Source organism: Delphinus delphis, chromosome 1 (assembly GCF_949987515.2).
Source record: "Delphinus delphis chromosome 1, mDelDel1.2, whole genome shotgun sequence".
In the NCBI taxonomy this organism is placed as follows: Eukaryota; Metazoa; Chordata; class Mammalia; order Artiodactyla; family Delphinidae; genus Delphinus; species Delphinus delphis.
Window position 1 is genome coordinate 149,498,855 of NC_082683.1, and position 70,651 is coordinate 149,569,505.

At 49.2% G+C, this 70,651-nt stretch overlaps 3 protein-coding genes across 10 annotated transcripts in view; all 3 read left to right on the plus strand.

Moving 5' to 3' along the window:
* The first annotated feature begins 17,693 nt into the window (after positions 1 to 17,693).
* FCAMR (Fc alpha and mu receptor) lies at positions 17,694 to 25,970 on the plus strand. Its single transcript, XM_060010113.1, is given in 6 exon segments — positions 17,694 to 17,748; positions 19,109 to 19,252; positions 22,282 to 22,620; positions 23,582 to 24,338; positions 24,964 to 25,082; positions 25,723 to 25,970. Coding segments are annotated over 6 exon segments (1,578 nt in total). The 5' UTR covers positions 17,694 to 17,714; the 3' UTR covers positions 25,908 to 25,970.
* A 10,428-nt stretch (positions 25,971 to 36,398) lies between these two features.
* Positions 36,399 to 53,711, plus strand: PIGR (polymeric immunoglobulin receptor). The gene is made up of 11 exons (XM_059995726.1): positions 36,399 to 36,519; positions 43,855 to 43,950; positions 44,688 to 45,032; positions 45,773 to 46,423; positions 47,618 to 47,950; positions 48,515 to 48,838; positions 49,745 to 49,919; positions 50,312 to 50,430; positions 51,067 to 51,198; positions 51,322 to 51,380; positions 52,414 to 53,711. Exons 2-11 carry the CDS (start codon positions 43,908 to 43,910, stop codon positions 52,507 to 52,509), a joined length of 2,277 nt encoding a protein of 758 aa, XP_059851709.1. The 5' UTR covers positions 36,399 to 36,519; positions 43,855 to 43,907; the 3' UTR covers positions 52,510 to 53,711.
* Positions 53,712 to 59,404: 5,693 nt separating this feature from the next.
* FCMR (Fc mu receptor) overlaps positions 59,405 to 70,651 on the plus strand; it is a 13,450-nt gene continuing 2,203 nt past the window's right edge. The window contains exons 1-7 of one of the 8 annotated variants that reach the window (XM_060010115.1): positions 59,405 to 59,441; positions 66,674 to 67,009; positions 67,758 to 67,889; positions 68,849 to 69,071; positions 69,222 to 69,358; positions 69,682 to 69,870; positions 70,118 to 70,176. In XM_060010115.1, the coding sequence (XP_059866098.1) occupies positions 59,405 to 59,441; positions 66,674 to 67,009; positions 67,758 to 67,889; positions 68,849 to 69,071; positions 69,222 to 69,358; positions 69,682 to 69,870; positions 70,118 to 70,176 (1,113 nt within the window). The remainder of the gene's footprint in view (positions 59,442 to 66,673; positions 67,010 to 67,757; positions 67,890 to 68,848; positions 69,072 to 69,221; positions 69,359 to 69,681; positions 69,871 to 70,117; positions 70,177 to 70,651) is intronic. The other 7 variants (XM_060010120.1, XM_060010125.1, XM_060010122.1 and 4 more) reach the window with 7 other exon arrangements.

The following is a 70,651-nucleotide window of genomic DNA, read 5'->3' on the forward strand; positions in this document are numbered from 1 at the left end:
TTCATATGTTGGAGTCCTAACCCCCAGTGCCTCAGAATGTAACCTTATTTGGAAATAGGGTCATTGTAGATGAGGTTGAAGCCATGCCTCACAGGGTTAACAGAAACTGGTGACTAATAGAAATCCTTGAGTTTGTCTTGCAGCTTGCTAAAAACCCCTTCTCTTGTAGCTTGCCTCCAATGAGCAAGCTTGCCTTAATTATTTTGTTGCAAATTGCATACCCTCCAAGCTTCAGGTAGCCTAAACAATAAGATGTACCCCACTTGTTTACCAGGAACTTGGAGTCAGCAGTGTCTAGTTCCAGCCTGAGCCTGCTAAGACTGGCTGGGACCACCAACCCTAAAATTGGGCCATGCATAGGTGTCTGATGAATGAACTTTCGACATCAGAAGGCCAAAACCTCCACCCTTAGATTGTGCTAAGCACCTCCATTTTTAAACATACATCCCATGAAGAAGCATGTAACTCAGATATGCCTGCACAGAACACTGATTACCTCACCTTTTCCCTACTTCTCCCCACACCTAAGACCACCCTGCTTCTTTATCCCATAAATATCTCAAGCCCCTCACCTTTGAGAAGGCAGATTTGAGATTTGTTCTCCAGTCTCCTCACTTGGCTGCTTTGCGAATAAACCCTGTCTTTGCTGCAAACCTCGGTGTCTCAGCATTTTGGCTTGTTGTGCATCGGGCAAAATGAACCTGGTTTGGTAACAAGGTCCAGTTAAGAAGAGGTCATACTGGAATAGGGTGGATTCCTAATCTAATATGACTAGTGTCCTTATAAAAACAAAAACAAAACTTTACCTGAAGAGACAGATATGCCAGGGGGTGAACATCATGTCAAGATTGGAGTTATGCTACCACAAACCAAGAAACTACTAGAAGCTAGAGAAAGGCCTGCAACAGATGCTTCCCTGGTCTACAAAACCATAGTAATCAAAACAGCATGGTATGGGCAGAAAAACAGATACATGGATCAACGGAACAGAACTGAGAGCCCAAAAATAAACCCACACATATAGGGACAATTAATTTACAACAAAAGAGCAAAGGACATACAATGGAGAAAGTATAGTCTGTTCATTAAATGGTGTTGGGAAAAATGGACAGCCACGTGCACAAAAATGAAACTAGACCACTATCTCATACTACACACAAAAGTCAACTTCAGGGCTTCCCTGGTGGTGCAGTGGTTGAGAGTCTGCCTGCCAATGCGGGGGACACGGGTTTGTGCCCCGGCCTGGGAAGATCCCACGTGCCGCTCCGCGGCTGGGCCCGTGAGCCATGGCCACTGAGCCTGAGCTTCCGGAGCCTGTGCTCTGCAGGGGGAGAGGCCACAGCAGTGAGAGGCCCGCGTACCGCAAAAAAAAAAAAAAAAAAAAAAAAAAAAAAGTCAACTTCAAATGGATCAAAGACTTGAATGTAAGCCCCGAAACCATAAAACTCCTAGAAGAAAACGTAGGCAGTACTCTCTTTAACATGAGTCTTGGCAGAATCTTTCTAGATATGTATCCTCAGGCAAGGGAAACAAAAGCAAAAATAAACAAATGGGATTACATCAAACTAAAAAGCTTCTGTAGCACAAGGGAAACCATCAACAAAACAAAAAGACAACCTACCAAATGCGAGAAGATGTTCATAAATTATATACCCAGTAAGAGGCTAATATACATAATATTAAAGAACTCATACGACTCAACAGCAATAACAAAACAAACACACAAGCAAACAAAATTACAACCAGATTAAAAAATGGGCAGAGGACTTGAATAGGCATTTTTTCAAAGAAGACATACAGCCATACAGGCACTGGAAAAGATTTCACTATCACTCATTATCAGGGAAATGCAAATCAAAACTACAATGAGATATCACCTAACCTGTTAGAATGTCTACTATCAAAAAGGTAAGAAATGACAAGTATTGGCTAGGATGTGAGGAAAAGGGAGCGTTTATACACTGTTGATGGGAATGTAAATTGGTGCAGCTACTATGGAGAACTGTATGGAGATTGCTCAAAAAAATTAAGACTAGAACTAGCCTTCTTGACCATATTTCCACATGCCATTCTCTCCTGAAACGTAATGAAAACGTTCTGTTTTTAAAACAGTTGTGACAGACTATGAAAAGTGGATACTGTACAAAAATGTGGAATGGAAGAGATCGTGGGGCAAGCGAAATGAACCACCGCCAACCATACCAAAGACCAGCCTTCATCCAAAGAAGGTGATGTTGTGCATATGGTGGGATTGGAAGGGAGTCCTCTATTATGAGCTCTTTCCAGAAAACTAAATGATTAATTCCAACAAGTTCTGCTCCCAGTTAGACCAGCGGAAAGCAGCACTCGATGAAAAGCATCCGGAATTAGTCAACAGAAAACGCATAATCTTCCATCAGGATAACGCAAGATCACATGTTTCTTTGATGACCAGGCAAAAACTGTTACAGCTTGGCTGGGAAGTTCTGATTCATTCGCTGTATTCACCAGACATTGCATGTTTGGATTTCCATTTATTTCGGCCTTTACAAAATTCTTTTCTTGGAAAAAATTTCAATTCCCTGGAAGACTGTAAAAGGCACCTGGAACCGTTCTTTACTCAAAAAGATAAAAAGATTTGGGAAGATGGAATTATGAAGTTGCCTGAAAAGTGGCAGAAGGTAGTGGAACAAAAGGGTGAATATGTTGTTCAATAAAGTTCTTGATGAAAATGAAAAAAAAAAAAAAAAAAGAAGAGAACTAGCATATGATACCCCTTTCCCATTTCTGGTTATTTATCCAAAGAACACAAAAACACTAATTCAAAAAGATATATGTTCATTGCAGCATTTTTTACAATAGCCAAGATATGGAAACAAACTAAATTGCCCATCACCAGATGAAAGGATAAACAGATGTGGTATATAATACCATGGAATATTACTCAGCCATAAAAAGATGAAATTTTGCCATTTGTGCAAACATAGGTGGACCTTGAGGGTATTTTACTAAGTGAAATAAGTCAGATAGAGAAAGACAAATACCATACGATTTTACTCAAATGTGGGATCTAAAAAACAAACAAGCAAAATAAATGAACAAATCTCACCAAACAAAAGCAAACAAGCAGATACAGAGAACAGAGTAGTGGCTACCAGAGGGGAAGGAGGAAGGGTGGTTGAAATGGGCAAAGGGGATCAACTGTATAGTGGCAGATGGAAACTGAATTCTTGGTGGTGAGCATGCTGTAGGGTGTAGAGAAACAGAAATACGAGGTTGTATACATGAAGCATATAATGTTATAAACTGATGTTACCTCAATAAAAAATAAATTAAAAAAATGTATTCTGCAACATTTATTTGCCACCTACAATATGCTGGACTCTGGACTAAGCATCAGGAATTTTGGGGTGAAAACAACACAGTCTCCCATTGTCTGATGGGAGAGTCCAGTGTGTAAAATGGTCATCACACTGTAATATGAAAGGGATTATAAAAAGCGTGTATAACTTGAGTCTTCTTTTAAATTATTTCCATAGGATAAATTCCAGCTAGTGAGATTCCTGGGTTACATTGACAAATTGCTTTCTGAGAGGTGTCACGCAGGACAAGAATATCTCAGTGGAGAATGGGGGGCACCAGGTGATATCTGAGCAATGTCACTGTACCCAGACACCATCCTGAGAAGGGGTAGAGGGACCCCTTCAAGCTGTTAGGAGTTTGGGCTTTGAATTGACTGCTTTACCTAAAAGAGGTCTGAAAATGAAAGAGGTTAAGTTACCGTTAAACCATCAGGTTTAAGTATCTTGCCAATGCCACTTCATCTTTGCTATCAACAGAAGTTAACATCTAGAATAAAATGCAATTATAAAAAAATTTTTTACTTTTATGTTTCTGAGTAATATATAAATTTCGAAACTACCACCACCAAACACACACACACACACACACACACACACACACACACACACACACTCACTTGATGTCTTTTCTGGGCTTTTTGTTCCTTTATTGATTTAAAATGTATCTTTTTAGGTGGGGGGCCATGCCCTGCCATATGCAGGACCCTAATTGCCCAGCCAGGGATCGAACCTGTACCCCCTGCAGCGGAAGAGTGGAGTCTTAACCACTGGACTACCAGGGAAGCCACCCCTAAAATGTACCTTTAAAGTCAGAACTAAATTTTAAATGTGCTTGGGGCACTTTGAATCCACAGGCAATGTAGAAAGACATAATTCTTTTTTTTTCTCCTCTATTAATAGGCGTGGTTGGCATTTCCTTATACTTTGTGTCAGAGGAACTCAAAACTTTCTTGTATTGTTAACATTGAATGAGATGGGTGATGGCCAGCGTGGAAGGAAGCTTCTTGCTGAGAGTAAACGGAGGAGAGTGGGACAATTTGGAAAACGCTGCCAGAATTGTCTCTAGAGAATCCCAGCACGTCCTTTTGTTCCCTCACATTCCCTGTCCCCGTTTGCAACTGCTGGCCCGGCACCATGATTAAAAAAGCCCCCTTTCACTTTAAAAAGTGTCCTAATCTGAGTAACGAAGGGCATGGTCACCGTAGCTATGAAGCCCTTTTGCCACAAGGTGGCAGCATCTGCCCATGGTTGAAAAAGCACCGTAGCTTGCGGGTGGTTCCAGCATCTGTGGCAAGAAACTACCCCCTTTCTTAACCCAGGAGAGGGCTGGAAATACAGCACGAGACCAACGAAATGAGGGTAGCTTAGAAAGCAAGGAGGTCATCTTGTCCATCCCCCAGACCTGACAACTATGAGAGAAGCTCATAGGATTCTCTTAGCGTGTGAAGTCGGACCTTGGTTCAAGCATTCCTGTGTGATACCCAGGGAAGGGTCCTCTCCACCAGCAGTTTCTGAGATCCTGACCTACAAAGACACTAGTCCTTGCACTGAAGGTGCACACTACTTAGATATGTTCAACTGGCCCATGAAGAAGGTTTTCCTAATGATCCTTTAATTGTTAGCTCTCTTCTTTTTTCTTCCTGTTTTTGGGCTGAATTCTTTCCTCCAAAAGGATAGGCTGAAGTCCTAACCCCCGGGACCTCTTGAAAATAAGGTCGTTGAAGATTTAATTTGTTGAAATGAGGCCGTACAGAGTAGAGCGGACCCATAATCCAATATGACTTGTGTCCGTATAAGAAGAGAAAGAGGTATGGATTGGAGTGATGCTACCACGGGTCAGGGAATGCCTGGGGTGAAAGAGGTAATCATTTCCTAGAGCCTTCAGAGGGATCGTGGCCCTGACAGAAGACTTTGAAACTGAGCAGACATTTTTTCAGAGGAAATGTAGATGGCCAACAGGCATATGAAAAAATGCTCAACATCACTAATCAACAGGGAAACGCAAGTGAAAACCACAATGAGTTATCACCTCATTCCTGTCAGAATGGCTATCATCAAAAAGAACACAAATAACAAATGTTTGGCAAGGATGTGGAAAAAAGGGAACACTTGTACACTTTGGTGGGGTTGTAAATTTGTGCAGCCACTATGGAAAACAGTACGGAGGTTTCTCAAAAAACTTAAACTAGAAGTACAATGTGACCCAGCAATTCCACCCCTGGGTATATATCTGAAAAAAACAAAAACACTAATTCAAAAAGATACATGTACCCCAATGTTCATAGCAGCACTATTTACTATTGCCAAGATATGGAAACAACCTGTGTCCATCAACAGATGAATGGATAAAGAAGATATGGTACATATATACACAATGGAATACTACTCATCCATTAAAAAAAATGAAATAATGTCATTTGCAGCAACATGGATGGACCTAGAGCTTAGCATACTAAGTGAAGTAAGTCAGAACCAAAAAGACAAATCCCATATATCATTTATATGTGGAATCTGAAAAATACAACGAACTAGTGAATATAACAAAAAAGAAGCAGACTCACAGATATAGAGAACAAACCAGTGGTTACCAGTGCGGGGGGTGGGAGGGGTGGAGGAGTGGGAGGTACAAACTATTGGGTATAAGTCAGGCTACAAGGCTGTATTGCACAATGCGGGGAATATAACCAATATTTTATAATAACTATAAATGGAAAGTAACCTGTAAAAATCGTGTAAATTTTTTTAAAAGAATATAAAGATCAAAAATAAATAAATAGGGACTTCCCTGGTGGCGCAGTGGTTAAGAACCTGCCTGCCAATACAGGGGACACGGGTTGAAGCCCTGGTCCTGGAAGATCTCACATGCCGCGGAGCAACTAAGCCCGTGCGCCACAACTACTGGGCCTGCGCTCTAGAGCCCATGAGCCACAACTACTGAAGCCCGTGCACTTAGAGCCCATGCTCTGCAACAAGAGAAGCCACCTCAATGAGAAGCCCGTGCATCGCAATGAAGAGTAGCCCCCGCTCGCTGCAACTAGAGAAAACCCGCGTGCAGCAACGAAAACCCAACGCAGCCAAAAATAAATAAAATAAAAAATAAATAAATAAATAAAGAAGTCTTTGAAGGTATTGTGCATTAAGTAGAGGTTTGATTAGGTCACTTCTAAGGTCCCTCACATCTTATGATTCTATGATAATTTATGGTTCTAAGAGAATCCTTTCCTAACTTCTTAGGTTCATTGAATTCTCTCACTCTTTTGAGGTTTTATTTTTCTGAATATGTAAGTTTGTATTGATATTTGAGTTTTGCTGTTTCTTCCACAATTAGGTCGTACATTTTTTGAGGACCATACCTTATATTTATGCTTTACTACCCCCTCCCTAAGGCACCCAGCAACACTGCAGATGGTCACTGGGTTCTCAATAAAAAGTGGTCAGGGAGAGTTGCACAGGGAGTTTGGGGTTAGCAGATGCAAACTATTATATATAGAATGGATAAAAAACAAGGTCCTATTTTATAGCACAGGGAACTATATTCAATATCCTGTAATGGGAAAAAAAAAAAAAAAAAGAGTGCTCAGGGAGGAAGGGTGGATCCAGCCCCGTCTTGCTTTTAGAGAGCAAAGCTCCCAGGCCCAAGTAGGTGCAGCTGCAGGATTCCAGCCCCTTCTCTCCTTCAAGATAAACCTCAGCTTCAAAAATTGAACAGTTAGGAAGGAAATAACCCCAGGAACTTTGAGGATCCTAGGCATTGGCTTTTGAAATGCAGAATGAGGCATCATTGTAGAAGCCATAAAAAATGAAAAGATTTTAAAAAGGTGAATGAAAGATTAGGGGTAATGATCTCTGAAGATAATCTGCCTTCTCAAATTAAGATGTTTTTTTACTGTAGAGCTTAAAAGATGATAATGTGAACAAATAAGCTTTATTTAGAACTTGCGACTCAATGAAATGTCCTATCATTGTGGAGACTGTCCCATTGTAGCAAATCTGGAAACTAAATGCATCCATCTGCTTGTTTCAATATTTGGTGAGGAAATGGCCTTGGGAGCCTCCTCTTATCAGCTTCTGCGGGATTTCGGGCAAGCTGGGCAAGTAACACAACATTCTTTCTGTAAAGGAAAGCGGAACCTGCCCTTTCTGTTTCCTACACGTATACAAGCTTAAGTCCAAAGAGCATGGAGATATTTTTGGGGGAGATGGGACCCGGGAGCTTGAGAGGGGACATCTGGTGGATGACCCCTCCAAAATTTTAAGTCTCAGCTTCTTCTAAACTCTCAGAGTCTGCAGAATTGATCCACCTCTCCCTATTAAGAACTAGCACCACTTTCTCTACCTCCCAAACCCCACCACCCCCTCCTTGTTTGAAGACACTACAGAGACCTCTCCCCACCATCTACTTTTCTAGTAAGTAGGCTTCTAATGAGAGGTAAGTCCCAGCATCACCCAGCTGGGATATACTGAGCCTGATAATCGAAAAAAGGGAATAGACCTCAAATGAGCTGCAAGTTCCAGCCAGCATGAACGAGCAAAAGTCAGAGGATTTCACATGGGACTGGATTCTGAAACTGCTGAACCAAGGGGGCTGAAACATAAGAAAAGATATGGAAGAGTTTCTTGTTTGGGGAGCGCTCTCCAAGGATACAAGAGTTAACACCCTGGCAAGGACTTCAGGAAGTCCTCACTGTTCCAACGGCTCCTAGAAGCGTGGAAAAATTGATGGCCCAAGCCAGATGCAGCTGAAATGCCAGAGCTGCCCCAGCGGGCAGTGGAAGAAGTGATGAAAGGGTTCAGGAAGGGATCATGCTAGAGAGGATGTTTTATAAGGCTGAAAGACTTACCAGATGATTCTGTTCCATGAGAAGGCCCGGCGAATACACCATTCACAAAAGCTAAAAGAAATGAGCTAGTGAGAAAGACACCAGCATCACCAAAAAGATCGAGAGGGGCTCTCCTCTGTATGCCAGGCTGCTGGTAGGAGAGGTAGGTGGAGAAATTGGCTCAGTGATACCAGTGGTGTTGAGAGGCCCAGACCAAAGAGGCCAGGTGGATGCAGTTATTACGATGAGCAGTAAGTTTAGAGTGGCAGCCAACGGGCCTGACCCCAGAAAGTTATGGACACGATTAAAAGAATATGGTGTCTTGGGCTTCCCTGATGGCGCAGTGGTTGAGTGTCCGCCTGCCGATGCAGGGGACATGGGTTCGTGCCCCGGTCCGGGAAGATCCCACATGCTACAGAGTGGCTGGGCCCGTGAGCCATGGCCGCTGAGCCTGCGCGTCCGGAGCCTGTGCTCCACAATGGGAGAGGCCACAACAGTGAGAGACCCGCGTACTGCAAAAATAATAATAATAATAATATGGTGTCTTTAGAGGCAAAATAAACACTCAACCAACAAGGGTGTTTCTTGGCTTATATCACTAGAAGAAGTCAAGGATGGATGACAAGGAGTGTAAGGGCAGCAACCCCAATAAAATGTCAGACTCAGATTCAGCCAGGTCCCGAAGAGAAAAAAAAAGGGAAAAACCTACAACACCAAACATACAGAGTCATGATTCCGTAAGTCCTTCCCAAAGGGACCCACAGTTGTTTGATTGGGTAACTGGGGGAAGGGGACCCCCAAATGTTCTAAGAACTATTGGACACTGACTCTGAGCTCACATGATACCCAGAGAACCAAAGCATCATCACAGCCCCCTGTTCTAACTAGTGGGGTATATGGGTAATGACTAAAGTCCCTGCCAAGGTCTGGTTTACAGTGTGCCCACTGGGTCTGCAGGTATACCTCCAGTCCCTGAATGTGTAACTGGGGTTGACATGCTTTTTAGCTGAATCATTGGGTCTTAGGCTTGTGGGTAAGAGCTATCCTAGTAGGGAAAGCCACATGGAAGCTTGTGAAACTGGTGCCTCCGCAGCCAAGATAATAAATACAAAATATTATTGCACGGTAGGGAGGAACTGTTGACATTTGTACCACCCTTAAGGATCTAAAGGATGCAGAGTGGCAGTTCCCATAATGTCACTATTCAGTTCAATAGTTGGCCCCTTCAGAAACCTAGTGGAGCCTGGAGGATGACAATAAACTACTGCAAACTCAACCAAATATTAGCCCCAATTCCAGCCACTGTATCTGTTTATCTACCACAGCAGATTTGACCTGGCCTCTGGCACGTAGTATGAAGCCTTGGTCTGATGAATGCATTCTTTGCTATTCCCTTCAGAGGAAAGGCTTAGAGACCATTTGCACTTATACGGGTGAATAACAACATAGGTTTGCAATTTTGTCCCCAAGGCTACGTTAACTCCTCTGCCCTATGTCATAATATAGTCCAAAGGGATCTGGACCATCTGGACATCCTAAAGAATGTCACATCGCTCCATTATTTATTGATGGTATTATGCTAATCAGGCCGGGTGAGCAAAATGCACCTAGAATGCTGGAGGCCCCAGTAAGACACACATGCCTCAGAGGATGGGAGGAAGGCCTCATGGAAGTCCCAGGGGACCACCCCATCAGCGATGTTTTTAGGGGTCCAGTGATCAGGGGCCAGCCAGGAACTCCCATCCCAAGTGAAAGACAAGATATTATATCTTGTACCTTCCACCACAATGAAGGAAGCAGCGTATTTGACAAGCTTCTTTGGTTCTGGAGGCAGCATACCCTCCATATAAAAATACTGCTCTAGCCCATACACCAGGCAGCATGAAATGCTTCTACCTTTGACCGGGGCCCAGATCAGGGTCCACATCCAGGACCTCGGCAGCAGGTCCAGGCTGAGATGGAAGCAGCCCTGCCACTTAATATTAGAGGTAGAGGTGTTGGGAAAAGATGCTATGTGGAGCTTATGACAAGCCCCAGTGGGAGAATCACAGCCTGGGCACGTAGTCCCCTGTGGTTGTTTGGCAAAGCCATGCCACCTGCAAAGGAGAATCATGTGTCTTTTGAAAAACAACTGCTATCGTGATACTGGGCCCTGGGAGAGACGTAACACCTGAACACAGGACCCCAGATGAATGTGCATGTGGAACTGCCCATCGTGAACTGAGAGCTATTACACCTACTAAGTCATAAGGTCAAGTATGCCAGCAGCAACTCAGAATAAATGGGAAGTGGTACAGCTGGGACCAAGCACAATAAGGGCTTGAGGGCACAAGCAGGCTGCATGATCAAGTAGCCTGTCCCTCATCTCCACGATCACTGCTGCACCAGTGCGCCTCCATAAGGGGCCACACAAAAGCACACATTAAACCACATGGAAGAGGAACAAAACCCAGGCTTTGTTTATAGATGAGTTGGTTTGATATGCGGGTTCAAGTTGAAAGTACCCAGTAGTTGTGTTACAAGGAGTGGCCTTGCAAAGCAGAGAGAGCAAGAGAAAGTCCTTCCAGGAAGTAGAACTTCAGGCAGCGCACCTACTCTGTGTTAAAGGAAAAACGGCCTGATGTTAGAATAGAGATGGAGGCCTGGATAGAGAAAGATTGAAAGATTGGTTAAAGACATACGGTTGGACAAGGGAGCTGTATGAAGTGTGAAGCTCTTTGTATCATAGGCTAATGCCCACCAGAAAGTATCCACCATGGAAGAGGCACTAAATTACCAAGCAGACAGAATGATTTGGCCATCTGGCATCAGCCAATTCCAGGCATTGGCCACCGTGGTGCTGGTACAATGGACACAAGAGAGAAGTGGGCTCCCAAGAACAGCCTGGGCTCCCACTAACCAAGGCTGAGTTTAGCACTGTTGCTAACGAGCGTCCAACCTGCCAGCAGCAGAGCTGAACACCAAGTCCCCTGTGCAGCACGATTCCTCGGGGAGACCAATTGCTCCTCCATGGCAAGTTAATTATTTGGAGCCCCTTCCATCCTGCAAGGGCCAGCGATTCGTCATCACAGGATAATGTCTATTACAAATAGCATCATAAGCAAATAATCCCAACCAGTAAGAAATATATTTGTTTTAATCCCCAGACTCAAGTCACTCCAGAAAGGTTATGCTAAGAGCTGTGGAGCATGTTTTCTCACACTGATCTATACCAACGTCCTGAGATGAGTTTCAGCTAAGATCTTAGGCTGCATGTATACTCCTATGATCTATGAAATAATATCCTGGGATTCTTTACTCTGTGCTTTTACCAGCAGGAACTTAACCATCTCAGTGCTCTCCTGGCTGCCTCCAGAACAAACGTCTTCTGTGTTTGGAAGGTGTGAATGTTGCTGGACCGTAATCTTTGCTGTCAGCCAAATGATGGTTGGAGCTGTAAAAGCCTGCTAATGGCATCATAAAACAATTATTTGTTCTATACAATTACTTTCATCTGTTATCATTTGGAGGAGTGACAAGTTGCATAGTTCACCTTCCTCTATGAGTTTCTTTTTTAAAAAAATTATTGATTTTTGGCTACGTTGGTTCTTCGTTGCTGTGCGCAGGCTTTCTCCAGTTGTGGCGAGCAGGGGCTACTCTTCGTTGCAGTGCGCAGGCTTCTCATTGAGGTGGCTTCTCTCGTGGAGCGTGGGCTCTAGGTGCGTGGGCTTCAGTAGTTGTGGCACGTGGGTTCAGTAGTTGTAGCTCACAGGCTTAGTTGCTCCACGGCATGTGGGATCTTCCTGGGCCAGGACTAGAACCCGTGTCCTCTTCATTGGCAGGCAGATTCTTAACCACTGCACCACCAGGGAAGTCCCTCTATGAGTTTCTGAGGAAGTGATAAAGAACTTGTAGTAATCCAAGTGTTTTAAAACAATGTTTTCTTCAGCCTTCAGTATTCTGACCAGAGCTTGGCTGAGGGAGGGGGAGGAAGGATGTGTCTCTCCCGTAAATAACAAGGATAGAAAAAAGCTTACGTGTGTGGGTAGAGGAAGCAGAAAAATTTGCAGTGATGTGTAAGGAGGAATGTAAGTCTTGACCACCAGCGACATGGAAGCATAAAACATCTCTATACATTGCTCTTATTCATTAGAAAACATGTTTTGGAGAGGAAAGAGATCAATACAGATTGTTTCAGCACAAATGACTTTTCTTGCATTGGTTAGCATTCTGTTTGCTGATTTTCCCTCTGCTGTGTCTACTGAACAAATAAAATCCTTTGCTACAACTGGGATTAGAGGTTGGAGGTGGGGGGTCAGGGAGTGGACAAAGTTCTTCCCAGTTGTGACATTTGGTCTAAGTATTATTTTGCCTTTTTCTGGAGTCTGGGCCCTGTAATCAGAAGGTCACAGTGTCATAAACCTGTGTAAAGAGGCCACCGGTGGCTTTGTGCTGGGCAAGAGAATTCAGTTATGTTCCCAAGAGAAGTAGCCAGTACCGTTTTTACCCCCATAAATCTTCAGAGAGGGGACCAGCTTGGCTCTGGACCAGTGCTCTGAAAACTGGCCCATGCTTTCCAAACTAACTGGACTTTATAACTTAACGTCTTTACTAATCAAATAGTCTTTAAGGCACTTGCTCCCTGTTGCTGTAAGCTAAGCTATTAATCCTATCAGATAATATTTATTGAGAATTTACTGCAGGTTGTGCCCTTTGAGTTACATGGATTATCTCACTTAATTCGCGTACGAACTTTATAAGGTAGGTGCTATTATTCTCCTGTGTTACAGATTAGGAAAATGAGGTTTAAAGAAGATAAGTAATCTGACCCACATCACTTTCCCAGCAAAAAGTACAACTGGGATATTAATTTGGAGGGAGCCTGACTCCAAGTCTGTGTGATCAACCATGAGGCTATACTGCTCTCTGGGGAGCTGGGAGGGGAGAATCTAGCCAGCCATCAACCCTCTCTACCACCTGCACAGAGATCGTTCAAACCTGGGGATAAGCCTCTGAAGGCAGGACCACCATGTACAGTTCTTCAGGTTGTACACTGCTCCAGCGTGCCACGCCTAAGGGGATGCCATCCACACCGTAGTGTGTTCAAACTTACATGGGAGGCCCTAGGTGTTTGTGAAGATCTGGAGCTCACGACCAAGTCCTGGGACAGCAGTACACATGGCTGTGCACAAGGACACTGGCATGCACAGATGCGTGAGACAGTCTCGTCCCAGCCATATTCCAGGCATCCCATGGTGGTGTTTCTTTTCCTCTCCTATTACTTTCAGTGGCTCAATTCCTACCCTTACCCTGCCTGCAAACCTGGAAGGGGGAAAGCATAGGTAATACATACTGCCCCAATGGCTATCCAAGTTATGCAACAATACACCAACTAAATTTATTTTTCTGAAGGAAGAAGTGCCACTTCTAATTGGCTCAAGGATGCTACATACTCTATCGGGGTCCTGGTGAGGGTCTTTAACTGTAGCCCGCAGCACATGTATCCTCTGGAACCCCTTCCTTGTTGAGTGCTTGGGGTATATCTGCCATTTTTTTGTTTGTTTTTATATAAATTTATTTATTTTATTCTATTTTTGGCTGTGTTGGGTCTTTGTTGCTGCACGCGGGCTTTCTCTAGTTGCAGCAAGTGGGGGCTACCCTTCATTGCGGCGTGTAGACTTATTGCAGTAACTTCTCTTGTTGCGGAGCACTGGGCTCTAGGCACGTGGGCTTCAGTAGCCGTGGCACACGGGCTCAGTCGTTGTGGTGCATGGGCTCAGCTGCCCCGTGGCATGTGTGATCTTCCCGGACCAGGGCTTGAACCCATGTCCCCTGCATTGGCAGGCGGACTCTTAACCACTGCACCACCAGGGAAGCCCCTATACCTTCCGTTTTGATGTCAGTTTAAAACCAACAGAGGCAGGCAAATTATATCTTCTACAAGGAAAAAATCCCATCCATGAAATATCTTCCAAAGGGAAATATTGGGATTTTTTTTCTTTAAATAATGGATTTTTAATGAATTATTTTTAAATAAAATTCTATCATTTTTTTTCTCGTATAATTGCTTTACAATGGTGTGTTAGTTTCTGTTTTACAACAAAATGAATCAGCTATGCATATACATATGTTCCCATATCTCTTCCCTCTTGCGTCTCCCTCCCTCCCATCCTCCCTATCCCACCCCTCCAGGCGGTCACAAAGCACCGAGCTGATCTCTCTGTGCTATGCGGCTGCTTTATTGGGATATTTTTGAAGTGTGCCATCCATCTGGATAAGCCACACTTGTCAGTGTTCTTTCTCCATGGAGATCATCTCATTTACTCTATTGTGCTTTGTCCAGGGCATGAGCTGGTAACTACCAGGCATGCAGTTGAACTGGAGTCAGGGACCCAAACTGCCTCCCCATGGAAATTGAAGGGGCCCAGCCAGCTAGGAGGAACCAGATGCCAGCCAGAAAGCAGGGGAATTCCTCTCCTGAATTTTCTCTTCTGCCATATATTGTTGCATCACTTACCCGGGAGAGGTCTGAATGGGCTGGCTGATCTGGGGCATCCTAAAAAGTCTGGGACCCTGGACTGGAGGCGAAATGAGAGGTAGAAGGATGTGGGTCAGTGTGTTTCCCTTGAAGCCACTGTCATCACCCCTGGAAAAGTTCTGCAGGGATAAGTGACAGTAAGAACAACAAGGGACCTGGACTGGCTCTCTCTTTATACGAAATAAAAGCCAAGATCCAGCGTGAAGTGACTTGATGGGAGTGTGGAGAGGTGAGTGGCAGGGCTATGCCTCATCCCTCCATCTTCCAGTGCTAACTCCAGCTGCCTTCCGTCACATCAGCCAACTCAGCCTCAAGGTTTAAAGAAAAGAAACTAGAAGGCGTCCAACCACCAGCATATCAAAAACAGAAGAAGTCCAAGTAGATTTTATTTCTGGACAGAGATGGATGGAGAATCCCCAGCTAAGCCCGGAGAACAAAAGGTGTGGTGAGGCTTTCCCCCGAGAGGTTGGGGGCTTGTCTCCGGATGTGGGTGGTGAGTTGCAGCAGCGGCCATCCCAGAGCAGCCTGGCCTCGCTCCCAGGGGCCAGGGAAGGATTCTGGAGTTCAGGCCAGCATCTCCCTCCTACCTCCCTGCTCTTCTGCTAACCCCCACTCTCCCTCCCACCAGAGTGCATGACTCCTTACAGCCCCCTGAGGGATTTAGAACCAACTAATATTAAGAAGGAGAAGGAAGCATATGGAGCTCTTGCAGTCAAAGTTCTTGTGTTGCAGTGGAGACGAAAGAGGCATTGCTCAAGGTCATTGCCATGGGCAATGTGGAACCTCCTGAATCCTTGTTCTGTGCTCTTCCCTCTACATCTGCCTCCTTCCTTTCTTGTCTGCTGCCACGGGGATGCGGGCATAGGAGAGAAGTGGGGCTCAGGGGGCCAGTAGGGATTTGGGGAGTTATACACCAGCCTGTGCTGAAGATGGGATAGATCCCTTCTCAGCAGGACTGAGGGACAAGAGAATTCCGCAATGTGCCCTCGTCCCCTAAAATGCTGTGCACTATCACAGAGGCCTGTGGCCCCAAGCTACTGAGTTGGGGCTCCCTGTCTCCTGGAGAGAGGTTTTCTGAAGGTTATCGGCAGGTGGATAACTTGGAGACTTTCCGTTGAATGTTATCCTTGCAGCCTCTAGTCAAGGCCGGTAACTCCTTGGAGGCATTTTATCTCATACCTTGTGCTTCCTCATTGCCCCTCAGAGGCGGCTTTTGCTCCTGAAGCCGAGAGATAGCTGCACCCACTGGTGCACACTTCAGAGAACCCCAGCAGGACAGTGCAGACTTTGGCCCCAGCGTGTGCTGTGTCAGCACTTAGCACTTTTGAAAAACTCTCCTGGGGGAACCTGGGCACGAGCCTCAGAATTAGCCTGGACCTGGTGAATATTAATCAAACAAAAGATTAACTGCAGGCACACCTGGGAAAGCCTCCAGGTGCAGGCAGGAAACCAGCAGCTCTGGAGGGCAGGGAGGGCCTGAGGCTGCCATGATGGTGCCCAAGACCCGGGAGATTCTAAGGGGAGGGCACAGGAAGCAGAAGGAACCCGTGGACTTTTCCAGGTCTGGCCACTCTGGGGGCCCTACCTGGATAGAGCAGGCAGAGGCTTTAGTGGAGATGGCTAGGCTGAGCCACACTGAGTCGACAGCTTGCATTACAGGGCCAACGATGGACTCTATCTCCTTCTCTCCTCTCTCCTCTCTCCTTTCCTTCAACTCTCACCTTACCTTTCCTTTCCCCTTCTCCTACTTCCTCTGCTTTCCCCCTCTCCTCCTCACCTTGTTCCCTTTTCTCCCCCTTTAGCCCACAGCCCAGACTGGCCAGTGGCCTTGTGTGGCTTTGTCTAGTTATACAGGGGGGGAGGGGACCAGACCATTGACTGTCAAGAGCCTGTTCTTAACATTCGCGAGACATGTATGAGCATTGGAAGGAGAAAACTATGGCTAACTTAATTTTGCTTTCTTTAGGAAAAAAAGTCCACAGGTCCCAGGAACTGCAGACAGTAGATAGATTCAAAGAAGAGATTTTTAGTCACTCAAAAAGCATCCATGAAAACCCTGTGGGAACTACAAGTGAAGTATAATGTACCGTCCCTGCCAGAAGGCCATTGAGTAGTGGTCAGCATGGTGTCTGGCAAAAGTGTGGAAGGTTCTTGTTCACAGTAGCTGTGCCTTGGGCACCTACACCCGGCTAGATCCTGTTTCAGAGCCTGGAGGCTCAAAGTCCTCGCCTCAAAGAGCTGGAGGGTCAAAGTCCTGGAGGCTCAAAGTCCTCGGCTCAAGGAGCTCCCCAGGCCAGTGAGAGAGACCAGAGCAGGGGAAAATCAGTGTGGACTGGGGGCCAGGGAGGGCTTTCTAGAAATTGTGGAGAAGAAACAGAATAGGACCCTTGGGCAAAAAACTACTTGGCCTGAGAGTTAATTTACTCCTATCATTGACTGGGGGCACACTACCAGTGAGATAGAAAGCTTCCCTTGAAGGAAGCAATTCTCCTTCTGCAAAAGAGAAGGGGAAACGAGCGACTGAGTACCAGGCCTGCTGGTGACTCTTCTAACACAGTCTCATGTAACTGGTACAACAGCCCCATACAGATTCTCATTCCCCCTGGAGAGGAAGCTGATCCCCAAGACTGAGTAATCTTTCCAGGATCCCACAATTCCAGCTAAGTTTTAAACTTCTAGCTTGGGGTCTTTCCACTACGCAATGCTGCCCCAAATCCAGAGCTCCGTGCTGGCAGGTGGGTGCCGGGGTTGGAATCCCCCAGAGGGAGTTTTTTAGTCTTGGTGGCAGTGACCCAGGCCAAATGTGCGTGTTTAGGGCCGTAAGGATGGAGCTGTGCTTCTCTCAGAGGGCAGGTACCTCCTGCTCTTAGGTGGAGCTGATCCAGCCCCAGCACTGAGCAAACCAAGATCCCAGAGTGAGAAGGTGCTTGCCCAGGTCCCAGGGCTGCTCGCCCAGCTTCTCACTCGTCTCCTCTCAGGCCTCTTCATCTACAGTGTTTTTTTTTGCAGGTCAGCAACCAGAGGGCAGGATGGAAAATGCCCGTCCTCCTCATACTGTGCCTGCTGCAAGGTGAGTTCCAGACAGCCCAGCTTCAGAGCTTGTACACCCAGACCCGAGCCTTCCAGGCTGCAGACATGCCTGACAGGCACCTCAGCAGCATTCAGCACCCGCACCGTAGTTTGGACATCCGCATGGCTTTGGATCGAGGGCGTGGTCAGATCCGGGTCAGAGTGAATGAGGGAGGTGAGAGCTCACATGAGGGGGCATATGTCTGACTTGACGATTGCTGGAATATCCACAGTTTTGATCTGTCTCTACTCTCTTCCATTCAAGTTGATGACTGAAAGTTGGCTGCATTTGCAAGATATGGGTTCCAGGGTGTGCAAAAGCCAGAGGTAGCACCGTTCTATTTCCACTCATTCTAAAAACGCTCGAGTGGCAGACCCAGTACTAGGGACGTAAAAACCCCGACCTGCTCCAAAGAGTGCAGAGTCTACAAAGAAACCAGATGGGTAAATATTACATCTACACATTTACTTATTTAGTCAACACATACTTATGGAGGGCCTACCAGGTGCCAGGCACTAGGGACACACGGATGAAAGACAGAATTCTTGCTCTGTACGTCCTGACAGGCTGGTGTGCTGATCAGGCTCAGAGGACCGATCATCCTGTCTCCATGCTGTGGTATCTGGTTTTATTTTGATGGTAATGGAGAGCCATTGAGGAATGTAGTGAGTATGTGCTTAGAGTGTCTGGTACCCAAGTAGATGCTTAACAAATAATTGTCGAAAGAATAAATGAATAAATAAACGCTATGATAATACAAAAAAGGGATTAACAATTGTGTTCGTCTTACAAACAAATCAGAATTTTAATGAATCAAAGGTAGCTTATCTCTGGGCGAGAGCCCTCTGTGATATAATCACACCACCTCTTTAATTTCATCTGCCAATGCCCCCTTTAAAATTTTTCAGTAGGAGCAAGCTTCCCCGGCCCCCAGATGAAAACTCAGGCAGGCCCATGATTTTTCTCCGAACATATAAGAGTCTTAACCTAATTCCTTTAAGTCTCAGATGTTCTAATTTGATCATTGTAAGTGGCCGGTTAAATATTTTGGTCAGCAATTTAATCTTCATTCAGAGATTTGCCCCCTCATCACCCACGGCCCGCAGTCAGGAAGGCATGGAGGGCTCTGGGGGCTGCCTTCTCCCTTCCCCTCTACTCTTTCTCCTCCCTGCCGAGGCAGCTGGCACTTGGGACGTCAGTAGGGTCACAGCAGCAGGTGGGAGGACAACAGGAGCCAGGCAGCTCTTACTTGATGGGATGGCTTGGAGCTCTCTGGCCTGGCAGGGCTCTAGAGCTGGCTCCTCCTCTTGTGGTTGCCTTTGTGGATCCCTCGAGGTCCCATCTCCTCCCTGTGCCCCAGGTTCTGCTTTGGCCCCTCCACACGGAAGACCCCGTCTCAGGTGGCTGTGGGATGGCTCTCTGCCCTCCGGGCCCACCCTCTGGGCCACGGAGACACTCCCGGTTTTCTCACCCCTTTGCTGGAGGGAGGAGTGATCCATCCCAGGCGCCAGCCCTGCTCTCCCTGTTCATGTCACAGGCCTTTTGCACTTCCTCAGACCAGGTCAAGCTCCAGTCCACGGCCTCCAGTCAAGTTCCAGTGCAGGCCTCCCTTGCCCATCCCTGCCTGAAGCTGTACAGTGGACAGCTGCTGGGAGATGACGGGTGAATGAGAGCAGGGGCACCACCTCCACCGAAGGGACCCCTGGCAGGCGCCACGTTGATCCTAAAATGCCAGCTCTTTCTTTAATTCTCACAGGCAACCGGTACTAAATTCCAAAAACCTTTATTATATAGAACCAAGAGCTACTAGTCATCCAGCGATTAAGTTCTTAAGGGTAAGTGAAACTTGGTATTTATAAAAGAAAAAAATGTTTATTGCGAAAGTTGATTAAGGATTCCTAATCAGCTCTCAACTGCAAAGTCAGAACAGCCCATCCCACTGATTAATGGGGCTCCTTAATCCTTTTGCCTGCGCCGCATGTAGATCACATGCAGATTCCTGAAATATGAGGTGTGAACACTTTATCAGAGCACCATCACTGTCATCCTGAGGTGGTCCTTGTTTGTAATTACGAAGATTCTTACTTTTTTGTTGTTTGTTTTTTGTGGGGGGCAGTACGTGGGCCTCTCACTGTTGTGGCCTCTCCCGTTGCGGAGCACAGGCTCTGGACGCGCAGGCTCAGCAGCCATGGCTCATGGGCCTAGCCACTCCACTGCATGTGCGATCTTCCCGGACTGGGGCACAAACCCGTGTCCCCTGAATCGGCAGGCGGACTCTCAACCACTATGCCACCAGGGAAGCCCAGATTCTTGCTTTTTAATGATGAGTTGCCATTTAACTTTATCAATACTGGCATAGTTGTGGTGTGTCGCTTAATTAAACCTACAATGAGTATTGATTTATCCCTAACATTTATGGCCTTGACTCTTCTTATAATGAGACCTCAAGACATATGCAACAGGCAAGGTCAGCTTTATGGGCATGTGCCCTGTGCAGTCACACAGGACCCCATTCAGAAGGTGCTTGGTTTAACGCTCTACTGTTGCCATAGTGAAATCCTTAGTAACTTTTGCATAAGGGATCCTCCATTTTTGTTTTGCACTGGACCCTGCAAATTATGTAGCCAGTCCTGGCAACAGGATGAAACTTTCTTGGATTCAGAGGTGCTGAAGACATAGAACAAATTGATAGATGCCAGGCGCCCACATCCTAAAGCAACATGTAGAACCACCTGGGCAGGACTATGCAGACAGATGGCAAGGCTAGTTTTTCCAGAAATAGCCCACCATGTAGTCTCCTGGAGAATCATCAGAGGTAGAAGAGAAGAGCTTTTTGGAGAGAGGCAGCGTGCTATGCTCTCCACCACCTGCCCCTGGGGGACAAGGCAGATCACCTCCTCCTCACTTGAAGCCAAGTAAGAGAAGGAACTTCTAGGACGCCACTCAGCAAGCTTGCTGTATGTCCCAGATTTCCCCTGACAGCAAGACAAAGTGTGTTTCCTGGGGCCCAATGTGATGTAGGTCCCACAGAAAGGAGCTGCCCCAGTGCCTCTACCAAGAGGTCTACCCAGAAGGGATTGTAACCACGAGAGGGGCACATGGCCAGAAGTCCTAGGCTTGGTCGTGGAGGAGTCATAAAAGCCCAGCAGGAGGAGAGGCAGTTCTTACCAAGAGGGAACTGCAGCCAGAGGCCACAGACAAGCGATCTGGGAGGCAAAAGGGAAGGACCCAGCTCTGGACGTCTGCCATGCCCGGAGGGCGCCACCAGCAGATCACGACTTTCCATTCACCTCTCATCTCTCCCCTCCACACCCAATCCCAGAGGGGGCCCAGAGCAGTTCTGAGTAGGGGAAGGGGTCGAGCAAAGCAAGAGACCCCGACCTGTCCCCCTCCCCCACATCAGGCTTCCAAGTGTAGCTGGGAAATTGGAAAAGGCTTCAGTTGGATAAGAGGCTGGAGTTGCAGCAGTCACTGGGCTGGACATCTTCTTATCCAAGCGAGACTATGAAAGCTACTATACTTGAAATTATATCTGAGATTTCATCAAGGAGGAGGGACATCCCAGAGCTCGTATGAAGAGGCAGTGAGAGAAAGAGTAAACTTTGTTTCTGCTTGCATTGGATCAAATTTAAATCAGTAAAAGGACCATAGACTGTGCTTCAACTGTGATTCACGCCTACCGCCAAAGCAGACGTATTCAAAATTCTGCTGTGCTTTGACAGTGACACTTGGTTATTTCCATTCCTAGAGAAGGGAGCAGTATGTACGTTTTTGAAAACGATGGTCTGGGGAGTTATCCACCCAGCAGAGCAGGATTCCTGTGCTTCCAGCACCCTCTCCTTTCAGCAGAAGTCACACTCATCTTTTTTTACTATTTAACATCCCTCTTTTAAAAAAAAATTTATTGAAGTATAGTTGATTTTCAATGTTGTGTTAATTTCTGCTGTACAGCAAAGTGATTCAGTTATGCATATATATATATAGATTCTTTTTCATATTCTTTTCCATTACAGTTTATCACAGGATATTGAATATAGTTCCCTGTGCTATACAGTAGGACCTTGTTGTTTTAACATCTCTCTTTTACATTCTATGCAAATCAACCACAGCCCTTCTGTCAGCTCTTGCCTTGGCCTTCTTACAGGTGCTTAGATGGTAGCTTCTTAAACATTTGCATTTTTTTAAAAACATCTGCACTAGAGCACAGTGGCATGAATCCAGGCTTTGGACGGACATGTGCAAGAACACCTGCACGTGATAAGCTCAACAGTGGTTAGCTAAATAGTGGTAAGATTATTGTTGCCTTTTCATCTCTCCCCTGGGGCCTTGGACACAGCTCCATTTCATACCTTGGAGCTACTCCTGACCTAGTGGCTAAGCGCTGACATTTCTATATTGATTCTTTCTAGCTTCACTTTCACGGAAGCATTTTCTGACCTGTTCCCTAATTCTGGCAGAGTTTGGAGCTCATAGCTCCCCAAACAGTGACAAATTCAGCACTCTTGCTCCGGACTTTTTTTTCTCTGCCTGCAGCTGCAAATGCGTTGAGGGGCCCGAGGCTGGTGTCTGGGGAGCCTGGGGGAGCTGTCACCATCCGGTGCCATTACCCACCCTTGCCCATCAACAGCCACCAGAGGAAGTACTGGTGCCGCCTAAGACCCCTGACGTGGGTCTGCCACACCATCGTGTCCACCAACCGCTACACTCACCTTCGCTACCGTGGCCGTGTGGCCCTAACAGACTTCCCACAAAGAGGCTTGTTTGTGGTGAGGCTGTCCCAGCTGTCCCCGGAGGATGTGGGGCACTACCGCTGTGGCATTGGAAACGCAAACAACATGCTATTCTTCAGCATGAACCTGACCATCTCTGCAGGTAAGGGCTGATGGCTGGCAGGTCAAGTTTGGTGACATGAATGTTAGGAAGGGCAAGGGGCAACAGAAGACCCAGAGGTCCAAGAGGGCTTTAAACACAAGGGGAGTGATGATGAAAAGCTGGGGTCAGGCAAGGACTTTAAGACATAGACTTCTATTTCAGATGGAGACCACCTTCAGAGGGAAGGTAGATACTAGGGAAAACGTCCCAGCTGAATCCCCGTAATCTACCTCACCCAATTCCCCCTGAGAGTTGTGGCACATATATTTGAAGAGAGCTCGGTGAAGCTGGTGAATTGGAGGACACGGCTTCTTAGGGTCATGATGTCTTTTTGTTCAGACATGCAGAGCACATAAGACAGGCAAAGCAGAAGAATGGAGACTGAGCTCTTCCTAAGGCTGAGCCTCTCAGCAGACATCCAACAGCTACCAGGCCAGCGCCGTGCGTGGCTCGTTCTGGAGAGTTGATCTAGAGTCACGTACCCAGAGTCCAAGGAAGGGCATCCAGGCTATGAAAGGCAGGTCTACCAGAGAGATGGCACAGGCAGGCAGGGGTCCAGAGAGTGGACTTGTTTGAATAGATGTTGCTATCTAGCCATCTGCTGACATTGGCTGCTCTGCTGTGACTGGAGTTTTCTTTTTTTCTTATTTGAAAAGCAGTATGTGAAGGGATGTGGGCCCTGGGAAACGGGACAGCATGGTGTCCTGGGGCAGCTGGATAGAGAATTTGTGGGCGTAAAAGGAGATAGGGACATAAAATGTCAATATTGGCAACAGTCTAGAGAACACATCTGGTTTTCCCAATTTTTTATTTTATCCAACATATTGGCCAAAGACTGCATTGCTTAGTGAGGTTGCATTCCATGGAGCAAACATGTCAAGCCTGGTGTCCTTTGCAGCCTGGTGTCCTGTAGGGAGCCCGGATAGCCTTCTCATTTGGTCTCCTTCTGCTGTTCACACAGGTCTTTCCAGAGCCGTCCCCACAGCCACTGTGGCTGCTGGCGAGCTCATCACGGGATCCTTTGTGACAGTATCGCCAGCGGCCAACAGACGGACACCAGGAACTACGCAGACTATAGAGAGACAAGGGACGGGATGGGACAGAGCTGCTCTGACTCTAGGAACCAGCAAAACCACAGCTTCAGCTAAGGGAAGAGAAACCCCAGGAGCAACTGGGGTAGTAGCTCCAGGGACAGGCAGCCAGCTAGAGGGTTCCATTTGGGCAACCATCCCCACTCCGCAGAGTCCAGCTTCAGCCATCAGAGGTGTGTCCAATACAACAGAAGGTGATCGAGCGTGGAGCACCAGAAGTTTGGAAGCAAACAGGACTAGGGCCAGCGAAAGAGAGAGGGAAACAACTACTGGGACTGATAGGCAAAGAGAGGAAACAGAGAGGGTCAGAACAGTCCCAGACACAGCTGAGAAGGTCATGGCGACCATTAGGCCATCAACCCTGGTCTCAGATAAGTGGATGTGGGAAACCCACCAAGAAGAAATGTCGGTTTCTAAGCCACAAGCCCTGGGCTCTGTTGAAGGAACACCCCCAGTTGCAGTTGTGTGGACCTTGGAGCCAACCAGCATAGAGATGGCATCTGCGGAAGGAAGCAGTGAAGGAGACCTAGACACCCCTGCTGGAGACAGTGGTCCCCAAGTGACATCGAGCCAGGCCCTGGCAGCAAGGCCCTTCAGGCCCCTGGGCAAGGACTCCCAAGTGAAGAGGTAAACCCCCAGGCTGCCCTCTCCGTTGGGACTCCACATCTGCTCCATCCCTTTGCACGCTCCTCAGTGAGCTAACTTCTGTGACCCCCTCTGTCTGCTCACTCCTCTCCCTTTGTAACCTCAGGACAGTAAAGCATAAGGGACATGAAAGTCAGAATCCTCCCTCATTCAAGGGTCCTTGCTGGGAGACATTATCTGAGCATCTTCATGTGATTTTCAAGCAAAAATATAAGCACTAAAATAATGGAATATTTAGGTGGGACTGTTGGGACTTTTTTTTTTTTAAAGATGAGGAAACAAGCTCCGACGAGGTCGGTGTATGACTCACTGAAGCTACAAAGACAGATTGTGGCAAAGCCAAATGCCAAGCGTAGATGCCCTGACCCTCACTCACTTCTCTTGCCCACTGTTGCACATTGGTGGAGGAGGGAAAGGATCAGGGCTTGGGATCTGGAAGGCAGGGGACTTAGTCTCAGGTCGGCAACTAACCCTCCATGGGAATTCGGGCAGCCAGCTTGCCTTGGCCTCAGCTTCTCATCTGTAAAATGAGAGGCAAGGGCCAAAGGGTCTTCAGTCTCCTACCCAGCTCCAACCTCCATCCCCTCCCCTGCTGCTTCCACTCCAGTGTTTCTCTGGAAGAGAAAAACATCTCTCGGATGCTGACTCCAGTCTCTTCGTTGCTGTGTCCGCTTATGCTGACGGTTCTTGTTCTGCTGCAAAGGAAGCTCCGGAGAAAGAGGAGGTGTAAGTGGAGTTTAAGTCACCCCAAGGCCGGGGAGGGGAGCGCCTGTTCCCATCTGACACCCTTAGGACTGGGTCGGGGTCAGAGTTGGTACCAGGACCTCTGGATGTAGAAGTGCTAAATTCTAGTCTGAGCCACTTAACCAAGCTTGGCCTTGGTTCCTTTATCAATCAAATGGGAAAGTAGTCTATGTATTTATGTCTCAATGGCATCCCAGAGCTTAAGGAGAAGCTCTTCAGAAGATGGCAAGACAGCTGGTAGTCATATGAACCACGTGAACAATCCTGACAGCAGGTCGGAGTACAGGGCCCAAATGTGGAACCAGACTGCATTTGCACCCTCTGCACGGCCCAGCTGGAAGTCTCTTAAAACACCAGGCCCAGGTTTAAACATTCCTAAAGGGACTGCTCCACGGCGTTTAGATCTGGCGAAGAAAGGGTGAGATGCTCTGGGAGCAAGTCAAAGGGGCTAAGATTCTCAGACCCAGCTCCCCAAAGGCCTGGCCCAATCCCTGCCGATCTAAGGGCTCAGTTGCAAATCCTCTGTGTCAGGAAGTCCTTGAGGATTGCCATGGGTGAGGGTGGTTCTCAAGGAATCAAATTCAGTGCCCAGGTGCTCACAGTGTGCTCTGTGTCTGTGCAGCTCAGGAGACAGAAAGGTCATCAGGGGTCACCTTGATTCAGATGACACAGTTCCCGGAGCTGAGCCTCCAGCCAGACCAGCTTCCCCAGGTGGAAAGGAAGGTGCTCCAAGATGACTCTCCTCCTCTCCGTGCCAGCCTGAGCATCCCAGAGAGGGACCCTGGACCCCAAGGAATGGAGGGATAAGCCGCTCAGACACCATGGAAAAAAGAACCAGGACCGAATACCGGCCTCTTCTCTTCCTTCCTCCGCCTGTATGAAGGGAAGCTTGGGGAGCTGGGACTCCATCTGGGGAAGCAAAGGCTGACCATCACTGGACCAAGGAAGGTCCAGCATTTTTCATGGCCAAAGGTGACACTATGACTCAAAGAAGGCTGCAAGAAAGGATCTATTAGTTACTGGAGGAGGTCAGTGGACCTGGAAAAAGTGGAATTTCCATTCCTGGAGGTTTGAAAATATGAGAGGCTTCCAATCAGAGTGGAGAATTAACAAAATTTCAACCATCACTCCTAGCCCTTGGGAGGTGCCCCCTTTTTCTGACATCTCTTAACACTCAGCCTGCTGCACACATTAAACTATAACCTTTTCAAGTACATTCTAAGCTCTTAGGGCAGTAATTGTGTTTTCTCCATCTCACTATGTCCCCAAAGAACTTCAGCTCAGTAGGGCCCGCAATAAATATTTGTGACTGAATGGCTGACTGGAGGGGCATGGGCTCCATGACCTCTGGGGACACTGCCAACACAGATGTTCTGAATCCCCCTTCATCTGGGAGTCCCCTAGATGATCCCATAGGTCCTTACACAGGGACCAACAGGAAGAACCCTCATTCCCAATTCATCCCTGCCCGTTTGGCCCCATACTTATTATGCTGTAGACCTTTTGACCCAGTCGAGATTTTCTGGGATTTTCCTAAGTTCATGAAGGAAGAGGGTATTTTTCAGTAGATTCTCATCTTCTTCATAAAGCTTCTCTTATTCAACTGCTTGTAAATCCTTGATATCAAGGACTGATGATGAAGCTGGAAAGTGGTTATGGTCAGAGGGACAGAGAGGAGAGAAGGTGGCCGAGAGGAATTTTATGTGGATTCTGCTTTACAATCACTTTATTTCATGCCTGTTGGGGGACTTTTGCTCCACTCTTGGGCCCACTGTCTTTTCAGGAATTACATCTGCTCTTTTATTTTGCCAGATCTGTCAGCAAGCTGTCTGAACTTCATGTTTGGACAGAGCAGCCCTTGAGCAGTGGAAGAGAAGGGAAAGAAAGGCGCCAGTGTCAAGTCAAGAATTGTCAGGTAGACATTCCCAGAAGGCTCGGCCCTCTCTCCTAAGCTGTCAGCAGCACCAGAAGTCCTTCCTTCCTTACTACCTCCTCATAGCTGGAGCTGAACCCAGACACTGTCCAGAGAAAATCAATACGATGCCATTTGCATGGTTTGGGAGAGAAAGACTCACTGCTTTGGATAAGCAGGGAAGTTGCCTGCACCTAACCAAATGGAATCACCGAATTTCAGAGCTAATAGATCCTCAGAGATTAACCAGTCTAAAATCCATTGCCCAGGGTGAGACAACTGAGACCCCATGGGGGGAAGTAACTTGTTGAAAGTCACTCAGTTAACCCAGTTAGGAATAACAGAGTGAGGACTAGAAAAGGGAACTCACGACCTTGACCTGGTGGCTTCCCCACTTCACCTTTGCTAAACAATGTATCAGAGCAAAGCTCATCCTCAAAAATCCATGACACCACAGCCCTAGCTCCAGACCATTTTCGTGCACATGATCTCAGGGACCTGCCTGAAACACCTGTAAAAGAGATAGGAGAGCCACTGTTATCCCATCCAACCAATGAGGAAGCAGGCCCTGAAGGGTACGTAATTCAACCATGGTCCCTCAGCTCATTAGAGGCAGGGACAGGAGAGAACCCAGGCTGTATAGGATCATTCCACCTGATAGAGTCTTCCAGAGGCGTCCACAGAGTGCTAGCTTCTGAGGACTGTTAAGAGGCATGCTGAGAAAAAGGTTTGGTAGACCAAAGAAGTTTGGGAAATGTGGGTTAACCAAAAAACAGGTTTTGTGCAGGATTTTTGGAAGACTTTAGCTCACTAAGGTGCATTGTGAATAGCTCTGGGGGGTGGGGACATTATGTGTGTTTCCCCGGGTTTTGGACTATTGTGTTTTGGTGAAGCAACCTCACAGGACTGGGTTCCTCAAATCACTTCTTGTTTGGGGAAGCTTGATGCACTAAACCAGGGGTCAGCAAACCTTTTTGGGAAAGGGCCGGGTAGTAAATACTTAGACTTTGCAGGCCGTACAGCCTCTGTCACAACTACCCAGTTCTGCCCTGGCAGCACAGAAGCAGCCAGAGACAATCTCTAAGTGAATGACTTTGGCTGTGTTTCAACAAAACTCTTTACAGAAGCAGGCTGGATCTGGGTCTGGCTCGAGAGCCATAATTTGCCAATCCCTGCATTAGGCCATAAAACCAACTGAGACTCTCCTGTTCCCACTCTGATATGAAGGATCACTCCTTCTCAACAGCTGCCCTGGACCACCCCTTTCCTCACCCCCTCCTCCTTCTGAGCTCTTGTAATCCTTCTGTCTGGGATTCAGCCTTGGGACATTCTGCCTGACCCCCTGCCTGGGGGAAGGAGGGGACCAGCCAGCAAGGGTGCTGGCCAAGGGGCTGGAGTCAGGGTCAGCTTCCAGAAGTAGGAAAGACTGCCAAATCAGAGTTCCAGGGAATGCTGAGGTCCGCAAGCAGGAGGAGCCAGTAAAATTTCAAATGGATGGAGCAGAGCCAAGATCAAAGTCTTTGGAGCTGAGCAGAGATAAGATCTGAGGGAAATCTTGGCCAGGAAGGAAGTGGGGCAGCCCCGAGGACTTACAGCTCTCCTTTATGGGCTAAAGGATGCCTGCAGTGGGGCAGGAGCCCTTAAGGGGCCAGAGGCAAAGCAGGCTAAGCAGGCCACATCCACTGCTGGGTATTGTCAGTGCTTTGGTTTTTTAATCTCATATCCCCAGCTAGCATGATACCCACACCTCTGGGATGAGCGGCAGGGAGACACTCCATCTCTGAAGCTGGAATCAGGGAAGTGTCCATGGAGATTTCTAATCCAAGATACAGGGCAGGGAAGCACTGACTTTCCTAGGATCAAGCATGTTCTCCGGGTTAGGGCTCAACCCTCCCGTTCTCACCTCGCTACCTATTAATGCTGCTACTGTTCGTTAAGTATCTCTACGCAGCTGGCACGCCTCTAGGTGACTTCACATTCCATATTCACTTGATGCAACATTTCTGTAAGGTAGGCAGGATAATCCCCATTTTACAGATGAGAAGACTGAAACCGGAGACAGGAAGTAGCTACACACCTGGGCGCTGAACGCACAGCAGATACAGCCTAGATCCTTGATCATGGCGCTGCACCTCCATACTTGGACTTACGGCCTGCATATCTGGTCAGGCCTTCCCTGTTTAAGGTTCTAGAGAATTCCTTGTTTTCCTCTTTTAGGCCTGGGTGTAAAAATTTCATAACCATTTCCAATAATTTGTTCTCTTCAATCACTGAGCTGACTTACTCCTGTCCTGGCTAAGTGAAGTGGAAAAGTTCAGGGAGCTGGAACTAAGAGCTAAAAATTCACTCACCAGCCCCGAGGTCCTTATTGGCATTTGTACAAATTGAGCTCAGATCTTAATCGCCTGCAGCGGTGTCCATCTGTCACAGGTAACTCAGGGCAAACGCTTAACTCCACAGACGACTTCTCATACTCTCCACTAAGACTTTGGGGACTTCTTCCTCTTCTCCAGGAGCCAGTGGGGTCTGGGAAATACAGAATCAGTTAAATAACAGCTCCAGTCAGATATAAAGAGGAAAGTACTTCCACAGAAAGACTTATACTTCACTTCAGTCAAGTAGACATGGATTATGTGATTATTTTCCATTGGTGTAGATAATCCAGGGCTAATAGCTTGACAAACGTTCAATGGAGAATGGAGATTCTACACGAAAGGAAACACACTCTCTGTGGGTGGCCTTGCATGCAGGGTCCAGGGCCACCAAGCCCTCCATTTTTCTTGAAATGACACAGCTTGGCTTGCAGGCACTGGCCCTCCCAGGCCAACCTGCTCCCTTCACTATCAGCAAGGGGATGAGCTGTCACCCCATGGCCTGCTCTCCAGGGGGTCAGCTGAAACCCAGACAAGCAGCAGAGAGGTGCCAACTGCAGGAAAGGACCCTATGCCATACTCCTAGAGGCTCGTAGAAATCACGAGCACTGAGGCACTAGGTCAGGAGGCCACCATTTGCCTCCTGGTCCCGTTTTGTCGAAGATATATGTTCCCTGATTAGCATCTGGCATCTTCTGTGTTCTGCCTCTTCCAACCTCTGGCCGAGTTCCTAACCTTAGCCTGTTTGCTGCCTTGATCTAGATCTACCAGTGTTGCTCTGAGTGTAGAGGGTCAATCAACAAGGACCACTTCTTCTCCTAATGTTACAGAGTCCTGCCTCCCCAGCCCTGAGTATCTTAGACAAGAGGAAGAGAGCCAGGATGACCATGACCAAAGGCGTTTTCCAAGTTGTCCCATAATTTGAAGATGTTGCACCTCACTTCAGACACGAATTCAGAAAAAGGGCATCAGGGAGTTCACTTCTTTAGAGCCTGGCATGGGAAGGACAGACTGGTTAGGAAATGCAACTTGTCTAAATTTTTCATTTTGCCAGCACTCTCCTCCACCCGTGTAGCAAAGAAAACTGAAAATTAATGACAGTATACGTCACCGGAAAGAAGCAGATTGTACACCACTATACAGGTGGGACTGTTGAGGCTCGGATGGCACAGGCTGCAGGGGATCACAGGCGATGTTTTTCCGATGGCTGCCTGCTAGGCAAACCTTGGGCTAAAGGCCAGGCTCAGACCAGGAACAAGGAAACAACAAGGCTTCAGGAGGACACCAGTAGCTTATGAGAGGGGCTGGGCCCTGTCAGCTGACACTCTGTTGACTTTGGATGTCTACTCTGAAAATCTTCCTTCTTCCGCCCCTTCCTGGCCAAGGGATGGTGGTAGTAGAGGGCAAGAGAGTGGTTTGGTAACCTCAGAAGTGGTTTGTTAATTTGTTCCTGCCTTTCAGAACCAGAGAATAAAAGCTCTTTGGGGTCCCGGGACTGGCTTAGGAGAAATAGAGGGAGCCTTGGGACCAAGGCCAACTTTCCATTTCCAGACTCTTTCATGTTCCGCTTCATCACTCCTAGCCTCCTCGGGACAAGACATAGGCTCAGGGGGCACCCACCACAGTCTCTGCCTTCACTCCCCCACCAGCCACAATGATAGAGTACAGACAATCCTCCTCACCACCACCCCGGAAGGCCTAGAAGAAATGTTGTTTTCACTCCCTGATTGGGAGTCAACAGAGCTAGGAAAACAGATGAGGGATTGGACATCTGGACAGTGACATAGGGAGGCAGGTAGTCAGGGAGAAGGAGGTGACTCAGTGAGTTCATGTAGAAAAAAGAAAAGATTTGAGGCTCAGGTGCACACACTTGGCCAGTAAGTCACCCTCTCCAACACATCCGGTAACCTGAACCTCTAATCTGGTCGCAGCCCTCTCCCCTTCTTTCACACTCCCCACGTGTCCACCACCCAGCTTGCCATTCTGACTTTTCCCTCATTGAGCTTGCTCTTGTCATGGACACAATGCTGCCAGGTCATAGATGCTATGCTCCAAGCTCCTTAAGAAGGGCCCTGGGGAGCCCCTATGAAATCACCCAGTAGCCAGGCAAACATAGAGCATTTATAATGAAGTTTCCTTCTACCTACTTCCTAATGGGGAGATTCACCAGGGAGCCTCTGAACATAAGTCTGTGCTTAGAAACTCCCCCAAAAGCTTGCCTGAGCAAGCCCAGCCAACTGGATGGTTCTAGTCTGGGATTCCAGGCAGTGACCACACTAGGGACCACGTTGCCAGATGGCAGCGCTCAGCTGACCAAAAGGGCAGTCGTCCCCATCCCATGCCCTCTCCCAAGCCTCAAAGGTGAAATTAGAACAGGAAGAACCAATGCTGTGCTCTTGCCAGTAGATAACAGCTGGGGCCAGGAAATGCTAGATCATTATTTGCTGATGGCAAGGGCAGCATACTTGGCATAAACAACCCCAAACAGTCAACATCCTTAAAACAAAAAAAAGGGGGGGATGGGGCTTGCTATTTAGCTTTGGTAGATCCACTGTCACAATTCTATTTTCCAGTGATTGATACTAAAATACTATATATTATTGGCTTACCAAGGAATGCTAAATTTCAGGGCTGGCTGACCTGGGATTAAACATTGACTCCAGACAAGGGTTAAACATTGACTTAGCTAAAAATCCGCACATGGGAGCAGAGAGCAGGCAGTAAACGGCAGTTATAGGCATTTCATCCGTCCCATCTTATCCCACTTGTCCAGCTACATTCATGGAGACCATCCACAGTGAGCAATGCCAGAAGGGCAGTGGTGTTCTGGGGGAGGACTGGATGGTGTTGACCTCCCCTTCTCTGTTGGTGGCTGGGTCAGCCCCGGGTCTGGGAGCAACACGCTAGTGGTGCCAATCTGAAGGGCTGGACCTGCGGAGGCGTGTGGACCTGGCCCCCTCCCGTCTTCCCTGGATCAGTTCAGGATGCAAATGGGAGCCCTTTGCTGCCTGGGGAAACACAATTCAGAAGATTCATCTGGGGGAGTAAAGGCTTTGGGAAGTGGAGGAAAGTGCCCAATGCTGGGAGACCTTGGTTCTCAACCCATCCACGCCATCAACTCACCATGCAAACCTGGGCAAGTCATTCCACTTCCCCGCCCTTGGTTCCTCATGGGTCAGTGGGGCTCTGTTCCAAAAGCCTATGCTGTCCCTTTCATTTGAAGCTGGACAATAAACACCTTTTAGATGCCAGCCACTGTCCATATTACAGTTAATCTTCATACCATAATTATGGGGTAAGTGTAATTAGCCCCATTTTATAAATGAGAATACCAAGGTCCAGAGACATTAAAAAACTTGTCAAGGGTCCCCCCGCTAGTAGGTGGCAGGGCTCCTACATAAACCCAGGGCATTCTGGGTCTGGAGCTTGGGAGCTTTCCACAAGGCTACACTGCCTGGCTGGTTTCGCTCTTTGGCAGTGGTGTGTTGGGGTGATGACTCCTCAGTTAAACCATAAGCCCTTGGGGAACAGGGATGCATACCCCTGCATGTCTCAAATCTCCCTGGACCTCGAACTTTTTGTGGGCGTAATTTTGTGGCAAACTGATCTAACTGGTCATGGGCATAGTAGATGCTTGTGGTAGGCTGAAACACGACCTCCCAAAGACATGTGTACCTCCTGATCTCTAGAATCTGTAAATGTTATCTTATTTGAGAAAAGGGTCTTTGCAGATGTAATTCAATTCAGGATCTTGAGATGAGGAGATCATCCTGGATTATCCGGGTGGACCCCAAATGCCATTACAAGTGTCCTTATAAGAGAGGCAGAGAAACATTTGAGATACACTTTCAAAAGACAACGTGAGCACAAGGACAGAGATCGGAGGGATGCGGCTACAAGCCAAAGAACGCCAAGGAATGCCAGCAGCCACCAGGAGCCAGAAGAAGCAAGGATCAGGTTCTTCCGCAGAGCTTCCGGAGGAAGCACGTCACCCATGCCTTGATTTCAGACTTTTGGCCTCTAGAACCAAGAGATAATACATTTCAGCTGTTCTAAGCCACACAGGTTGTAGTAATTTGTTACAGCAACCACAGGACTCTAATGGGGTGCTCGATCAAAACACAGAATCCTAGAACCGGAAAAGCCTTGGAGACCATTTGGTCCAGCGCCCCCATTCAACAGATGAAACGACTGCAGCCCTAAAGGAGGAAGTGATTTGGCAAAGGTCGCTCAGCAAGTCAGAGGCAGAGCCAGAGCCACGATATAGGCGTTCTGTCCCCAGATCAGGGCTCTGGACTTCCCCACACTGACTCATGCTGAGTCCCAGAGTCGTGAAAGCCAAATGAGAAGCCGTTCTCATTATTATATTCTTCTCATATGATGATTTTAAGAGGGAGGGGGAGCTTTTAAGCAGATGAAGTGATGGCAGTTTTGGAGGTATAATTCCTGTTGCTATCATCACTGTTGAGTTGGGTAGTTGGACCCTCTTGGCCAGTATCTCCTCTCTCAGGACTGGGATGCAGGGGCTATGTCTCAGGGCCAGTGGGTTCCAGGTGGCGAAACCACAGAGAAAGAGGGGAAGCTGGGGGACTCTAATCACACCACTAGCATGTGGCTGAGCCCAAAATAGGACGCAGGGTCTTGACTTTGTGGCTCTTCCCTGGGTTCTACTTCTCATTTTCTTCTTTCCCTAAGCTGGATCACTAATCCAGGCGGGTCTTGGATATGTAGGGCGGGGCGGGGGTGAGTGGGGGAACGGTGTGCTAAGGTAGTCTTGGGGACTCCTGGGAATACAGCAGGACATGATCGAGGAACCCTCCCACCATCACAGACTACAGGAATAGGAGTGGAGATCTGAGGCCCCCAAGGCAGCATGAGAAGCAACTGTTTCATGGATGTGCTTCCCTCCCTCCCCACAGGCTTACACTCATCAAGGTTCTGTCTTAGTGCTCAGTGGACCTCTCTTAACACCAACTCCAGCCCAGACAACACAAGGTATCCCTGCTTTGGAGGAGATCGGTTAATGAGACTAAGAAAACAAAACCTACAAATATCTTGACAATTGAGCTCCAAAGGAGAGAGAGAGAAGGAAAACCTTTGAAAGGAGCAGAACCAGGATGTTCCCCTAACTGTCCCCAAACCATCTCCATCTCCCCTCACATCCTCCCACTTCACATTGACCCTGGAACTGGGAGGAAGAACAATTGCTGAAGGGGAAGAAAGATGGCTTAGCTATCGATGTGTCTTTGTGCTTTCCCGCCCACCACCATCAGGCTTAGATCAGGGCTGCAGTCGGGAGAGGAGGTTGGCAATGACGGAGAGGTCCAGAAGGGTTTGGAGACACCAGAGCCAAGGGGGCCTGTGCCTTGCTTGTCCTGTATGCAACTTTGGTGGTTAGCATCTTGCCAATGTCCTTTGCAGCCTCAGTTACATGGGGACAATGGAGCACAGAAGGCTACAAGGAGTGTTGGGGAGAACGTGCCTCTGAGGCTCACGATCTCCCGGAGGCATCAGAAAGATGCAGGTGAGCCGCATTTCCCTGTATACACAAGAAGGGCGAGGAAGGGCTGAGTGGGCCCGGAGGTCCCACCCGAAGGAGCCCAGACGAAGGGACAAGTAGAACACAGAGTGGACAACAGACCTCTCAGGATGGGCCAGTGTAATGGGGCCCTCCTCCCCACTGCCTCGACAGTTACACTGGCACAAGCCATCCCCTCACCCAGGCCCACTTCCCCAGGGTTCACATCATCACCAGAGGAGAGAGGGGAGACGAAAAGGAAAGAAAATCCAGAATGAGACTGAGTTTTCAATCGGGAGTAAAGTGACTGAGATATCGTTGAATTGGACCGACTTTGCCCAGAAATGACTAGGTAACTTTTTTCTTACATCAGTCAGATTGTGGGTTTAGGGTCTAAAATTAAACTCCACAGTAGAGAACCTGGTTTCTTTTCTTGCCATCCAAACCTGTGATCGCGAGTTGATAGCCTGCTGTGACTGAGTGGTTAGCTAAAATAAGACCTGGGCTCTGACAGCCTTGTGTTTTTCCGGGACTCTATTTCCCCTTTCCTCCTTCCCCTTTTTGGGATTCAGTCCGTAGGATGCTGTAGGGAGAGCCTGGGCCAGACCTGCGCAGGTATGATGGGGCAGGATTCTGTTGGGGGAGCATGGTGAGGGGTGGAGGACGCACATGTCTGTTGGGGAGTGGGGTTCACTTGTGTGACTCAGGTCGTTTGGGGAACTCCTGGGAGTCCTAACTGGGTCGGGTCAGGGAGAGCACCAAGGACTAACTGAGTCAGGGAAGGAGGTTTCTACCCCAGCTCTGCCTGTCAGCGCCCTCTTTGCCGAGGCGCCAAGCCCAGGTTCCAACAAGACTCCGAGGTCTGCCATTCCCGGGGGAGCTCAGAGGCAGCCAAAATCTCCAATTCCTCTAGTGAGTGAGGAGGGAAGAGCACAGTCCCCGGGATCCTGGGAGCTCTGGAGCTGGCAAAAGGGGCTCTGCAGGAGATGCGTAACAAGTGGACTTAATCCAGGCTGAATAGCCCAGGGAGTGGGGGACATGTCGCCAGGTGAGTGGAGATATGAGTCCAAGGATGTGAGGCTATTCCTGCCACCTATACCCCTTCCGATGCATATCGATTCCACGCCGTGCCCTGGGCTAGGTGTTTCACATCTAATATCTGGTTATATCCTCAACCTGTAGGTTTGGTATTACTCTCCCTATTTTCCAGCTGAAAAGAAATATGAAGGTGACTTGCCTAGAATCTTGCAGCTAGAAAGCAACAGAACGGGCTCTTCATGCTTGATACCCTATCTCACATCCTGCAGCTGTAAAGATGTAGGATATTCCCAAGGAACAGAGTCTCCCAAGGTCAAGGAGAAGCAAGTGGTGCCAGCCAGGAAAGCCAAAAGGAAAGGAAAGCAAGGGATCTGGGGGAGTCACGTGCCACTGGCCAGCCGCCATGCCCATGGGAGAGTGTCCCTTTAAGAGCCCAGGTGTGGGTCAAGCACCACACACAGTTTCAGTTTTGGCAGCAGCATCCAGTGTCCTGCCAGAGGCTTCTAGAAAGGCAAGGGTTGCGGACTGGTCAGCAGGCTGTGCCCAAGAAGCTGACAGGATAGAAGGAAGTGGTTAACAGTAAGTGTGGCTGCCCTGGGATCCCCGAAGGGGTGCCATCTGGGAAGGGCCCGGGATGGTGTCTCAGGCAGTGCTCTCTGCGTGCATGACTCCCAGCTTACAGAGAGTGGGGTGAGGAGAGTGTGGTCGCTGCTTGTGTGCTCGAGCCTGTTGTGGGGGAGTAGGCAGGCGCATCTCGGAGAGCTGAGTAAGGACGCATGGGTGGAAGCTCAGCAGGTGGGAAGAAGGGATGTCTTGGGTCAGCACATGTGGTTCTGCTCTAAGTTTGGTCTCCGAATTCCCTACTAACTCCTATATAGCTTAACTGGGACCTTAGGTAAGTCACCTAATCGCTCTCTCAGTCTCGGTTTCCTAATGTGTAAAATGGGGATACAAATAAGGCCAATCACTTAGGGTGGATGTGAGATTCAAATGAGAAAACGTGTGGAATTGCTTTGAAAACTCTAGAGCGAAATAACAGTTGTTTGGTGTTTTTCAGTTCGGTTCAGTTATTCCAGGACTATTGAGCAGCAGAAAGACCTGGATAGAATAAGGCATATGCAGTGCTTGGCGCGAGGCAGGTACTCTTCTAGTCCTTGAAGCTTTCCACCTCCACCTTTCTGGTGAGGGCACAGGCAGCCCCTTATTCCCGGCTTCGAAGAGCCTCTGAGATCCTTTCCAATTTCAACCCAGCTTTGCTCTCGCAGATTCCTGCCACTTTGAGGTATAGTGTGTATCACTGTAACATCCTGCACCTGTTAAAGTGGGAAAAATGAGGTCCTTCCTGGGAAAGTGAGTGAGGCGGGCAGAGACCCCTCCCAGGCATAGGCAGCATTCCCCAGTCCTGATGTTTCTCCTGGCTCTGCAGCCCGGAGGCCTCAGACATAGGCTTTCCCCCGGCCCAGCCCGACAGCATCCCCAGGCCAGCCAGGGGACCCTCCGGCACAAGCACAGATGCTGCGCAAGCTCCGTCTCTCACCACCCCCACTTCCCTTTTTGCAACTGCCCCAGGCCACCTAAGCTGCTGGCGCTGTTTTGCACCACAGCCTTCGCCATCACTCTCCCCCTTCACTAGGGGAATTACAGGTCCCTGAACACCTGGAGACGAGATAGGCCAATTCATGGGTTCGGGAAGAAGGCAAGTCTCTGGTCTGCCCAGAGCCAGCTCTGAAACTCTCCATCCATCTCTCTCCCTGGCCTTGGGTGTGGTGATGTAGCGGAAAGAGCAATGAACCAGGAGCCAGGACAGCAGCTAGCTGTCTCTTAGCCTGTCTCTTAGCACCTCTAGACGCTGTGGCTTTATTTTACAAATAGTGTGATAGCAGCAGCTTCCAAGTAGTAAACACACTTACCCTTGGCTTTCACAGCTTCATTCCCTTCCCACCTGAAACAAACCTGGGAGGTAGGCAGGGTGGGTATCACAATCCCATTTTACAGTTGAGGAAACTAAGACTGTGAGTTAATGTGAGTGGTGTAAGTTCACCCGGCAAGTACAAATGACAACATTTTGGGGCAGTCATTTTGATATGGTCATGGGGACATTCTGACATCACCTAAAGAACACAATACCCAGCTTTATAAACAATAACATTATTCAGGCATGTGCTCAGCAGAGATCCCCTCATCTACGTCTTGCCCCTCTTTGGGTGGGCTGAAGCTGGGAGACCAAAGTCCCTGGCATTGACACAGTGTGATGGAGTAGACAGAAGCTTTGAAGGCAACGTGTCTGGTTTTAGGAAACGAATGTAGCATGCTGTACACGTGGTAAGTGCTAAATAAATAGCAGTCAGTATTATTTTTTCAGGAAGAAATTTCTCTGTTGGCACCTACCTCCGGGTTCAAATAGAGTCTCTTCACAGGAACTACCTTTCCTGTGAAAAGCAGAGAGGCGAGAACTGGACTAACTTCTCTGAGATTGGATTTCCTGCTCCCTCCCCTCCTGACTGCTTCCTCTCAACTCTAAGACCCTCTGCAGTACAGCACAGTGACTAAAATCTTGTACTCTTGACCCAGAATGCCTGTATTTGAATCCCATCCCAGGCACTTACCTACTGTATAACTTTGGACAAATGTCTTACTTCTCTGGGCCACAACTGTCTCATCTGTGAAATGCATTTGCCCATTTTATCCTACCTTCTAGGGTGGTTGTGAAGATTAAATGAGTTAACACATGTAAAGCACTTGAAAATGACTCAGTACGTGCTAGCTATAATTATGATCCCTCACTTCTAACCTAGTTCTCTTTCAGGCCATGCTGGTCTAATCTGAGCAGCTCCCCCCAGTCTTCAAAGGACGCTCAGCAAATAGACTTCTGTTCTCTCACTCTAAGACAGGAAAAAGAGAAGACTGTGTTGATTTTAAAGAGGATATGGGCAAGGAACTATTTTTTTTTAAGCCCAGCGCCCTGCTTAGAACTTTACATATGTTGCTTCAATTAATCCTTACAGCGACTCACTCTACTAGGTACAATTGTCTCCAGTTTACAGATGAGGACTTGGGGCTCAATGAGTTTAAATAGCCTGCCCCCAATCACACAACCCCCAAGTAAGAGAGACGAGAGCCAGGCTGAGGAGTCCGTGTTCTGTGCTACTCTCCAAGTGCACAGCAACCGTAAAAGTTAAGTGCACAGACCCTCACCCTCCTGTGCTAAGGAGTAATTGCAACCTCTTACGGTGGAAGAGCACTTTACACTCTTCAGAGTGCTTCCATATATATTAACCTGTTATTCCACTCCATAGTCCCCCATCCCACAGTAGCCCTTCAACTAGAAGAGTCAGGGACCATGATGCCCATTTTGCAGATGGGAAAGTTGAGCCAGCATATTTTGCCCAAGTGGTAGAGCTCTTCTGGTAGCCTGTGACAGAGCAGGACTCTGGACCTCTGGGTTCTCTTCCATCCTCCATGCTCCTCTTCATGCTACTTTCCCTTGAGTGCCCAGAACCAAGAAGCTATTGGGCAAAGTGAGAGAAATCAGCCCTAACTTTGCCCTTCTCAGAGAGGGAATGAGATTGTAACCATTCCCAATCTAATCAGTCTTTGCTGAGCAGCTGGTCTTCGCCAGGCACTCTCTGGAGAGCAAGGCCTTCTGGAGGTGGAGAGATTGATTTCAGTTGACTCTTAACTTCCAGGAGCTTGCCATCTGGTAGAGTAGTGAGGTAAACACTTACACATCAGGGTAGAATGGGATGGAGTCAATAACAGGGGTTCTCAGTCTTTGTGGAAAGGCCATCTGAAAATCCACAAGTCTTATTCCCAGAGCTTCATGGAGCTTGTATCCCAAATGCTTAATTTCTGCTGAAGTCTTGCATTCTGACTTTTGACAGGAATGGAACCAGAAAGTCTTGGGTCTTTCTAGCTCATATATCCTTTGGACCCTGTGGCTGCTCTCTCTCCGTCTCCCTGCCCTCTGGAGTTCCGATTCCTTTTCCCCAACACTGTCTTTCCTTGGAGATTCTCCCACAATCCAGGGCTTACATAAACTTCATAGCCTCTCCTATGCGCCTGCCTGCCACTACATGTCTGAGGCCCTTCCAGACTACACAGACTGCCTTCCCTCCCCTAGCGATGCTGTGGTTTCCAGGCTCACGCTACTCTGTGCTCGGCCTCTGCACCCACGGGAGAGGAGAGTGATAGTCCCACATGGACCCAGTCAGTGCCTCTCCTGGCCATTCAGTCCAGGCCAAGGAAAGCTCCTTCCCCAGCCAGACCAGCCACTCCCTGCTCCTCTGAGCCCCAAGCTTCCTGTTCCCCCAAGTTCACACTCACAGGAAGTCAGAAACTGCCCACTTGGCTTCAAGTCCCCATAGTGCCTGCTTCTGCTCCCTCTAAAGCCCCGGAGGCTGTGAGAGCTTCAGCTGACCCTCTGCTGTGTGCCAAACAGGTGAAGAACCCAGAGTTGCTGAGGGCCTGTGCTCGCCAGCAGCCAAGCCAGGACCTGGTCCAGGAGAGCCTCCTCCCTCTGAAAAAGGAGAAAACCCTAAGATTAGATGGACAGAGATTTGACTCCAAGCCATGAGAGCTGAAGACCAACCACTCTAACTTCAGGGGAGCTATAGCTAGATTAATTCTACGAGGAGATAGACTCTATTATTCAGCAGGGCTAACACCCTGCCCCAACCCACAATGGTGTAGACATACGTTATGAATATATCAGGGTCGGTAACTTGGTAAAATGAGAATGATTTAGAATATCCCAGCCTGACTAGTGAAAATACGGCTCCTTTTTTTTTTTTTCTTCGCGGTACGCGGGCCTCTCACTGTTGTGGCCTCTCCCGTTGTGGAGCACAGGCTCCGGACACGCAGGCACAGCGGCCATGGCTCACGGGCCCAGCCGCTCCGCGGCATGTGGGATCTTCCCGGACCGGGGCACGAACCCGTGTCCCCTGCATCAGCAGGCGGACTCTCAACCACTGCGCCACCAGGGAAGCCCTTGGCTCCTTTTTAAGAGCCAGAAAATGTGCCTTCACGCATGATATACTAGCCCATGTAGATCCCAAAAGAACAGGTCCCTCTGAGCATCCAAGTAGTGATAATAGGGTAGCGATTCGACCCCACTCTGCTGTGGAGTCTTGGGGCCAAGAATCTCTTAACCCTTAGATTTCCCATCTGCACATGAAGATATCATTTATCCCTTGGGTGGCTGAGATGATGGATGAAGTCATATAAGAAAAGAAGGTAGCAAAGCATCTGCTGCATACTAGATGTTATGCTCTTTCTTTCCTTCCTAAAGCAAATCCTTTGACTCCAGCCCCAGCTACCATGGAACTGGGGCCTCCCTGAGACCTGAATCTCCCAGGTTTGGGAGAAAGTCTGGTTTTGAGAGGAAGGGATTTCAAATGATTTGCAAAGCCCAGGGTCCTTTCAGCTGCGAACAGAGAAATTGTGTTTCAAGTTTAGCTTTGATCAAAGATTTCCTGCTCTTGAGAGCATGGGGACACGGGAAGAGTCCAGTATCCCTGGGGACTGGACTGTGTGTTTCCTCACCAAGGTCAACTTCTACCAGATTTGCCCTCCCCCTGCGCATGCCTGGTGATCTCATCCCTGGTGTGAGGTTATGCAAAGGGTAATGGGTACGTGTGCGCATCCTCCCCCGACGTGGACCTTCACAGCCATCCAAGCATGTCACAGATGAGAGAAGCCTGGGCTGGCAGTCGGGACCCCCGCTTTGGAAAATCTGGCATCTGACTCTGTGTAACCCAAGGCAAATTGCTTTTACCAATCCAGAGGAGGGGTTGCATCCCCCAGCTCAGCCTATGGGAAGACCGACCCCAGTCTCACAGAAATATTAGGAAGCTTGCTGATGTCAGGTGAGAACAGCGACCAGAACCAGAGAGCTGCTACTGGCTTGGGCTCCTCAAAGCACGTGGCTTTGTGTCCGCCCACTGGCCACGGAATCCAAGGCCAGCGCAAATGGCGGGTGGTAGAGTCCTTGGGACTCTGCAGCGAGTCCATCCCAAGTGCTCCAGAGGAGAGAGACTTCCCAGGCCTCTGACCCCTGCCCCCACCTGGGAGTCAATCCCATGGCCACCACGGTGCCCACTCAGGTGGTCCTGCAGCCAGCGTTGCCTGAGCACATCCAGGCTGGGAGGGACGTTGGCATTTGGCTAAGGCCCCACCCCAGAAGTTAATCATTGGCCTGGTATGAAAAGTCTGGGGCAGTTAACCAGAATCAAGAGAGCCTCAAGCTGCCACCCGACATCCATATCTGCCCCCACCCGCTCCTCTTACTCTTCTGAAGAACCGGAGAAACAGAATACCTTTATCTCCACAAGGAAATAAAAAGGTGCCTTGCTGGGAAATTCCCTCACGGAAAAGAAATAACCGAGATAAACAGCTCTATTTCCTTTGGCTCAAGCTAGCGAAGGGCGTCTCTGAGAGTAGGAACAGGGCCAAGGCAGTAAGGGAGCCTGGGAGATGCGTCTCCACGCCCCCCGCTGCTTAGAGCTTCCTTCTCTTTACGGGTGCTGGTTACTGCCCAGCACTTGTGAACACAGTTTTCTCCTTTCACACTCTCTTCGTCAAGTCCATTCCAAAGTTGAAATCCTGTCACAGTCCGTGGGAAAGTGGGGACTCCCCTCTTCGCCTCTCTCCTCCTTTAGGCTGCAGTCTGGGTCCAGAGGACAGCTGTGGTCAGGCTGGGCCCTGGGGCCCTCAACCCTCCCCAGCCCTGGGCCATGTCCACAGATGTTACAAGGTCCACACGTGCTGCACCCTCTGAGTGGCCTTACTTTGGATTCTCCATCTTCGTCGGACCCACCTCAGCAACCAGGATAACAGAGGCCATCACACCTACATTTTGAACCCCAACCCCATAACTGAGGGTCTGGGAAATCATGGGCAGATCACTCAGCATCTCAAGATCTTGATTTTCTTGTCTATGAAATGGTTGTAATTATATCTGTTCTGTCTTATTTAAAGGGAACTTATAGAGCTCCAGTGAAATAGTGTAAATGGCAATGCTTTGATAAGCAAAGGGGGCTCTACAAATAGCAGGAATAAGCATGAGGGATAAGCATCCCACTCTCTTTGAGGTGCAATACAGTGCAGTAAGAGAGGCTCAGAGCTTAGACCCTGGGGGTCAGACAAAGCAGGATTCAGGTCTTGCCCACCTCCTCCACTCCCACCCTACCTATCCCCACACTTAATCCTCGTGTGAACGCGAGGAAAGCGCTTAACCTTTAAGCTTTCATTTCCTCCTGTGTAAAATGTGGATAAGATTGCCCATCTCCTCAGCAACAACAACAACAACAAAAATAGAATACCCACCTCCGTGGGGCGATATCAAGTTTAAATGAGATAATACAGGTACATTATTTAACACAGTGCCTGGAACATGGTACAAGACCATTCATGGTGGTTATGACCATCATCATCATTTTCATCCTTGCTAGGCTGCCTCTAGGCATCTCTACTTACTCATAGGACACGCCATAAAATATGCCAGCCCCCCTCCACCTCCCAGGGGTGTAGGGAGGGCGGCTGGAACAGAGGGATGGAGCCATTTCTTGGTAGTAACCAATTATCCGGTGAGCTGTTCCTGAGCTGTAACGGATCTTGCCCAGGACCGTGACCCCCAGACAGGGATAGAGAGGAAATGACCCATGTGCGTGTCCCTACCCCAAAGGAACTTTGCAGCTTAGTTGAGAAGATGAAAATCTACTTATACCTATTAAGGAACAAAGAAGCATTGTTGATAACGGGACTTTGAACTGTAATGGGAAAGGCGGAAGCCATTCATTCTTCCACAGGTTTTATGTCGGTTACTGGAGATACAAAATCAAACAGGTGTTGCAGGAACTCGGTCAGCTAGTCTTGGAAGACAAAGGCACTCCATCACCTCATGCTATTGTCTTTCAGCAACCACTCAAGAAGGCGGCCTGGGTGGCACAGCCCCACAGGATCCTCCAGCGATGTCGCGCCTCTTCTTCGCCTGCCTGCTGGCTGTCTTCCCAGGTGCGTCGGCCAGGTCCCAGCCCACCCCCATCCCAGACCCAGTTCCCTGGGGGCTCTGAAATCAGGCCCGTCCCCAAGGATGTCCTTTGCAAAGCCTGCACTCCCTTGAGGAGTAACCGCACAGACGATGCAGAGAGGCCACATCTGAAAATGGATTGGTGAGCCAGCGCTGGGGATAGGGAACAGAAATGGCGCTCCCACATTTGAAGGTCAGGGGTCTGGTGAAGGATCTTCACTGGGAATAAAGAAAATAAGACCTTGACCTTGAACGAAGCATCACTATGAGTTGCTTTGTTTGGGGGTTTTGGGGAAATGACTTATCCTTGTGGCTCTTAATATTTTTATCTGGAAAAAAAAAAGAAAGTAATCTGTAAAGCGTTTTCAGAAATATAAGGAAATAACAGATAACAAAGGAAATAACGTAGCACCCCACGTGGGTGGTTTAAAAAAATATATATATATACACACACACAAGGGATATCACTAAATAAGTTTGTGATTCCGTTTTCCTTAAAATGGTTATCATTAATGAATTACGATTAAAATGTAAGAATTGTTCAACAGTTTGGCAATTTAGCAATTGCCTAGCTGTAGCACATGGCAATTAATCCACAGAAGGCACATGTGGACGTTTCCTTGGGAGGAAACGTTCATGTCCTCGGCGTGGGCTGTCTGGATCCTCTCAGCGGGCTTTACCCTCCTGCAGCCTCGGAAAGCCTCTGTCTCTGTCCCCACAGTGGTCTCCATGAAGAGTCCCATATTCGGTCCTCAGGAGGTGAGCAGTGTGGAAGGCAGCTCAGTGTCTATCAAGTGCTACTACCCTGCCACCTCCGTCAACCGGCATACCCGTAAGTACTGGTGCCGGCAGGGAGCCAGGGGCCGCTGCACTACCCTCATCTCCTCAGAGGGCTACGTCTCCAAGGACTATGAGGGCAGAGCCAACCTCACCAACTTCCCAGAGAGCGGCACATTTGTGATGAACATCGGCCATCTCACTCGGAATGACTCGGGGCTCTACAAGTGTGGTCTGGGCATTAACAGCCGAGGCCTATCCTTTGATGTGAGCCTGGAAGTCAGTCAAGGTAAGGATCCAGGTGCCTTAGACTTCTGGGGAAAAGTGAGAGGGAATCATCCCAGGAGCAACAGGAAGGCCTGAGGAAGGATCTCCTGAGAGGGCATGGGGAAGGCTATGGGTCCATCTGGAGGAAAGGACTTTACATAATAGAACATGGAAACAAGACAGACGGGACCTACTTGGTGGTGGGGTGCGGGGGCACTTTTCTAGGTCTTCAGGGCCTGAAACATTTCAGGTTTTACTAAGGCTCTAACTTAGAAGAGCATGAGGAGGACAGCTTCTCTCATTAGATTTGTTGCAGGAGGGACAAGAGGTCCATGAGCAGGGAGAGATTCATAGGGTTCCTTAAATTCTTGCTATTAGAGCACCCTTCAGATCAAGACCTTGGGTCACCAGAAGGCTTCTTTTAAAATATATTTTCTAACCTGAGATCCATTAGTCCATCAAAACTCTCAGCGTAAATAAAATGATCAGTTCTTGCCCAAAGTCCACAAGACTGGATGTAATAAGTGATACAGGTGTAAGTATCAAGACAGAATAGAGGAGGGAGAGACGAATGCCAGCTTGGGAAGCCTTCATAGAGGAGGCAGCAGTAAAGTTGGGCCTTGGTAGATATTCCGACAGTGTCCCTCTGGAAAAGAGGGCACTCCAGGTGACAGGCACACCCAGCCCTCAAGGGGAACATTGAGTAGTCCTATGTTGCAAGAAAGCAAAATCACAACTTACCCCCCACCCCTCATTCTGCAGCTCCTGGGCAGATAAATGGCGTCCACGTCTACACAGCAGAACTGGGCAGAAAAGTGACCATCAACTGCCCTTTCAGGGCTGTGAATTCTGAGAAGAAGAAATCTGTGTGCAAGAAGACAGGCCAGAGCTGCGTGCTAGTCACCGACTCTACTGGGTATGTGAGCCCCAGCTACAGCAACAGAGTACATCTCAATATTCAGGGTACCAACGAATTAGCGTTCAGCGTTGAAATCAATCACATCCAGCTCAACGATGCTGGGATGTACGTCTGCCAGGCTGGGGATGATGCCAACGCCGACAAGAGCAATGCTGACCTCCAAGTGCTGAAGCCCAAGCGTGAGCTGATTTATGGAGACCTGAGGGGCTCAGTGACCTTTGACTGTATCGTGGGCCCCGAGAAGGCAAATGTGGCCCAATTTCTGTGCCAGGTAAAAAATGCGGAAGCTTGCAGTGTGATCTTCAACACGCTGGGGAAGAAGGCTCAGGACTTTGAGGGCAGGATCCTGTTCACTATCAAGGATGACGGCTTCAGAGTGCTTGTCACCAGCCTGAGGAAAGAGGATGCGGGGCTCTACCTGTGCGGAGCCAACCCAGATGGTGAGCCTCAGGAAGGCTGGCCCACCCAGGCCTGGCAACTCTTCGTCAATGAAGGTGAGACCTGAGAGTGGGGAGAGGGAAGAGGTGGGCAGTCTGGCAGGGGAGAGCCTCACTCGCTCCCTGTGAGTCTATTTAATCTCCGTCAGTCAGCTGACAATAGCTGCTCACTGACGAGCCCTGGATCAGATGTTCTGTGGGCAGCTGTACACGAGAGCTATACGACATAGCCTTTGCCTTGTGTGATCTCCTAACTCTTCTTCTCTGTTATCAAAGGCCTTTGATGGCCGTCCCTGATCAATAGGAATGAGAGGAGTGAAGCTCCTGATTGAGACCCGACCTGTAGATTGCCTGGGTTTCAGGGAGTCATGGTGAGGACATAACACGGAGGCTACCTGACCCTCGAGCACTATGGCATCTCATCCTTCACACTCAGATGGAAGAAGTCTTGACTTACGTTGGTCGCAAAGCTTTCCCAGGAAGGCAATGCCCCAGCTTCTAAAATCTCCCCTCTAACATCTCTTAGGGTTATTTGTTATTCAGCAGGTTAAATCTTTGCTTCTTCTCACCCTGGAGCACTCCACACAGAGTTACCCTCATGAGACACAGTGAACCAGTACTTGAAGTTCATGGTCACTGCCCTTGTGACTTTCCTGTAAGGGGCTCACATTCCCTGTACATCATTTCTCCATCTAGCTCGGTCCTCACCACATCCCTCAGCATCTTCAGTCATCTGGGGTTCTCATGGAACCTCAACTTTAGCTTCTTGGAGAGAAGCCATGCTTCTTCTCTTGGACATGGCCCTCAGTCGGGGTGCTCAACAATTAAACTTATCTGTGCTACATAGTGTATATTTTAAATCATACTGTTCTAATACATTTTCTTAATTTGGAGAAAAAACATCTGGCCCTTTTGTGGGACAAGTTAATAAACAGACAAAAACTTACCTAGGGGGAGATTTTGTAAGAAGCCTAAGGAGAAAGGCTAATAGTCTCTCTTTAAACCCCTTCCATTCTCTGCTCAGAATAAGGTGGGGAAGGAATCAAGGTCGCCAGACCAGTGGGGAAGTCTCCTGGAGGCTGGGTGAAGGCTCCAGTGCTGGGCTCTGTGACATTAGGAAAATCTTTTTCACTTTCTCAGGAGGGTGAGGTGATTGGTCTAAATGTCACTCTCTACCCTGGCCGAGCCCACGGGGAAGAGGCTGCCCAGACCGCATTGCTTCTTCCTTCCCATCCCTGTCTGTGCTTCTAGAGACCATGATTCCCCCAAGTCAGCCTGTGGTGAAAGGAGTGGTGGGAGGCTCCGTGGCCGTGTCCTGTGCCTACAACCCGAAGGACACAGACAGCCTGAAGTACTGGTGTCGCTGGGAAGACACTCAGGGTGGCCGCTGCCCGAATCTGGTGGAGAGCAAGGGGCCGGTCAAGGAGCAGTACGAGGGCAGGCTCGCACTGTACGAGGAGCCAGGCAATGGCACCTACACCGTCATCCTCAACCAGCTCACCACCCAGGACGCCGGCTTCTACTGGTGTTTGACAAGCGGCGATACTCGCTGGATGTCCACGGTGGAGCTCAAGGTTGTGGAAGGTAATTGCTGCACTGGGGCAAGAGGGAAGGCAGGCAGCCCCAGGTACCCCTCCAGTCAGCAGCAGTAACACCCCTCAACCACTCTGCCTCCCACCTTCCCCCACCTCCATGCTGATGGAGAGAGCCCACCTGCTCATACCTGTATCAAGCACCCATCCCCGTCCCGTTCACACCTGTAACAAACCCTTTCCTGCCCCACACTCTTCAAACTACCACACCTCCAGCGATCAAGAGTATCGGCTTCTTTTACAGTATATACGGCGTCAGCGGAGTAGAGTATGGCTGTCTTGAGTCTAGGAGAGCAGATAACAACGAGGAAAGCAAATTGAAGTCATTAGCAAGGTCTATGGTCTGTGATAGACTAGAGTGACTCACGGTGGTCACCAATAATCTATTATAGACACATAATTACAAGTGCTTTTGTGTTCAGTATAGTGTGTTTATTTACCATGCTGTCCAAAGAGGAAATAGGCTGTGGACAAAGCACCCCCCTAGTCCCCCCGTCACTTTTCTGCAGCATCACCAGCGCCGACTTCTGTGCCTATTTCTCCCTCCCTGCTCCAGGAGAACCAAGCCTCAAGGTACCCAAGAATGTCAAGGCTTGGCTGGGAGAGACCCTCAAGATCTCCTGCCACTTCCCCTGCAAATTCTACTCCTATGAGAAGTACTGGTGTAAGTGGAGCAACAAAGGCTGCAGGACCCTGCCCAGCCAGGGCGAAGGCCCCAGCCAGGCCTTTGTGAACTGCGACCAGAAGAGCCAGGTCGTGTCCCTGAACCTGACCTCTGTCACCAGCGAGGACGAAGGCTGGTACTGGTGCGGAGTGAAGGAGGGCCACAAATACGGAGAGACCGTGGCTGTCTATGTGGCGGTGGAGAAGAGGGTGAAGGGTGAGTCTCCGAGGGCCATGCCCACGTACCCTGGGACCCCACAGAAAGCTGCCTAAGAGCATCTCCATCAGGGGTGGCCCCTAGGGTTGGCTATAAGAGGCGGGGGTGGGGAGGGGGGTAGATTATGCCCCCACCTGGTCTAATTTAGCCTTCCAGAAAGGGCATCCCAATAAATATACAAACTAATTAAAAATAGTGGATTTGCCATTTAACCTCAGTTTCAAGACAAGTCCCATAGTTGCTCCTTCAGGCCACTTTGAAGCCCTTTCTATACAGAGAGATCTTCTTCTATATGTAGAAATGTCAAAGTCACTGTTATATGCGTCATACTCTGCCAAAGTCTGCTCAAAAGAGGGCCAGATAACCTTCATGTACAAGGTCTGATAAAGAAAATCGGGGCAATATCTTCTAATAAGTTTGCATTTCAAGCCTCTTTTTAAAATATCACATGAAATGTTTTATCCCTAATGAAGGTATTTTTAGTCCCTCCAGAAATCCGATTATGTCAGCATCCAGTTGGTCAGGCTCACTGAGGGAGCCCTAACCAAGCTATCACCAGGGGGCAGCACTATGGCGCCCAGCCCTGTAGTCAAGAGGCCCTGGGCAGGGTTTCAAAGCTGTGAAAAATCTCCCTGTCCACAAATGATGGGTCAGCCCTTATGCATACCTGGATCTAATGACACGGAACCCTGCAAATGGAAGTGAATTTGCTATGAATGAGACCGAGGTCATCTGTGACAAGCTACTGAAGACCACCAGTCCTGTTTCTAGTGTCCTTCGAGACCCTATCCTAACAGTCTTGAAATCTCACCCTGACCCTGGGGTTCCTAATGAAGTCCCACTCCTCAGACTCCCTAAACTCAAGGACAGAAAGAACCATAATCCAGCCCCCTCTGCTCTCTCCAGGGTCCCAGGATACCAGTCGAGTGAATGCTGCTCCTGGTGAGGAGGCGATAGAGCCGAGGGCCAGGGAGACTGAGAACAAAGTCATTCAGGGTCCCAGCCTTTTTTCAGAGAAAAGAGCAGCGAAGGATGTCGGAGGTCCAGCTGGTGGGAGCGGAGCACCTGCAGATCCCGGCAGGTGAGGAGGGATTTGGGGATCCCCACCCGGAGAACATTCTGGAGACCGAGGACCTGAGGTTGGTCCACCAGGCCCAAGGAGGAGAGCCTGTCCGCTTCTTGACAGCGGAGGCAGCCCTCACTGCCTCGGTCTGTGCTCTCTGCCCTTCTCCCGCGACCAGTGCGGTGTTCACCATTCAGTTCAATTTGCCAGTCCGGGGATGCAGGCAAGGCCCGGTCCTCAGCTTTGTCCTGTCTAGGAGGGCTTCTTAGAAGAACAGAGCTCGGGCGGCTGTATCAGGAGGACGCACTGGATTAACCAGGAAGGAAGAACTGGCTGGAGACAACCGGCCAGCACCTCCTGGGATCCCCAGTGTCCCTTGCAGGGACTAACTAAATTAATGCTCCCTCCAGCTCTGCAGGACAAGGTGGGAGCTCCAAAGCGCTGTTCACCCTGGTGCCCCTGGCCCTGGTGCTGGCTGCAGGGGCCGTAGCGATTGCAGTGGTCAGAGCCCGACACAGGAAGAATGTCGGTGAGTCCCGGGGTGCTCCCTGCCCCCCACCTCCAACACTGAGCCTCAGTCCTGGCTCAGAGGCGCTGAGGGGAGTTGCCATGATTTGTTTCCTTTTATCAGCTCAAAGGAAGGGTCCAGGAAAGTGAGGTGGGGAATAATAAACCCATACATGCTCAAAACTTACAGTAAGTGCTGTGGTCCAAATGCCGTCATCTCTGCTGGAAGTCCATCTTCAATTGCTGCGGGTCTAAGTTCAGAGGCATAGCTGCTGGGGAGAGGAGGGCAGGGTGCTGGGAAACCTGGGCTTCCAGCCTGGTGTGAGGACCAGTCAGCTGTGTGACTCGGGGTGTCCCAGTTTCATACCTCTGGTTTCCTCACGGCTCAAGACAGGGCTAAGAATAAACACCTCTGAGGACAAAACAAGGTCCTGGGCATTGCAAGTTTGCAGAGTGATGAAGAGAGGTCAGCGACTGTTGAGTCTAGATTGTCTGTGAAAAGGGACTGGGGAGGAGACTCGGGTCACTTCTAATCTGCCTTGGGTCCTAGTCAGAGACGAGCAGCAAAGAACTTGCCCCCCTTCAGCTCTCCTGTGGGGCTCCCTCGGGGACGCCCCGGTCCCCATTTCTACACCAACTCCTCTTTGCCCCCGGACAGACCGGATTTCAATCAGAAGCTACAGGACGGACATTAGCATGTCAGACTTTGAGAACTCCAGGGATTTTGGAGCCCATGACAACATGGGAGCCTCTCCAGACACTCAGGAGACAACTCTCGGAGGAAAAGACGGTACATCCCTCACTCAAGGGAATGCCCAGTCCCTGGGGAACAAGAATTAGCCCTGACTCCGCATCTGGGATGGGAATAGGAGGCCGGGGAGGGCTGACCCACCCACCCCTGCTCTTCACACAGAGTTCGCCACCACTACCGAGGATGCCGTGGAGAAGGAAGAACCCAAGAAGGCGAAAAGGGTGAGAGCAAGGAGGGAGAAGGAGGCCTCACGTGGGTGACGAGGAAATGCAGCATGAGGGACTGCAGTTAGACATCAGGAGAAACCACCTCAGAGTGGGGCTGGTGCCAGAGTAGGGAAGGGGGTGTAAACAGTATTTGGAAAGTGCATCTTTCTGGTTGTGGTGTTGACCTGGCTGAGGCCCAGGCAGGAGGTAAGCTGCGTTTATAGGCTGTAAACTGGCAGGAGGGAGGGAGACGGCAGTGGGGGGGAGGGGGCAGGGGGAGTGGTTGGCAGGGGATGAGGAAGGCAAATGCATTAAAGATTCAGCCACAGGGTGGGCAGGTCAAATGTCAAACGCTGGCCATGGGACCCATAGACTCAGGTCACCACCCTCGCTTGAGGGTTTGCGGGGACCAGCATTTTCCCTGGGCCCGGAAGACATTTGCTCATGGGAGGTACTGTTAGTCACTAGAGGCCCCTTCCCACCCCAACCAAGTGCCATGTTACTTGAAATCCTGCCTGCCTTTGGGTCACATGTTACCCTCTCCTCGTACTTCCCTGATCCCAAGGCACTAACGCTTGCTATCATATCTACTCTCCCTGGCGGCAGCAGAGATCCCAGCACTGGGAACAATTAGGGGAATGAGTCAGTCCTGGAGACAGCCTTCCCCTCCAGCCTGGTGTTGTGTCTCTGAACTGGTAGAGAAAGAAAAATGTAAACCTTGTAGCAGACGCCAACCTAGGCCACCTTGGCCGTGACTGGGGGCAGGGCTTCCGGGGACGGGCCCAGGCAACAGAGATGGTTCCACTCCATGTGTTGGAAGGAGGTAGTGAGACAGAGGGAGATATTTTTAGAAGCTGCAACTTTCCATTTCTCAAAATTAGTCCCTCTTGGTGAGCACAGTGGCTGGAATGAGAACAGTGGGTGAACAGTCTTGGGTTGTTTAGGCCAAGATTATGAATTTAGGATACTTAGTGCATCCCCCCCCCCTCCGACCCCCACTCTCTGAGCCAACGCCCCAAACACTGACCCCTCTCCTGTTGCCCCCTAGTCATCCAAGGAGGAAGCCGACATGGCCTTCACCACCTACCTGCTCCAGACCAACAACATGGCCGCTGCCACCCAGAACGGCCCCAGAGAAGCCTAGACAGAGCCCTGGTTGCACCCATCCCTCTGCACGTGGCAATCACGTTCTGAATCACGTTGATCCTCAGGGCCCTCAGCTCCGGGCCTCCACTCCCTGCACTCACACCCCACCTAGGCTTTTCCTACCTGTCCTCAGAGGGTATGTTGGTCCCTTCTCGGTGGCATCCAAGCCTGGCTTACTTGTTCCTGTTGGGGGTGAGGTGACGTGAGGCATTCCCACCTACAGTTTATTCCTAATGAAAGAACTAAGGTGTGGAAGGAGAATTAAGATCTAAGGGGACCTCTCAGAAAGAAAAGGGACCACAGTGGGTGGAGAGACAATTTCAGAAAGCCACTCAGGGCTTCTCTGCACCCTTGTTTTGGGATGTCAGTGGGATTCTCCCTTCCACTCCATCTCCGAGTCTCCCAATCCCCCACTCCCTTCCATCTTCTCTTCTTCTTTCCCTCATTAAAAATACGCATTTGGATATTCACTAGATTCCATGTGCTCTGCTAGACACCGGGACACGTAGGCCACAAACCCGGCTAGCAACCTTTCTAAAAACATCACTGAATCCCTGGAAGCCACAGCATCTCTGTGTATTTACACTCACTAAAATCCTCATCAGGTATTCTCACCTCTGCCTATATTGGGAGAAACCATAAAAGGTTTGGAGTCCTGAGGCCTTGGGGATTATGTAACATGGGCATACATACAAGGAATCAAAAACACATTCTTACCATTTTCCAGGTGAGAAAATTGAGGTCCTAAGAGGTGAAGAATTTTGTCCAAGGGCAAAAAATGAGATACACTAGTGTCAAAGCTAGATTTCGCATCTCCTGTCTCCATACAAGAGCCTCTGCTCTCCTGATGGAGACAGAATTCTACAGGAAGGAGGAAGAGGAGGAGAAAAATGTAAATAGCGACTTTCGCAAGCCCCACCTCAGGGAAGACACCCCTTTCCCTTTTTGTCACTCACAGAGACCTAATCGTGTAAGAGAATGGTCAAACATTCATAACCCCTGTATTTGAAGAGTTCTGAGTGAAAGGGGAGAAAAGAGGGGGTTTGATGGTGCCAGGGAGGGGCTGATCTCCAAAGAGCTAAGGTTTTAAGGTCTTTTTCCCTCTAAGCTCTGCACTTCAACTAGCACCTACAAGCTGGGACTTGCTAACAAATCAAAAATGTGAATTAATTAATAATTAAAGACAGTGATTGCCACCAAGGAGGCTCAGACTGCATTTGTCCCCCATACCACTTGTTTCCCAGGCAACCCTTTCAGAGCAGTTTGCTGTAGTCCCACTTTTAGACACCCCAGGACATGTATCTAAACCAGAGTTCCCCCACCTCCAATGCTGGGCTGAGGGAGGCTAGGGGACAGCTTGCAAGTGGGACCAAGATTCTCTTCAATAAGAGAACACTTTGGGGCCTACACCAGTGGTCAAGATGCCAAAGCTCTGTAATGAAAGACTCTCTATGATGGAATAAACTGAAAGCAGATATAACCAGTGCTCCGCTTAGGCATTAAAAAACGTCTTGGTACAGCATCCATGGAACACCTGACCTTAAATCTCATACCTCCCTGGGGTATCCTCTGAGATCAAGAGGCTATTAATCAAAACTCAAGTAACCAAACGAATAGACCCCTTCCATAGACTAGAGGCTAATTAGATGATGAGTTAGGTTTTAGAATAGTTGACCCAAAGCCTCTTGGGGGACAGTGATTAGGTAAAGGACCCCCTCGTCTCCTAAGGCCATTCCTAGGTTCTGCTAAACGTTGCCATATCTTATAAGTTTCCGTGCCACCCCTAGACTCTTCTTCAGGGTGTCAGTGTGTAGAGAGTTCTCTCTTGGAGAGAGTTCTTCCTGGCCGTCTAGCCCACCTGATGTGGGATAGAACCTATGTTTCTATCCGGGCCTTGAACATAATGCTTTCCATGCTATGTGCTTCCCCAGTCTGGATCGCAAAGCATTGCAGGAGAACCAAAACTACAAGGTATGTTAGAACCCATCACTGTTTTACCCTCAGGAAGCTGCTCCCTGACCCACCAAAGAGTCATGCCTGGGGCAGAAGAATTAAGATACAGCTTCTGTGTTAATGCAACAACCTACAAGCCAGTCCTGAACTTAGGCAGTCTATCCCAGTCCCTAGAATCAAAGGCCAAGAAATGTCACTAAAGCTGCAATCTTGTATTATTCTTAACTGACATTGTCAATAGATGATAGCAAGTTTAGTAATATGACCTGCCCCAAATCCACCTGCTCCGCATGCAGCATGTTGGACAGAAAAACCCTCCTATGAATAAGGAAGCTGGTCTATAGCCTAAATGGGATCTCTAATAAGTTAAAAAGTCACCAATTTGCGGGAGTATATTAATTTCCTAGGGCTACTCTAGGAAGTACCACAAACTGGGTGGTTTAAAATGACCGTAATTTATTTTTTCACCATTCAGGAGTTTAGAAGTCTGAAATCAAGGTGTCAGCAGGGTCGGTCCATGTCAGCAGGGAATATCTGTTCATGTCTCTCTCCTGGCTTCTTGTAGTTGCCAGCAATCCTTGGCTTGTAGACGCATCACATGCATCAACAAGGATGCATCACATCCTGGGCTTGCCTCCATCATCGCATGGCCTTCTCCCTGTGGGTTGCCCTGTGTCTTCACATGCTTTCTTTTTTTTTTTTGCGGTACGCGGGCCTCTCACTGCTGTGGCCTCTCCTGTTGCGGAGCACAGGCTCCAGACGCACACGCTCAGTGGCCATGGCTCACGGGCCCAGCCGCACCGCGGCATGTGGGATCTTCCCAGACCGGGGCACGAACCCGTGTCCCCTGCATCGCAGGCGGACTCTCAACCACTGCGCCACCAGGGAAGCCCTTCACATGCTTTCTTATAAGGACACCAGTCATTGGGTGGAGGACCCACTCTAATCCAGTTTGACCCCATCTTAATGAATTACATCTGCAAAGTTACTGTTTTTAAACAAGGTCATGTTCTGAGGTTCCAGGTGGACATGAATTTTGGAGGGACACTATTCAGCCCAATATAGGGGAGTAACAATCAACTGTGAGGTTGATAATGATAAATCAAATAACAAGGATTAGTATCCAGCAACCATGCAGAGAACTAGTTCAATATTTCTGATGGCAAGAAAACCTTCCTCAAGTTCTTGAATTATCTTGATTTTTTTCTTTTTAAAAATCCATTATGTAACAATGATTACACATTACTAAGACCCAGTAGTGGTTGAGAAGCTGTTTATAGCAGTTGATTTTTGTTTGCAAAGCTAAATATGTATATATATATATATATATATATATATATATATATATATATATATATATATATTTGTCCAAGACTTTCCCAAGACTCAGGACGGGTCATCTCTCCTAAAAACAGCAGACAGCAGAGAGGACCTGACTATGATATGGTCTGTGAAGCTTGTCCCCAAGGCAGAGAAACAAGTAGGGCTCCCCATCCCCAAGCTTCTCTGAAGTAACTCTACGATGGAGCCTGTACAATAAAAAATTATGAGATCATCTCAGAAAGACTACACATCTAGACAGGGGCACACCGAGAGAGAAGATATAAAACTAAGATCAGCGGTCCCCAGCTGGACAGGAAGCTGAAGCGGGAAGGGAAGGAAGATAGTAGAGCTGTAAAATTCAAGGAGTTCTAGAAGCTTGTAAACCTCTCCTAAGGCTGATAAAGAAATGGGTGGCCAATCCACCCTCACTAGAGCCAAAAGTCTTTGTTTAAGTGTATGAAGCTGAATATTCTAAAATCTAGGTCTTTGCGGACAAATCACATTAAAATTCATCCAAAATTTCCACATATTTGGGTTCTAACCTTAGAACACCAACAGGAACATGACCATATTCAGGAAAGAAATTTTACCCAAACTCCACCATTTCTTGTAGCAGAAAGTCACGAGTCTGTTTACCATAAAGGTTAACCTTCCCAAAGGCCCATTCCTGGGGAGCAGCTCCCTCTGGGGCGGGCAAGCCTGTGGTCGAAGTTCTCAGAAAGAGGAAACTGCAGGATGCCTGAGCCAGGTGCCTCTACCTGGGCGGGCTCCCCAGTGAGTCCAGGGGGCAGGGGACTCTCACGGTCTGTCTTTGGGGAGAGCAGTGCTGGGTCATAGTGAGGGCCACCCAAGGATCTCAGCCCTCTGTCTGGAAAGGTCAGGAGATGGCTCTTCAGAGCCTGGCCAAGGGGAAGGTCAAAGCAGGGTGATGCGATAACCAAGCAGAGCCGTAGGACAACGTCCCCCTTGATGACAAGGGCTAGTCTCCTCGGCGCTCACACTATATTCCAGCCCTAGGTAATGCCTGCCTTCTGCAGCCCTTACAAGAACTTTGTGAGAAATGTTCTCACCCCATCTGTAACAGAGGTAGGATAATAAAACCTCAGCTGTTATGGAGAGTGGATGAATTTACCTGAAGGACTTTACCTGAAGGAATTTACCTGAAGTTCCTGATCTATCTGGTGTTATTTATTCCCTCCACCCGCCGGTCACTGGGCTCTGAATATTTTCCATTGGGTTATCCCTTCTGGCCAAGCCTTGGCACGACATGAGGCCACGGAGTCCCCTGCCTGTCGGGGCGCTGCAGCTCCTCAGAGCTTCTCCTGTGAGTGGGGGCACCAGAGCCTTCCAGCAGCCCTGTCGGTCAGAAAGAAGAAATAGTATAGATGGGCAAAAAAAGGCGAGGGAGAAGAGAGTGAGGATGGCTAACTTTTCCCACTTGGCAATTTAGCCAGGGATCAGCCTTCCCCTGGGGCCACACCCCCAAGACCCGGGGGCAACATCTGAAAGTAGAGACTAGACGGCCCAGGTCTGCGAGCTTTAGTCCCTCAGACTCCAAACATTCACTTCCTCCCTGACCATCCTCAGATCCCGCTCTTAAGAGCCCAATGTGATGTTGTTAAGAGTTTTATTTGGGCCACACATGATGTGAAACTCCCTCCTACACACTCTTATCCCACACATCCCTGCACTACCTGGCAGACGCAGCCACAGCTCAGCCGACCCCTCGTCTTCATAGACACATTCACACACACAGCACGTTCACACTCACAGCCACGCACCCACACACTCACAAGCACACACACACACTCACAACCACACATACATTCACACATCACACACACACATCATTACTCCACACACGTGCTCACACGCTAACATCACACATAACACACTCCCACACCGCTCCTCCCACTGTCACACACTCACACATTCTGGTCACATACCACTCATGCTCACACATCACACACCTCACACTCTCACACCCACAGTCACACACACACACACACACACACACACACACATTTCATTCATTCATTTATTCTGTCTCCCTCCAAGGCATCCCAGGCCTCGGGCCTGGCAATGCCAGAGCCCAGCTGTGCACCACCTGCAGGGCTGGGAAGAGGCCTGAGTATAGGGAAGGGTGGAGGCTGACGGAAGACCCCCTAGAGTCACCCACTTGAACCAGAGCCTGGAGGCTGCTCTCGACACCTCGGCGGGGGCGGGGAAGAAATCACAGCTGCAGCTGCTCTGGGCTGGTGGGGACCCAGCGCCCCGCCACCCACACTTCCTCTGCACCTGCTCCGAGCCTCACGCCCCACTTCCACTGCGGATGTTGTCTTCTGTGTTTTGGAGAGCGTGTGACAGACCTGTGTTGTGGGGGCAGGTGGGGCCTCCTGGAAAGGTATGGGGACAGCCAGAGTCCCCTGTGGGCACAGGAGGCTGCAGCGCCTGGAGGTGGGGGCCCTGGGAACCAACCTGTGGACAGGGATGAATCATCCAGGGATGAATGCTGAATCCTCCGATCAGTAGCACCTTCCATGCCTCCGCATGAGGGGCTCTAGAGACACCTGCATGACCATGGCTTCTGCGGGGCCTCAGGCACACTGTGGGAGGGAGGCAGGGCAGGCACCATCCCATTTTATCCGTGGGAGAACTGAGGCCCACGCTAGAAAGTGCCAAGCCAGCAAGAGAATCCAGGGTTCTGACTGGAGCCCAAAGCTCCTTCCGTGATGACTCTCAGTGTCTCGGCCACTGACCCTCACCCTCGACCGTCAGGGGCCTGAAGGGTAGCTCTGCCAGGCTGCTGTGACTCTAGGCAGAGTTGCCATGTGACCTGTCACACCCTTTCCGGGCATTGCCCTTGTGGTCACTGGACCGTGCCTGGGCCGCCGTGAGAGGGCAGCACCTTAGGGAAAGAGTCGGGGAAGATGAGGGGTGGCTGATCTGAGGGGGGATGAGCTGCAGTTAAGACCCCAGGAATGATGTTCTGTGGGAGAGAATGCCAGTGATCATCTAGTCCCACCTTCATTTCCTAGATAGAGAAATGCAGGCTCAGAGAAAGGTAGTGAATTGCTCAAAATCCACAGCTGATATTTCCACATAGTAGGTCTCCCAAAGCATGTGTCAAATGAGTTCAAGGGCTACAACCAGCACCTTCTGACTTCAAGCCCAAGCTTCTGTCCATACAGCTGTCCTCAGATGCAGAAAATTGGTAAGGAGGCTCTTTTATCCTGAAGACAGGCATAAGGGGAATGACTGTGGCGCACTTAAAGCGTGGGAGGAGCCCCCAAGGCAGAGAAATAGCAGAACTGGTAGTTTCTAATAGTCTTCAGAAGCTGCCTCGAGGCACTTTGAACCCTGGTGACCCATTCTCACTGAACACAACATGTTTTCTCAGTTCCTGACTTCCTGTTTGGTTTGCTGGTATATTCTTTTTCATCTAAAACTGGTAAGCAAATAAAATAGGTTGTCATTTCCTCATTTTCAAGCCATACTCCTTGTGGGCACCAGAAATCTCTTTCAAGCCTCAAACAGTGAAGGGCTCCTGGGTGAGCAGTGGGTCTCTGTCCCCCTCTCCAGGGGCTCTTGGATGGGACCTTGGTCTGGAAGGAGCCATGGACCTCTGGCTTTGGTCACTTTACTTCCTGCCAGGTAAGTGTTGTGGGGAAACACACTGGACGTTGTATGAGGGTTTAATTGGCCACAGGTAGGGGAGTTGCTGTGCATCTCCAGCTCTGAAGTTTCTGGATGGATTTAGTTGCAAACCGGTACCTAGGGCAGGACATGGATGGAGGTCCTCCCCACTCCCAGTTAGTGCGCCTCCCTCTACTCCAGACACACCTCCTGCTCGCTCAGGAGTTGACTTGTAAGGGCTGAAGATGCCACCTCTCCAGACATATCGGCCTGTTAATATGGAATCTCAAAGCAAGTACCTCCTACGTTCTTTCTTCTTACTTCTACATTCTCTTTCTTTGGATCTCTTTAACGCCTGAATTTTCAAAGTTCCAATGTAAATGAAGTCTCCCTAACCCATTTGGTAGCCTTAATCCATTTCCTGAGCTCCATATCTCAATTTACAGCTGTCTCCTGGGCACTCCCACTTCCATATCCCATCAAGATCAGAAATGCAGCAGGCCTAACACCTAACCTCAAATTCCTCACTGGTCACCACCCAAATCAGCTACTCTCTCTGTCTTAACTATCCCTGATATCAGCTGTAAAATGCCAAAATAGCTTTTTACCACCTCTTCCTATTTATCCCCAACCAGACTTTGACCTAATCAATGGCCAATTCACGTAGTTTCTAGATTCACATTTACAAGGATGAGAAGCCATGGCAGCCCCTACTAGAGACATAACAGAGGGAATGGAAAGGAAGACCACAGGATCACCTCTTAACTATCTCTCCCACTTCCTCCAACCTGATCAGCCTGTAGCTCCAGATCAACCTTCCTTCATCTTGACTGTGATCATAGGATCATCCTTTCCAACAACCTTCCATGGCTCCCACTGCCTACTGAATCGAACTCCTTAAATACAAACTCCTCTCTTGGCCTCCCTTTTTTTTTTTTTTTTTGTGGTACGTGGGCCTCTCACTGCTGTGGTCTCTCCCGTTGCGGAGCACAGGCTCCGGACGCGCAAGCTCAGCGACCATGGCTCACGGGCCCAGCCGCTCAGCGACATGTGGGATCTTCCTGGACCGGGGCATGAACCCACGTACCGTGCATCAGCAGGCGGACTCTCAACCACTGCGCCACCAGGGAAGCCCTACAGAGGTTTTTTTGTTTGTCTGTATTTTTGCGGTACGCGGGCCTCTCACTGCTGCGGCCTCTCCCGTTGCGGAGCACAGGCTCCGGACGCGCAGGCTCAGCGGCCATGGCTCACGGGCCCAGCCGCTCCGCGGCATGTGGGACCCTCCCGCACCGGGGCACGAACCCGTGTCCCCTGCATCGGCAGGCGGACTCTCAACCACTGCGCCACCAGGGAAGCCCTTGGCCTCCCCTTTTATACTCTGAGCTTATCATACTCCCCTGTACTTTCCTAACCTCCAGCCAATGGGACGCCTCTTTGAACATGTGCTAGACTTTCCTGCCACCATGCCCTTGCTCATGCCATTCCTGCTGCCGGGAATAGCCTTCCACTCACCTCCACTATTTATGGGTCCTTCAAATCCCATCTCAACCTCCACTTTCTCGTACATGTTCCACGGGCCCCTCTTCTGAACCCCAATAGCTGACCCCGTTCTACCTTGTATTGTAGCTCAGGGTGTGTCCACTTTATTTTATTGATTCAATGGTAAGCTTCTTGGGGGTCAAAGTTGTTTTTTATTCATACTTGCTTTCTTTGTAATGACTGGAGTTCAGAAGAAAGTCAAATCTTTGAATCAAATATTGGAAATCCCTAAAAACCCAAGGGAATGAAGTTTTAATGAAACAGACTCTGTGAGAGGTGGTAGGACATAGGTGATCACAGTGGATGGTTAACTAAACTTAGACCTGAGAGGGAAGAGGGATTGGGTGGACGTGGAAAATGTCTAGGAGTGAAGGGTACCTAAATTGTACCCCTGCAGTCTGTCCTGAGCAATACGACCCTTCTAGCCAGAGGTGTCCTTGCTCTGGGCCTGGTCCTTCTCCACTTGTGCCCATCTCCACAGGGTGAGGCGTTCAAGGCCCCAAAGGATGTGCCTACTCCAAGCCCACACCCACACCCCCTCTTCTAGACCTCAAATTCCCTGTCCAAATGTCTCTGGAACCACCTTCAATGACTGTGTGAGATTCTATCCTGGGTCTTCTGTCCTAGGGTGACCCCTTGGCCTATAAAAGGGTGGCTACAGGTGGCTGTTTGGGAAGGAGATGGATGGAGCTTGTACACGCAAGCTGGGTCATCCCCCATGTATATACCAGGACCATTGTGGAGTGGGCAGGAGCCAGGGATGAGAACAGAAAGGAGAGAGGCCAGAGGATAGAGGCAGGAAACTTGGAGCCATTTTTCCCTGCACAGCCATGTATTAGAGTGGACATCCAAGGAGTGTGTAAATTTGTCAAGATAGGGGGATCATTTATTCAACAGTTTTTTAGCCTGATAATTAACTTTAAAATATTTAGACGTATGATATTTGGGTCTTATTTGTATTTCTGCCCCAGGTCCTGCAAATGTGGGGGTGGTCTTGGTCCCAGAGCCCAGTGCATGAGGCACAGACTATAGGCCACATCGCCTGGGGCCCTAAGTGGAGTTCCGTAATAAAGCAAGGCAGTAGCATAGGGTATACACTTTCAAACTTTTTTTACCTTGACCCATAATAATACATACACTTGATGCTGTGGCCCAGTACACATACGCATACCTAAAATTTATTCTTGATTCTTTAATATGGGGATGACTCTGGGGCTTCAGCACTTGGACAGATGTTGGTGCTATTTTTGGAGATGGGAACAGCTTGTGACGGAACAGGCTTTGGAAGAAAAATCAAGAGGGTTTTGTTTGTTTGTTCTTGCCATTTAAGTCTGGAAAATATCTTATATGTTTGAGTGAAGTGCAAGAGCAGGTGTCAAAAAGGCAAGTTTGGAGCCCAGAGGTAAAGACAAGACTGGAGATCCATATTATGGTGAGATCTATATAGAGTTGGTATTAAAAGCCATGGAAGTAAATGAGCTAGTGTGGGGGGAAGCAAGGAGGACAGAGAAGAGAACAGGCCCAGCGTCAGGTCCAATGCTGATAGAGAAGGGGAAGGAAGGAAGGAAGGAGGAGGAGAACTAAAGTGAACAGATAAGGAGAGATAAGTCAGGAGATTGCAAAGGAACAGTCATTGAGAGTGTAATGTCGGGGAAGCCAGGAGAGGAAAGCATTTCAAGGCAGGAAGGCTCAATTCCACCAAATGCTGCCAGGAGAGCAAGAAAAAAAAGGATAAAGAAGTGACCATCCAACATGGCAACAAGGAAAGTTTTGGTGACCTTGACCGGAGCAGTTTCAGAGGAATACTGGAGCCATAATTCTGACAGATATAGGTGGAAGAGGAATCGGGAGATGGAGGAGTGGATTCAGTGATTTTGAGAAAGTGAACAGAAGAGGGGTGGCAGCTGAAGGGGAGGGGAGAAGTCGACCAAGGGTTTTTCCAGTATGGGCCATATCAGGGCGTGTGTGTAAGCCATGCAATGCTGGAGGAGAAGAACCAGTGAGACAGACAGAGAAAGGGGGTGATTGCAGAAGACATGCTCTAAAGAAGGTGATGGCATGGATTCAGGATAAAGGTGAAAGGACTGGCTTTTGAGAGGAGGGGGACACTCCATCCACAGCGACAGGGCCGAGGGCAGACAGCGGGCCCAGACACACACAGGTTAGTGTGGGCGGAAGTGGGAAGGAGCATAGGATGCTTCCCATCCTTTTAAAAAAATCCACGCTCCATTGGATAAACATAAAACTCTCAGGTCAGCTCCCTTCTTCCAGAGATTCTGCTGTGTCTTGAGTTGATAGGGTCCTCATCGATTTTCCCACCTAGAAAATCACTGCTACACGGAATCCAAAGTCTGTTCCCAGAGCACTGCCACCAGCCAAGGCCTTGGGGGCCTTTACCTTATTTTGCATTATGAAAAAAAGATTTTTTCCATGTTCCAAATTGGATATTTATATCCAACTATATGTTGAGAGTGACTTTTTAAGCTACATATATCCCTTTCCCCTACCATCACCACTGAAAATCAAATCACCAACTTAAAGATTAATGACACTTAGTTAGCAGCCTCTCTAAAATGTCAATATTAAACAGCTTGGTTCCTTTAGATACCTTCTCCCACCCCTTTCTTTTTTCCCCTGAATCATTTGGAAATGTAGTTAAGGGGTCCAGAATTGCAAAAATTCAAGGGCATCTGGGATGCTTATCTAAGAATGCAGATCCACAGGCCCCATCCTAAGCAGACATAATCACATTGCTTAAGGGCAGGACCAGGTTATCTGTATCCTAGCAAGTTCCCCCAAAGGAGTCTTATGCACACTGTGCCTAAGTTCTAAACCTGGAGGTTATAGCTATCTTTTTTTCTACTTGGGAAATCTGCTTTTGGTTCGAAGCTACTATGAACTCCAAGGAGAATGGGATCTGGTCATTTTCATCTCACCCATTAGTGCTTCCTTGGGACCAGAGTTCAGTGTACGCAGCAGCTTTCCTTGTGCTTCATCCATCCAAAGTTTGCACGATAAGGATGTCTTAGTCAGCTCCAGCTGCTGTAACAAAATACCATAGATTGCGTAGCTTAAATAACAGACATTTATTTCTCACAGTTCAGGAAACTAGAAGTCCTAGATCAAGGTGCTGGCAGACATGATTCTCTGTGACGGCCCTCTTCCTTGTTTGCAGCCATCTCCCTGTGTGCTCACATGGTCTCTTCTCGTGCACATGGAGAGAACAAGGACACTAATCCCATTATGAGGGCTGCATCCTCATGACCTCATCTAACCCTACTTACCTTCCAAAGGCCCCACCTTGTAATACCATCACTTTGGGGGTTGGAGTTTCAACACATGAATTTTGGGGAGATACAAACATACAGTCCATAACAGAGGACCTGGGCAAGCCAGGGGGTTACCAGCAGCTCATCGCTGAGCAGAGAGGCCACTGGAGGCATCTGCACAGGTGATGACCCCTCTCTGCTCTGTCTTGCGCCTGCCCATTTTACAGCATCTCATCCTTGAGAAAGCAGCAGGCATGCCCTTTTCTGGCTGGGTTGGTCCAAAAATGTTTGCATGCTCATTCTCAGGTGCTGGGCTTTACACACAGGTATGGTCCTTCTGGACATACAGGGGATTCACCTATCCCCTTGGTTGGGTGTTTGTCCTTTGATGGGTCACCCTTCCACTGGCACGTTCCAGTCACAGAGCTACCTCACACGTCTGTTTCCAGGGGATTTAAAGCAGTGTTGGGTTATTCATGAAGGGTTTCCATGTCAGATCATACATGTCTGGTGGGCCCCTCTTCTCCCCACCACACTTACCAGCTACACTTTCAGATCGTAACATACTCCTGTAAATGTCCCCAGCTAGCCCCTATCTAGCCTCCTCTACCCCCATCTCATGTTCCCATGGTTGTTTCTGTTGTCCATGTTCTTCCCTCTCCCCAGAACATCCTCCTCGACTCTCTCTGCTCATCTAGGAGGCTCCAGCCCCACTTCTTTCCTTGACTCCTTGGAGCTATTCTTTTTTTTTTTTTTTTTTTTAAGAGAGAATCTTTTTTTTTTTTTAATTTACTTTTGGCTGCATTGGGTCTTCGTTGCTGTGTGTGGGCTTTCTCTAGTTGCGGTGAGTTGGGAGTTACTCTTTGTTGCAGTGCACGGGCTTCTCACTGTGGTGGCTTCTCTTGTTGCGGAGCATGCATTCTAGGTGCATGGGCTTCAGTAGTTGCGGCACACAGTCTCAGTAGTTGTGGCGTACGGGCTTAGTTGCTTGCAGCATGTGGGGTCCTCCCTGATCAGGGCTCGAACCAGTGTCCCCTGCATTGGCAGGTGGATTCTTAACCACTGTACCACCAGGGAAGTCCTAGAGCTATTCTTAATGTTTGCTCTATGGATGAATTTCAGGAAGTTTGTGAACATCCCTCCCCGCCTCGTGAACGTGCCATGTTCTCTCTCCTGTCCCAGCCTTTTTGGGGGTGGTTCTCACTGTCTAGAAGGGTCTCTCCTCCACCCTAGTCCACAGCCCCCTCCCCCCACACACATTTCATCCTCTGAATTGTCTTCCCAGAAATATACAGACACTTACTGGGACCCACTTAGCTGACAATTAATCATACTTGGACTTACTTTCTTCTCCAGCTTAGACCTGCCTTCTCTCAGCCAAAGCATAAGCTTTTTGATGTCAGGGACTCAGAAACCACCCCTTTTATTCCACCCTGCTCCACACCACCCCCAATGCACATACAATGTGCACACACACTCAAATATACCCTTGTTTCCTTCTGTGTTCCCTTCCTCAGTGAAGACAACACCATCATTCTCTGAGTTGCCGTCCACACCCAGTCCTTCAGGTCACAACTTACACATCACGTCTTCCAGAAAGCCTGCGTCAAATTATATCATCCTCTGCAGCAGACTGGATCAGGCGCCCCTGCTTGCTGCTTCCAAGGGGCTCGTGTATCTACGCCGTGGGATTTACTATACTCTGTTGTCACATAGTGGCCGTCCATTTGTATCATTCAATAAATGATTTGTTCTGTGAGGGAGGGATGCCAGGCACCTTATCACATGAAAGGCATTCAACTGATACTTGTTGAATGATTGAATAAAAAAACTGGAGGTGAATGGTTGTTTTGGTTGGTTGGATGGATCTGAGCAAAACAAAACTAGACAGAAAACCTGTTGGAGCCAATTGTACCATGCCTCCCGACACCACCCTGAAGTCACTCAGGGATCATGGGCTGGTTGCGGGGATCACTGTGGCACATCCTCTCCCCCTGGAGTGGGGTAGTGGCTTTGACTGTATTTTCAGGGGGTTGATGTCTGGGTCCATATGGGTTCAGGTTTGGTAACAAGGCTGAGGATTACATTAAGGCTTGGGCTGGGGAGAGACTCAGCCTTGGGCATAGGGCTAGGGATGGACATAGAGCTGGACCAAGAATATAAATAGGGTTGGGGATGGGAAGAGGCTGAGGATGCAGCCAGGGCTAGAGATCATGAGAGGGCTGAGGCTCAGGGCTGGCTGAGGCTTGGGCTGCTAATGGGGATGGAGTTGGAAGTAGGGATGAGTGTGAGGCTGGGCCGGGGCCTGGGTTGGAAACAGGGATGGAGTTGGAAATAGGGATGAGTGTGAGGCTGGGCTGGGGCCTGGGTTGGAAACAGGGCTGGAGTTGGGGATGTGGCTGGGGATGGGGCTTCCTCTACATTAACTCCCTCTCCCTGCAGTAGCTGGAGCCCTGAGGGTCGTTCCAGAAGTAAAGGTGGAGGGAATGCTGGGAGGATCCGTTGTCATCGAGTGCCCGCTTCCTGAAATGCATGTGAGGATATATCTGTGCCGGACAATTGTTGAGTCTGGAGGATGCGCCACCGTGGTGTCCAACAGGAACTTCGTCAAGAAGGAATTCAAGAATCGAGTCACACTGGAGCTGTGTCCAGACAGGAATCTGTTCCTGGTGGAGATGACAGAGCTGGTCGAGAGTGACAGCGGGGTCTATGCCTGTGGGGCAGGCATGGACACAGACCGGGGCAAGACCCAGCAGGTCACCCTGTCTGTTCACAGTGGTAGGTGCCCCACACGATGGAGGCTCTGGCCACCCAGAAAACGTTTCCACTCAGGAAGGCTGGGACGACAATGGGACTGCAGCAGTCCCCACACTCTTACACTATTCCCATATTAGCAAGTCCAGTAGGAATTGGGATCTGTAGAGTCGAAACCTCATAGAGTCAATGAACTTCACGGTCCACCAAATTTTCTATCCAAACTGTATGAAAGGGACAGGATAGGTGCTCTCCTTGTGTGGTATTTTACTCATCCTACCCAGGGCACGAGGCGAGTGTGGGGTGAGATTGAGGAGGGGCTCTGAGACTGAAGGAAATTGGAAGCAAAAGGACATAATTATTACCATAATTGTCCCGTGAGAGATATCAGGGATAAATATAAAGGAAAGACAATCATTTTTCACAGTTGATGGCCAAATTTGTTACTTTATGATCTGATCCTTTCTTTATTTCTCCCGAACCCTTCCTTTTTTCTTTTCTCCACTGACTTCCTCAGACATACACAGCACTAATTCAACAACCTAGATTCCCAATGGTCTCCGATGGTTTTGCAGGGAATGCCGACGGGGTTAGGGTGAAAGAGGATTTCTGTCAGGGAAGCCCCCAGCCTGGTTATTTTTCTTCTCCCTGCCCTCATCCCCTCACTGCCATCTGCCCTAGCTGAGTCAGCCTCAGCTCATAGCAGCAGTCCCTTCCCCAGGCCTCAGTCTCGTCCTAGAGACCACCAATGGACTCCTCTTGCCTCCGGTAGATTACGGGCCTTTCTGGGAAGAAGAGCCAATGCCTGAGCCTCCAGCATGGTTTAACAGATTTCTCCAAATGCGTATGCCTCTTTGGTTCCAGATGCCTGAACATGCCAGTTCTTTGGAATTCATATCCAAAGGTCAGTTCCCCAAAGGTAGGGTAGGGGAGGTGGGGGAGATTCTATGGCATTGTGAAAATGGAGGAGGGGGTACATGTTCAGCTCGTAGGATGGTTGGCAGAGCAGAGCTGCGTCTCAGATGTGTATTTCCCTGCCTTAGGAGGGGGTACCTCCCTGAGATCTGCATTCCAAGTCTTTCAAGCCCATCCTTCAGCAGGTACACTTGGCACTAGTTGCAGAAATGACCCATCACCACCAGGTGGCACCACATGTAATGAAGTTTGTGCTCCATTCACAAAATCTAGCTCTTTTATGAATGACTGCGGGAAACCAAGACTGGGCAGACGTTTCCCAGCCAGAGGTCCTCCTGCTTCCTGCTCCCCATAGGGCTGTCTACCATTCGCTGGCATACTGATTTAACAGCTCTATTTTACAATAACAAGATCAATCACGATTATACTAATGATACTTTTACATTTCTATACCATTTTCCTGTCTTAAATGCATTTTGACATGCAATAGTTACATCACATCCTCACATCTGCCCTGTGAGGTAGATACATTAATTGAATATTGTTACACTAAAAGACCGCTGGCCATTGAGAGAGGGATCGTGTAACTGAGCTCATTGTATACTCAAGGCTGTGACTGACAGGTGTGGGATGGGGGAGAATAGACAAGCACATAGATACAACACAAGGCAGAGTGGGAATTGAACTACAAACAAGGTTTTGTCCATGCTTAGAGGAGCGCAAGCTCTTCTGCCTGGGAAGTCACAGAAGACTTTCTGTAGGAAATGGAGTTTGAAGCAAATATAGACAGAACGTACTAGATGCAGATGGCATGCTCAGGAGGCATTTCAGGTGACAAGGACTGTGAGAACAAAGGTAGTCTAGGTAAAAGGGAAGCATGTGTTCTGGAAAGAAATGGTTGGCCCAAGGCTGCTGGAGACTAGAGTTTCTTCCTGCTGTGTTCTGTAGTAACCACACCAGCTCAAAGGACCGAGGCCCCTCCAGCACACCATGCCTCCCCCACCACCTCAATCACCCACCGCCCTCGAGTTTACAGGGCATCTTCAGCAGCAACTGCCCAGCCCACCACCCTCCTGCCATCTGCCACAGCCTCAAAAACCTCAGCACAGGAGGAACTGCTCAGGCTCCAGACGGCCAGCTACAACCACCAAACCAGGCTTCACAGGCAGAGGTAAGAGGCCTGCACCGTCCAGGGTGAGAATTCTGTTAACAAAGGGACAAACTTGTGAGCTACCTCCAAAAAAGTTGGCTACTTGCGTGCTGCCTTAACCCCCTCCCTTCCTGACCTCTCCCTTCTCTCTCCCCCTCCTTCCCTCCTCAGTTCACTCAACCAGGGCCCAGGCCCTGTGTCTGGGATGGAAGACCAAGGCTTCTACATCCTGACCCCCACCATCCTGGGTCTCATCCTGCTGGCACTTCTGGGGCTGGTGGCGAAGAGGGTCATTCAGAGGAGGAAAGGTGAGGGCGCCAGGCTAAGTTTCCGAGAGCCGAGCTTCCCCAAATCCCAGCGCATTCAGATCCCTCTGACCTCCCGGGGACACTCAGGCGCTTTAGATGAGCAGCCTGGGGTGTGGGGAACGTGGCACGGGGCTCAATGGTCTGGAAATGGGGGCGGGGAGGAGCGCGGCCTGGGCCCTTTGGTCTTCAGTAAGCACCCACACGTCAGACATTGCCAAACACCAGGCAAACAGACAGCCTTTAGTTTTCTAAGACTGGGAGGGGGTGCCCATGGGCCTCTGACGCCCTCTTCCTCTCTCCTTCCCTGTGGCTTTACCGAGAAGCTCTCTCCAGACGGGTCCGCCGACTGGCCGTGAGGATGCGCGCCCTGGAGGCCTCACAGCGGCCCCTGTCACAGCGGCCACGCGTGTCACAGCGGCCACGCGTGTCGCAGCGGCCACGCACCCAAAACAACGTCTACAGCGCCTGCCCTCGGCGCCCTCGGGGGGTGGACGCTGCTGGTGAGCAGGCGGGCAGGTGGGGGAGAGCGGGACAGGTCGCGGGGAGAGGGAGGCGGGCTGGGGGAGAGCGGGACGGGCCGGGCGTGCGAGCTGGAGCAGCCAGACACTGCGCGGCGCGGAGGTTGAGCCAGAAAAACCCGCCTTCAGAACAGCCGCGTGCAGCGCGGCCGGCTCCTCCTCCCCCGGGTTTCCGGCAGAGCTGCGGGTGGGGTTGGATCCTCGGCCCCGCCCTCATGTCGGCCCTCCCGGTTCCTATTAGGTGAAGGGGCGGCACCTCTCCCATGCCCCGGAGCATTGGCGCCCCCAGCCCCGCCGCAGGTAAGCTCCGCCCCGCCCCCTGATTGGCAGCTGTGGCCCTAATGGGCGGCCCCAGACCTGAGCTTGGACCCGAGCGCAGTCGGTGGAGCTTCGGCTTAGCTGGGGGGCGGGGGCTTTCGCAGCGGCTCCCCGGGCCCTGAGTCTGGGAACTGGTATCAGTTTCCTCCTTTGATGGTGTCAGTAGGCGACTACGCAACAATTGTGGTAGACTTAGTTACACGACTTTTAGCCAAGCATTTCTCATGGGATAAATGGGAGCTTAGTAGAGGATGATAGATGGTACCTCTACAAATACGTGAAGGGCTTTCACGTGGAAAAGATTCGATTTCTAGGAGATCTTAAGGGGGTGGAAGTTACCCAGTTTCACCTTAATATGAGGAAGTACTTTCTAGTAAGCCCTCGAAGATGAGAGGAGGTTGTTTACCCATCACTGAAGGCAGTTAAGCCTGGCCTAGAGACGTAGATAAGATTCAAC

Coding starts and splice junctions, on each gene's coding strand:
- PIGR (XM_059995726.1), top strand. CDS start 43,908: ATGTCGCGCCTCTTCTTCGCCTGCCTGCTGGCTGTCTTCCCAG. Junction 49,920..50,311: donor GCACCTGCAGATCCCGGCAG/GTGAGGAGGGAT, acceptor TGCTCCCTCCAG/CTCTGCAGGACAAGGTGGGA. Junction 50,431..51,066: donor CCGACACAGGAAGAATGTCG/GTGAGTCCCGGG, acceptor GCCCCCGGACAG/ACCGGATTTCAATCAGAAGC.